Source organism: Trichechus manatus, unplaced genomic scaffold (genome assembly GCF_000243295.1).
Source record: "Trichechus manatus latirostris isolate Lorelei unplaced genomic scaffold, TriManLat1.0 scaffold00184, whole genome shotgun sequence".
Classification (NCBI taxonomy): domain Eukaryota; kingdom Metazoa; phylum Chordata; class Mammalia; order Sirenia; family Trichechidae; genus Trichechus; species Trichechus manatus.
This window is the reverse complement of record NW_004444120.1, coordinates 1,119,709-1,178,838: the sequence shown is the minus strand read 5'-3', so window position 1 is coordinate 1,178,838 and position 59,130 is coordinate 1,119,709. Positions and strand designations below refer to the sequence as shown.

Sequence of the window (59,130 nt, the reverse complement as noted above, 5' to 3'; positions counted from 1 at the left end):
AGCCAAACTGATATACACATTTTTTGGGGGACATAATTCAAACCATGACAGTATCCTACAAAGCACTGTCTCGGATCAAGGAACTCACTTCACAGCAAATGAAGTATGGCAATGGGCCCATGCTGATGGAATTCATTGGTCTTACCACGTTCTCCATCATCCTGAAGCAGCTGCCTTGACAGGACGATGGAATGGCCTTCTAAAGACACAACTATGGCACCAACTAGGTGGCAACACTTTGCAGTACTGGGGCAATGTTCTCCAAGAGGCTGTATATGTGCTAAACCAGCATCCAGTATATGATGCTGTTTCTCCCACGGCCAAGAATCATGGTTCCAGGAATGAAGAGGTGGAGATGAGAGTGGCACCACTCACTATTACCCCTAGTGACCCACTTGCAAAATTTTTGCTTCCTGTTCCCACGACCCTATGCTCTGCAGGTCTAGAGGCCTTAATTTTAAAGAGAGGAATGCTCCCACCTGGAGACACAGCATGGATTCCACTGACCTGGAAATTAAGAATGCCACTTGGCCACTTTGGGCTCCTCATGCCTCTAGATCAACAGGCAAAGAAGGGTGTTACCATATTGGCTGGTGTGATTGATCCTGACTACCAAGGGGAAATCAGACTGAAGTTGTATCATGGAGGTAAAAAAAGAGTATTCAAAAAATACAGAATATTCTTTAGGGTCTCTTAGTACTACAATGTCCTGTTATTAAAGTCAATGGAAAACTACAGCAACACAATTCCGATATGACTACTAACAGCTCAGACCATCAGGAATGAAGGTTTGGATCATTCCATCAGGCAAAGAACTATGACCAGCTAAGGTGCTTGCCGAGGGTAAAGGGAATACAGAATGGGTGGTGGAAGAAGGTAGTTATAAATACCAGTTATGACCATGTGGCCAGTTGCAAAAACAAGGACTGTAATTGTTTTGAGTATTTCTTCCTTGTATGTGTGCATCAAATATTTTTGTTTTCTTCACTTATAAAATATAAGATGTAAACGGGACTAGTGCACTTTTGGTTGTACGTACATTAGCTGTATAGTGTCAGCTGCAAGAATGATTTTATAATTGGTTTATTTAGAGATTGTGTATGGTTTAAGGAGATGTATACAGGTGCCAAGTTGACAAGGGGTGGACTGTGATTGTTAAGGTTGTGTGTCAACTCAGCTGGACCATGATTTTCAGGGGGTTGGCAGTTATGTAATGAGATAGTTTGGCAGTTATATAATGATGTAGTCATCCTCCATGATGTCATCTGATGTGATCAGCCAATCATTTGTAAGGGGAGTTTCCTCAGGGGTGTAGCCTGAATCCAATATATATATGTATGCTCTGGCAAAGCTCACTGCTTGCTCTGGATCCTGCATCTGGTTCTTCATCATATGATCTCTGGTTCTTGGGACTTCAGCCAGCTGCGTGCCATACTGCCTGCTGATCTTGCCTGCTGATCTTGGGATCTGTCAGCTTCCACAGCCTTGAGCCAATGGCCTGTCATCTTAACTGCCTATCTTGGGATTCATCAACCTCCACAGCCTATGAGCCAGCGGCCTGCCATTGGACCTGCCAATCTTGGGTTTGTCAGCCCCTGCAGCTACGTGAGTCAGGAGAAGCCTCCAGCCTGATACCTGACCCACAGACTTGGAACTTGTCAGTCTCTACAACTGCGTAAGCCATTTCCTTAAAATAATCTCTCTCACTCTCTCTATATGTGTGTGTGTGTATATATGTGTGTGCATGTGTATGTATACACAGGCGCGCACACACACACACACACACACACACACACACACACACATATACATACACACACTTCACTGGTTTTGCTTCTCTAGAGAACCCAGCCTAAGGCAGCAGCCATTATAGTATAATTAATTCAAGCAAGAAACATCAATGGATGTTATAACTGGTGAAAGTGTGTTGAAAAATTAGATTCCACAGAAATTTTTTTCCTCAAAAATACTTAATAACCAAATAGACAAAACAACTTTATAATGGAGAAACTGGGCAAAAAAAAAAAAAAAGGCATTATCAGATAAATAAAAACAATGATTTTGTTGCAGGCTGATATGCACTGCAAGAAATGGTAAAAGATGTTTTTCAGACTAAAAAATAAGACATAAAATGGAAACCTGAATCTACAGAAAGAGATAAAGAATTCTGAAAATAGTAAATATGTGGGTAAATGTAACATTCTATATATAATTTTTTCTTAATTTATTTAAAAGATATGATTGTTTAAAGCAAAAATTATAGATATAATGGATCAACAAATTATAGTAGATACACATAATGGAATACTACTCGATGAAGAACAATGATGAATCCACAAAACATCTCACAACATGGATGAATCTGGAGGGCATTATACTGAGTAAAACAAGTCAATCAGAAAAGGACAAATAATTGTATGAGACCACTACTATAAAAACCCAAGAAAAGGTTTACACACAGAAAAAAATAATCTTTGATGGTTATGAGGGAGGGGGAAGATGGGGAGGGGAAATCACTAACTAGATAGCAGACAAGTGTTAACTCTGGTGAAAGGAAAGACAACATACCATATAGGGAAAGTTGGCATAACTTGACCAAGGCAAAGCCATAGAAGCTTCCTAGACACATCCAAACACTTTGAGGGACCGAGTTACTGAGGCCGAGGGTGGGGAACCACGGTCTCAGGGGACATCTAGGTCAGCTGGCATAATGCAGTTCACAAAGAAAATGTTCTACATCCTACTTTGGTGAGTAACGCCTGGGGTCTTAAAAGCTTGCGAATGGCCGCCTAAGATGTATCTACTGGTACCATCCCGTCCAAAGCAAAGGAGAATAAAGAAAACCAAAGACACGAGGAAAATATTCATCCAAAGGACTAATAAACCACAGCCTCCACTAGTCTGAGCCCAGAAGAACTAGATGGTACCTAGCTACCACCACTGACCACTCTGACAGGGATCACAATAGAGGGTTCCAGACAGAGCAAGAGAAAAACGTAGAAAATTCAAATTCACAAAACAAAACAAAAAAAAAAAAACAACCATGGCTTACTGGTCTGACAGAAACTGGAAGAACCCCCAAGACTATGGCCCCCTGGGCACCCTGCTGACTCAGCAGTGAAGCCACTCCTGAAGTACACCTCTCAGCCAAAGATTAGACAGGCCTATAAAACGAACAATAACACATGTGAGGAACATGCTTCTCAGTTCAATCAAGTGTATGAGACCAAATGGGCAACACTTGCCCAAAAGCAAAGACAAGAAGCAGGAAGGGACAGGAAACCTGGACAAATGGGCACAGGGAACCCAGGGCGTAAAGGGAAAGGGGGAGAGTGCTGACACATTGCGGGGACTGCAACCAATGTCACAGAACAATTTATGTATAAATTTTTGAATGAGAAACTAATCTGTGCTGTAACCTTTCACCTAAAACACAATAAAATTTTTAAAAATTACAGCTCTATCTTAAAAAATACTGTATGATTTCTAACGTATGTAGATGTACTATACATGACAACTACAGCACAAAGAAGTGGGGGGTGAATGGGAACCATACCATTGAAAGGTTCTTTTATTTTATGTGAAATGATACAATATTAACTCTAAGTGAATTATGATAAATTAAGGATGTATATCGTAATTTCTAGAGCAACCACTAAAACTAATGCAAAGGAGTACAGCTAAAAAGCCAATAGCGTAATTAAAATAGAATACTTAAAAATATTCAGTTGATCCAAAAGAACACAGGAAAGGAGCATGAAAGGAACCAAAAGCAGACAGCACACAGCCATGTGGAAAATAGCCTGGTAGTTCCTCAAAAAGTTACATATAGAATTCCATATGAGCCAGAAATTCCACTCCTAGGTATATATCCAAAAGAACTGAAAACAAGGACTCAAACAGAATCTTGCACACCAGTGTTCACTGCAACATTATTCACAATAGCCCAAACGTGGAAACAACTGACGCGTCCATTACAGATGAATGAATAAACAAAATGCGGTATATATCCATACAATGGAACATCATTCTGCCACAGAAAGGAATGAAGTTCTAATACATGTTACAACATGGATGAACCCTAAAAAATTATGTTAATAGAAATAAGACAGACAAAAAAAGACAACCCTTGTATGATCCCACTTATGTAAAATATCTAGAACAGGTAAATTCAGAGAGAGAAAGTAGATCAGCACATACCAAAGGGGGAGGCGGTTAGGGGAGTGGGGAGTTATTACTTAATGGGTACAGAGGTTCTGTTTGAGGTGATGAAAAGGTTTTGAAAATATATAGTGGTGATGGTTGTACAATATTGTGAATATAATTAATATCACTGAAGTGTACACTTAAAAGTGGTCAAAATGGTAACTTTTATGTTTATCTTACCACAATAAAAAATATATATTTAAAAAAAAAAAGTGGATGGCACAAACAGAAAATGAAGAGCAAAAAAAAAAAAAAAAAGCCATCAAGTCAGTTCCAACTCATGGCAATCCCATGTGTGTCACAGTAGAACTATGCTCCCTAGGACTTTCAATGGCTGATTTTTTCAGAAACAGATTGCCAAGCCTTTTCTGAGGCACCTCTGGGGACTCGAACCGCCCATCTTTCAGTTAGCAGCTAGCCCGTTAACCATATGCACCACCCAGGGACTACGAATAGATGGAACACTCCAATTAAAAGGCAGGCTGTAAGCTAGACAAAACAGTAAGATCTAACTAGATGCTATCTACAAGAGATGAACTTTAAATATAACGATGCAAATAGATTTAAAAAAAAAACAAAAGGATAAAAAAAGATATACTATGCAAACAGTAAGTATAAGAAAGCTGAAATAGCTGTATTAATATAAGACAAAATAATCTTTAACATGAGGGGTAATACCATAGATATAAGGACATTTCATAATGATATAAGGTCAACATAATAATCATCAATGCATACATGCCTAGTAACAGGCCTCCGAAATAGGTAAGGCAAAAACTGACAGAATTAAAGAAAGAAACAGACAAATTCACAACCACAGTTGAAGATTTTAACACCCCTCTTTCAGTGAGTGATAGAATTAACATTAAAAAATCAATAAAGATATAGAAAATTTGAACACCACCATCAACGACACCTTGACCTAACTGATATTTACAGAATTCTACACCCAATATAAGGTCGCTATGAGTCAGAATCGACTCAACAGCAATGGGTGGCGGTGGTGGTGTAATAACCTAATAACTGCAGAGCACATTCTTTTCAAGTGTACATAAAATATTCTTTCAAAATAGAGCATATGCTGGGCCACAGAAAACTGAGTAACAAGAAAGGCTCAATGGGAAGCCAGGTGGTTGCTAGGTTCTAGAAGGGCAGAAAAGGTGTCTTATTCCTCTAATAAAAATAAGCTTCTGTAAGTATTTGTTGAATAAATAAATGAAATGAAGAAAAAAAAATACATACATAGGTAGAAGAGGGGCATGCTGAATTTAACAATTTGGTGTTGCTGGTAGGTGCCGTCAAGTCAATTCTGACTCATAGCGACCCCACGTGACAGAGCAGAACTGCTTCACAGGTTTTCTTACCTGTAATCTTTATGGGAGCAGAATGTCAGATTACATCAGCAGCTTGTCTTCTGTGGAGCTGCCAGATGGGTTCGAACTGTGTTGAAAGCTGAGTGCCTAACCATTGCACCACCAGTTTCCTTTATAGTAAAAATATTTGACTATACTGACTAGTTCACAGTCAAAGAAAAAGAATAAGAAGTTGAAGCTGATGATATAGAATTAGAATCATCTAGATGTCTCTGTTTCAAAATACTTAAAGCTGTGAGAACCTCAGTTCTCCAAAATAGCACTAGCCATGAAGTTAAAAGAAAGGAGGTTTAGTAAGCGGGACAGACAGCTATGTTAAACATGGAAAAGAGGAGGAGCATGTGGACTGAGAAAAACTTGGGGCATGAAAAGAGATCACTGGTAACCCTCAAAAGAAGCAAATGTTGGTGAAATATATGTGAGCCTGACCACAAGAACCTCAAAAAATGGAAGAGCTAGAAAGGCTGCAGGGGCAGTCTGTGCTAGATACGTAGGCAGCAGAGATTAAGAAAAGAGAAAGCATGGAAGCCATGAAGCAGAGTCTAAAGAAAGCATTTTTGTGTTTTCTGTTTTAAACTGGGAGCCCTGGTGGCACAGTGGTTAAGAGCTCAGCTACTAACCAAAAAGTTGGCAGTTTGAATCCACCAGTCGCTCCTTGGAAACCCTATGGGGCAGTTCTACTCTATCCTATAGGGTTGCTATGATCGGAATCAACTTGACAGCAATGGGTTTGGTTATTTTTGGTTTTAAACTTGGGAAGATCGGAACATACTTGAACAGAAAGAGGTCTACTAATAGGAGAACGCATTCGCCTGTGTGTATCATACAAATTATGGATAACACTGCCAAGAACGGGAATTCCAGAACACTTAATTGTGCTAATGAGGAACCTGAACATAGATTAACAGGCAGTCGTTTGAACAGAACAAGGGGATACCATGTGGTTTAAAGTCAGGAAAGGTGTGTGTCAGGGTTGTATCCTTTCACCACACCTATTCAATCTGTATACTAAGCAAATAATCTGAGAAGCTGGACTATATGAAGAAGAATGGGGCATCAGGATTGGAGGAAGACTCATTAACAATCTGCATTATACAGATGACAAAACCTTGCTTGCTGAAACCGAAGAGGATTTGAAGCACTTACTGATGAAGATCAAAGACCACAGTCTTCAGTATGGATTATACCTCAACATAAAGAAAACAAAAATCCTCACAACTGGACCAATAAGCAACATCGTGATAAATGGAGAAGAGACTGAAGCTGTCAAGGATTTCATTTTACTTGGATCCACAATCAACACCCATGGAAGCAACAGTCAAGAAATCAAACGGCGTATTGCACTGGGCAAATCTGCTGCAAAAGACCTCTTTTAAAGTGTTGAAAAGCAAAGATGTCAACCTTGAAGACTAAGGTTACACCTGACCCAAGCCATTGTGCTTTCAGCTGCCTCATAGGCGCGTGAAAGCTGGACAATGAATAAGGAAGACTGAAGAAGAATTGACGCCTTTGAATTGCGGTGTTGGCAAAGAATATTGAATATACTATGGACTGCCAAAAGAACGAACAAATCTGTCTTGGAATAAGTACAACCAGAATGCTCCTTAGAAGCAGGTACGTCAACTATGCCTGACATACTTTGGACATGTTATCAGGAGGGATCAGTCTCTGGAGAAGGATATTATGTGTGGGAAAGTAGAGGGTCACTGAAAAAAAGGAAGACCCTCAACAAGATGGACTGACACAGTGGCTGCAACAATGGGCTCAAGCATAGCAATGACTATGAGGATGGTGCAGGACCTGGCCGTGTTTCGTTCTGTTGTACACAGGGTCGCTATGAGTTGGAACCAACTGGACGGCACCTAACAACAACAACAATCTAGATGCTAGAGAGAAAGAAAGTATAGAAGCAAAGTCCCAGCAAAGGGAGGAAAGAGTGGAATGAAGAGGTATTAAGTTCCAAAGAAAGGCAGACACCTTCTGAGGTTTAATGGAGAGAGACTAGAATGGATGCAGGCACACAGAGATTTACTGGAGTGAAGAAAAAAACCGAGGCCGCTCTTGAGACATAGCTTCATCTTCTCAATTTGCTGAGCATGACCACTCACCTGAGGCTTCCTGCTCTGCCAAGTAAGGCCAGCACTTCTCTGCTTAACGATCATGTTTAAAAGGTTAACTGAAGGGCTATACACACACAAATAAATCTACGAGGTAGTCAAGAAGTCACCAACATTTCAAATCTAGTGTTTGGGGGCAAATACCACACTCGGAGGATCAACCCTAGGCTTAGGGCTTACCTTTAAGACTGTGGCTGTGATCAAGATCCATTTGCTCTTCCCCTCCTCTGGCACTGCATTTTCGAACGCAGAGGTAAGGTCTGAAGGCCAGCAGAGACGGGCTTCTGATAAATGCAAAGCCTTTCTATCTGTACTTGTCTGGCTATAGACTCGTAGGTGAGAAGGATGTGCAGAAACTGGTTTGATGTCTAGCCCCCTCTTGTTCTTCTTATCAACCGTTTCCCCACTTCATTCTCACCCGGTTCCAATTCTCAAGCAGCAGTTCTCGATAGTCAGTGTGATGTGAGAATCTTCACTGCTGTCCCATAAGATTTTACTCCACCAAGGAAAGCCCCCGGCTCATTAATTATCAAAATCTACTTCACATGTATCATGTTCTCAACAACCAAATACAGAACTCCCAGAAAAGCTGCTTAGTTATCACTTAAGCATCTACATTTTATGCTTTTGCTCTTCCTCGCTGGTACAGTGACAGTCCCTTCCCGAGGCAGAACAATCTCTTATGTTGTATCCAAGCTCGGTAACAAAAATGGTAGATCAGTTGCAAAGAATGTCGCGTGTGTGTGTGTGTGCGTGCGTGCATGCGTGCGTGCGTGCATGCGTGCGTGCGTGCGTGCGTGCGTGCGTGCATGCGTGCGTGCGTGTGTGCATATATTCATCCAGCAATGGTGAATGGAAGAATTATTTATTTTTACAACTTTTACATATGAAACATTTAACAATATTGCATTTCTACTGTGAATATTTCATATCTATAGAATGACATAAAATAGAGTGGGAGTCATTAAAAACTATGAGTGGTTGAATTTTAAGTAAGAAATTGATAGGCCTTGTTTAACCCCTAGGAATCTAATTTATATCAAATCTACTACATTTTGCTTTGTGTTCTGTTGTGGCCATTTATTGCTACTTTCTTCTCTAATTTTCTAATCCTTCATTTTCCGCTAAATGTTTTATATTTCCAGATAAATTGCTAATTCAGAGACTGCTACGAAAAAGCAATGTTAAAAAAAAAGAGGAACAGATATTTGGCATTATATTAAATTGCACTCTGGTATACTTATTGAATAGGAGCCCTGGGGGTATAGTGGTTAAAGCACTTGGCTACTAACCAAAAGGTCTGTGGTTCAAACCCACCAGCTCCTCCGCGGAAGAAATATGTGACAGTCTGCTTCCATAAAGATTTACAGCTTTGGAAACCCTACGGGGCAGTTCTACTCTGTCTTATAGGGTTGCTATGAGTCGGAATCAACTTGACAACAGCGAGGTTTTTTTTTTTTTTAATACTTATCCGAAAGGGTTAAGATCAAAGAAAGAATCTGCTTGCTTATTAAAAATGCAAACATTACCTCAGTCATACGAATAGCCCCAAACTCGCCCAGCCACTGCCTCTGCAGCTCACCCACCAGCATCAGCATTACATCATATGACATCATGGGACAATAGTGAACTCTGTGTATTACTTGAATATATTGTTTTCAAAAAATAAACTGTCATTAAGTTGAATAAAAGCTTTCTGAAATCAAACCTGGGGGGTACAGCCTTCACTGTGTGGCCCTTTTTACAACTTTGAGAAATAGCCTCATCCTGAAAGCAGTGAAGGGGAAAAAGAGATGGGAGTACAAAGGCAGCAGTGATGAGCGGCCCCTGCACAGCCCAGCAGGCAGACGGCAGGGCTTTAAATTACCAGGCAGAACAATGTCAAAGCGAGAGGCTCTGCAACTAACACTGCAGCTAAAACCCAAACAACCTCACACCCACCAGCGCTTCCTACTCCAGCCTGCTGATTACTGTAGCGGCTCTGCTAGAGCTGGAAACCGAGTCTTATTCTGCGTGCAGAATAGTTCAAAGTAGATGTTCTGATGCATCTTGAGATGGGCCATCACTTATAGCCATGTGACCTTAGGCAACTGATTAAAGTTCTCTGAGCCTCAATGTATTAATCTAAAAAATGCAAATAGTGATTTCTCTACCCTCCTTGGCCAAACCCCAAATCACATTACTGTAACCTGCTTCTCGCCAGCTTTATTCCCTTGGCACCTATTCTCAATGCTCTTAACAAAGCAGTGGAAAAACACAACCAGGGCAACATAGCTCGTTGGCGGCAAAGTCACAATTAAAACCCAGGTGTCAATGCAATCGAGTCCAGTATTCTTTTAACTATATCACATTAATTATTCACTTTGGAGTTCCCAGTGATGATTTTAAATCTGAGAACATCAAGCCTTCTCCCAGATGCTTCCCCTATTAATCAGTTTATTATCATAAAATAGGAATCATCTCAAAAGCCTAAAAAACAAAAACTAAAATCAGAAAATTATTAAATACACTCAAAGGTTTTGCTTTGCTCTTTCTTTTCTTTTTAAGTATTTCTCTAAAATGGGATAAGTCTTGGTCACTAAGGCTTCACTCAGGACCAGAGGATAGTTTGGGGAGAGAGATGATAGAGTTAACAGAAAGCAGAAGCATGAAAATGGAGTCCCTGGGTGGGGCCAGCGGTTAAGCACTCAACCACTAGGAGAAAGTTGGAGAAGGAAACCCCCCAAGAGGCGCCTCAGAAGACAGGCCTGGTGATCTGCTTCTGAAAGGTCACAGCCTTGAAAACCTTATGGAGTATGAGTCGGAATCGACTCAACGACAACCACAACAAAGTAGCATGAAAGTTGTGACTGTCAGGCAGTACCACTTGCGACTCCAGAAGAGATGGAGTACAGAATAAGGATCCAGCTCTAAATTTCTAAAGGTGAAAGCTAAGTCTTCTAACCTGATTGTACCATGTTTAAAACAAGGATATGTGGAAATGGAAATTTCATTAAGTTGTCTTCGTCGGAACTAATAAGAAGATGGGTAATAGGATATAACGTATTGTTTTATGTACGAGCCAGAGAGGTTACCAAAGTCTAACCCTGAAGCCTAGGGGGAACAGACTGAAAGCTTGCGTTTCCTCATCCATAAAACAGATGAAGTACTGGGAAAAGTGAGATGGTGTATGGATCATACGTAAAGGACCGTTTGTTTATAGTGTATAACAGTCTAACTAGTATAGCATTTGAAGTCAGCAAAGAAGGTTCAAGTTCAACCTTTCTATCTGCCAGCTGTCTGATATTGCACAAATCATTCAAATATATTGAAGAATGTGAGAATGAAAGGGATGATATATGTATGTGGTGGGGGTACTTTTTCATACAAATAGCTATACAAATGTAGGATGTTTTATATTATACCAGCTTAAGTAAATCAAGGCCTAATATCCATTTATATTTCCTAATCTTGAAGGGGAGCCCTGGTGGTGCAGTGGTTAAGAGCGTGGCTGCTAACCAAAAGATCAGCAGTTCAAATCCACCAGCTGCTCCTTGGAAACCCTAAGGCACAGTTCTACTGTCTATACGGTCGCTATGAGTTGGAACTGACTCGTTGGCACCTAACAACAACCAAAATCTTGAAGGAGCGCTGGTGGAGCAATGGTTAAGTGCTTGGCTGCTAACCGAAAGGTCAGCAGTTTGAATCCACCAGCTGCTCCATGGGAGAAAGATGTGGCAGTCTGTTTCCGTAAAGATTTCCAGCCTTGGAAACCCCAGGGGACAGTTCTACTGTATCCTATAGGCTTCCTATGAGTCAGAACCGACTCAACAGCAATGGGTTTTTTTAATATGGGGGGGGAGGTGAAAGAGAGAGGGACTTCTGCTATAGCAGAAACCCCATTCAGTTAATAGAAAATCATCTCCACTACTTAATGGAGATATGAAAATAATAAAGTTATGGCCTCCATATTAAAAGGTAACTACCTCAATATATGCTAATCAGGTAGGCTGATGGTTTGTACCAAACCATACACATTCCCCTCATTCAAGACAGCTACCAGGATTAATTACAATTTTATCAGTGGTCACAGAGATTTTCTCAATGAATCTGAGCTAGTCAACCCATAGCCCAGATCACAGACAAGAATGACATTCCTTTCATGGATAAGGGTAAGGGCCAACTTTGACATTCATTCATTCATTCATTCACTCAGTCCCTACTTTGCACCAGGCTCTATTCCAAGTGCTTGGGATCCAACAGGGAACAAAACACATGAAGTTCCTGCCATTATGGAGCTCAAAGCCTAGCAGAGAAATACAGACAGTAAAGATATAAACTATGCAGTAGGCCAATGGTGATTAAGTGTTAGACAGAAAAATATGCAGGGAAAAGGGTTGCAATTCTAAATAGGGCAGTCAAAGAAGGTTTCACTGCAAGGATGCTGAAGATGTAAAGGAGGTGAGGGAGAAAGGCACATGGCTATCTGGGGTGTGAGTAGTGGGGCTATGCAAAATCTCCAGGTAACATAAGGCAAAATGCAACCTCTTACCTTTCAAAAGCGGCTGAAAGGTTGGAATCTCTTGCAGCTTGATGACATCAGGATCATTGCTGACATTCCGTGAGGCCTGGGAGCCCTGAGCTACAACCACGATATCATCCATCTTGGCTCTATGCTTAGCTGGAGAAGGGGTCACTGAAAACAAAGTTACACTGCTCAGGAGCTGCGTTAGTTAGCCACCTCTGCCTCACAAAGATGTTTTCAGTGTAGTCATTAAAAAGAAGCTTTTTACACAACAAAACGCAAGCCGCAGTTATCTTGCAGTGGGGGCCAGGGAGGGATGAATTATAGGGGACTTCTACTTTCTACAGTGTTAAAAAAAAATTCAAACATTACAGGAACGTAAAACACATGTATTGCTTTTGCAATTAAAAGTATTTTATTATTCAGCCCATAAAAGTCTAACCATACCGCGTTTTTAGTTTTTACTTCATTGATTCTCCTGACATTTGTCTCATTTTACCAATAAGGAAATGAAGGTACAAAACTTGGCTGTGACTTGTCCAAGGTCAACAGTGCTAAAAACAGACTTAGGAAAGGAATTGAAGGTCCATGAGTCATACGTGCACATGGCCCATCCCTGTGACACTACAGTTCCAAAGCTGCCTATCCACACGATCACAGGCCAGGTATGCCGAACAGATCCTAACCAAAACCCAAAAACCAAACTCACTGCCATAGAATTGATTCTGACTGATAACGACCCTATAGGACAGAGTAGAACTGCCCCATAGGATCACCAGGGAGCAGCTGGTGGATTGGAACTGCCAACCTTTTGGTTAGCAGCCAAGCTCTTAACCATGCACCACCAGGGCTCCAGTAGATTCTAGTTATGAGGAAAACCCCTGCTACTCAATCCCAGATGATGAGTTCATTCCTGAGACTCCAGCCCTCTCACCCGCAAAGTTACAGACATTAGTCCAAGAAAGGCAGAAACAACCACTAGGTCCATTCTAGGCCTAGACAAAATTCAGAAATTTAGAGGACTGCTGGAGAAGCTGGGCAATTTCAGATCCCCTGAGAGACTGTAGGAGCCCGGTTGGCACAGTGGTGAAAGCTCTCTGCTGCTAACCGAAAGGTCAGTGGATCGAACCGACCAGCCACTACGCTGGAGGAAGATGTGGCTGTCTGCTGCTGTAAAGCCTTGGAAACCCTATGGAGCAGTTCTACTCTGTCCTATAGGGTCACTGTGAGTCGAAATCGACTTGATGGCAACAGGTTTGAGACCTGTAATCCATTTGGAGGGAAGTGATTCAAATTATAAAGGACTCCCCAAGACCAAGCATCCTCCTTTTCCCAAATAACGCCCTGGTTGGGTTTAGAATGAACCTGTAAAGTATTTTATACCCTAGAAGTTAGCATTCTCAGGCTAATCACAGTCATGACGCCAAGGTCCAGCCAGAGAGACCACAGAACTGCCCTGCCTCCTGAGGCTAAGGTCTCCTGTGGCTAAGCATTCACTCTTTCCGATTCTCTGCTATTTTTATCGTTCTTCAAGGAAGACTGCTTAATCTCTTCAGGCAATTTACTTAACGTTCTACAAAATCCATGCCAGAAATCTTGCTGACACAAACCAAGTCTGATTCCCCTTCCCCAGACCAGAAGAATGCTGACTTCACTACTTTCTAGCCCCTACCTTTTCTCTATAATGGGGTTATTGTGTGGGTCAAATGTAAATGTATGCAAAGCAGTTGGCACAGGAAAATAAGCAAATTCTAACATCCGGAATGAGCCTATGCAGTTGGTTGGTGTGAGAGCAAACATATTAAAAGGATGCCACACCTCTTCCCCAAAACCTGCTTCTGGCCTGACACAGAGACAAGAAAGGAAGAGATAGCAATGATTACTGTATTTGTTGTAACAGATATAACCTTGTGGATCTTCCACAGAAATAGAAGAATGTAGCAAAGCTAGCAGATGCTGCTCACGGTTAAATGGTGTTCCAATCTAGCCCCCAGAATGCAGGTCTGAACTAATCCTGAAGGACACCCTTCAAGGTGGAGCCCCTAGATCTGCTAACTTCTACATTTCTGATTGACAAGAACTGAGCAGTTCAATGACCAGGGGCACTTTTTAGGCCCAGATTTAACCCAGGGCACTTCCAGTTGTCCAAAGGTTTGTGGGTAACAAACAAAAAAAGGCAAATGGTCCTTTGCTAAGCATCAGCTGTTTTATTTATTAAGCACACAATCTGTTCCAGGCACAATAATTCTCCCCATCTCAAATACTGAGAAACACCAGAGTCTGCCAGCTGGGCCGTAGGAAGAGGGCCAGGATACCTTCTGAAGGGAAAATTCAGTTTCTAGGGTCGACTGCACCCTCTACCCCAAGGGTTCAAACTGGTTATACACCTATCACACATCCCTTCTCAAAAGGAACCTCTACGACCTGTTTTTAAAAAGAAGCCTGTTCTTACGGATCCTGCTCCAATCCATCCACTATAAGCCAAATATCAGTATGTCAGTAAAAAAAAAAAAAAAAAAAACAAGAAAAAACCCAAACTCGTTGCCGAGAAGTCGATAACGACTCTATAGGACAGAGAAGACCTGCCCCCGTAGGGTTTCCAAGGAGCGGCTGGTGGATTCGAACTGTCGACTCTGGTTGCAGCCGAGCTCTTAACCACTGCTAAAAATTAATTAGGTCAGTCTTTCAAAGACTGGGCTGCAGCTGGGAGAAGCAAATAATGGGCATGTGCGCCCACACTGGCTTAGCTTGCACCCAAAGGCACTCACGGCCATCAGCAGCATCTAGGCTAGGACAGACAGTGACTTTTTTTAAAAGAAGAAAAAGCAAGATGAATTTCTGTGCGTTCCCGTCCACCGTTCCCAGATCCCACTAGGCTGGGTGGCAGTCCGCCCCACAAGCAGACAGGGCCGGCTGGAGGGGAGTGGGAGGTTAGGACACCGACCTGAGGAGTTCAGATCGTTGGGTCTGCTCTCGGCCTCGGAGCTCTGCTCACTGCCCATGGTGCTGGCAGTGATGGCAACGGAAGAACGGCGGGGCGGGCGATCACCGCTCCGGCGGCCGGGCGACAGGGCAGGGGCCGGGGACCGAGACGGGGAGGCTAGGTACCCCGGGCGCCGCGGCGGGGACAGTGTGTGAGCACCACGCGCCGAGCCCACGCAGGGGCGCGGGCGGCGGGGGATGGGGAGGCCCTATACGGCAACCGACGTGCCAGCAGGTAGGGTAGTTACACGCTACTCCGTCTCGGTCTCGGGGAACCGGAGTGGAGAAGTAAGGGGACGCCCCGCTACAGCCACGCCTGCGGCCAACGGGCGGCGCAGCTTTCACTCACTCGCTTTGCTCCGCAGGCTCGCTCCTTCCGGGGCGCGGATTGGCAGCGCCTGCTACGTGTGGCCGTCAGTTCCGGGTTAGAAGGCTCCGCCCTTGGCCCGAGGGAGGGGTGGGAACTCTCGCTCAAGCGACTAAGGAGACACCGCCTTAAAGGGCCCGACGGTCTGAAAGCCAAAGCCGCCACCTTTTCCTATAGTAATGATGGGTCGCCTTTAAGCACCATCCATGTATTAGGAACTTTATTCCTATCCTTGGAACGTCACAGAAGTTTTACCAATGGGAAACCAAGGCCCTAAGAGATGCTAGACAGACGGACGATTCGAATCCATAACTGTCCAGATGCAGAGCCCTTGTTTAAATTCCGGAAGCCAGAAGTCTGGCAGGGAATGACCACACAAAAAAAGCTAGGAGACCAAGGAGGAAGGAACTGGAAATGAGAGAAGAATAAAAAAATAGAAAATACTGATTCACGTGTTAGGATGCCCCTATAGTAGTTTCTAGGCACTTTCTGGGGACCTTTACAATTACTGACAAGCTGCTCTGAAACTAAAAGACGAAGAGGGAGTACAAGTCATGCAAGAAGCAAACTGCCAGTTCTGGTAGGTCAAGGACGGAGATCTAGCAATGGAATGCCATCAAGGTGTTGGGTGGCTCTGGAGTTCTGAGAACTTTGTAACTCGTTTATATTATTTGCTTCATGAAATTTCAAGCAAATGCTCTGAGAAATATATATACATATAATTCAAAAACAGTTGTAGCAGTATATTGAAAGGGAACTGCCAGAAATTCAAGCCAGATTCAGGAGAAAATGTGGAATGAGGGATATCATTGCTGATGTCAGATGGATCTTGGCTGAAAGCAGAAAGTACCAGAAAGGTGTTTACCTGTGTTTTATTGACTATGCAAAGGAATTAGACTGTGTGGAAAATAACAAATTATGGACAACATTGCAAAGCATGGGAATTCCAGAACACTTAATTGTGCTTATGAGGAGCCTGTACATAGATCAAGAGGCAGTCATTCAAACAGAACAAGGGGATACTTCATGGTTTAAAATCAAGAAAGGTGTGCATCAGGGTTGTGTCCTTTCACCATACCTATTCAATCTGTATGCTGAGCAAACAATCCAAGAAGCTGGACTATATGAAGAACACGGCATCACAATTGGAGGAAGACTCATTAACAACCTGCGATACGCAGATGACACAACCTTGCTTGTTGAAAGAGGAAGACTGGAAGCACTTACTGATGAAGATCAAAGACTACAGCCTTCAATATAGATTATATTTCAACATAAAGAAAACAAAAATCCTCACAACTGGACCAATAAGCAACATCATAATAAACAGAGAAAAGATTGAAGTTGTCAAGGATTTCATTTTACTTGGATCCACAGTCAACAGCCATGGAAGCAGCAGTCAAAAAATCAAACATCATATTGCATTGGCAAATCTGCTGCAAAAGACCTCTTTAAAGTGCTAAAAAACAAAGATGTCACTTTAAGGACTAAGGTGAACCTGACCCAAGCCATGGTATTTTCAGCTGTCTCATATGCATGGGAAAGCTGGACAGTGAATAAGGAAAACTGAAGAAGAATCGATGCCTTTGAATTGTGGTGTTGGCAAAGAATATTGAATATACCATAGACTGCCAGAAGAATGAACAAATCTGTCTTGGAAGAAGTACAGCCAGAATGCTCCTTAGAAATGAGGATGGCAAGACTTCGTCTCACATACTTTGGATATGTTATCAGGAAGGACCAGTCCCTGGAGAAGGACATCATGCTTGGTAAGGTAGTTGTTCAGTGAAAAAGAGGAAGACCCTCAACGAGATGGATTGACACAGTGACTGCAACAATGGGATCAAAGCAACGATTGTGGAGATTGTGCAAGGCCAAGCAGTGTGTTGTTCTGTTGTGCGTAGGGTCACTATGAGTCAGAACTGACTCAATGGCGCCCCATCACAACAGCAACATATATGTATATGTCAAAAAGAAAATCTTGTACTCTGTTAGAAGTGAAAGAAAAGGAGTTTTATTGAGAAATAATACAGCTTAAGCTGGGCAGCACCAAGTAAAAATACAAAGCACTTGCTGCTTCTATCTAGGAAGAAGTTTTTATGCATAGAGAACAAAGGAAAGGTAAGGGGTTAATGGTTACCATTCAGCTTCAGTTTTGAAGTTCTTTGAAATGTAAAGGTCAGCCATTTGGCTAGGAGAGAGTGAGTTTTACTCCCTAAGTGAGTGGTACTATCTGATTTGGTTTTACACATTCTAGGAACAAATTGTTGACATCCTGACCTTTTGCTTCCTGGGAATGCATGTTGATCCCGCCATTCCTGTCCTCAGATGAGTGCCTTCATATTTGAAAATTTCCATCTGTGTGTATATATATACATATATATATATATATCTATATGTATATATATACAGGCACATATCAGAATATGACATATATCTAATATATATATCATATCTTGATAAACATATCCAAAGGAGTGTAAGGAGTAATTTTTTAAGTAACTTTCACAACTATATGACAGACATTTTCTCTATTTTACCTTATTTAATTTTCACAACTACCCTGAGGCCCATAAACAGGTAACTTCCTCATAGTCACCAGTAGAAAATGGTGAAACTAGTATTTAGGACTGTCTGTTTTCAAACCTGGTGTGCTGTCCTCTACTCAACATTACAATACAGTGAGAAAAATGTAAATGAAAGTAAATGCAAGGTTCTGTAGGATTATGAAGATAGAACAAAACACTGCCTGAGGGATCAGAATAGGCTGCAAAGGTGATGTATGACTCTAGTCTTGAGGTTTACATAAACCCCCAGGCTGATGGGACCGAGAAGAGCCTTCTAAGCAGTGAGCCCTTGGCTCCCCCCTAGATCTATCATCTCTGGGGAGTGAGAGAGAGAGGATGTAAAAAGAGAGGAGAATAACTCATATTCTAGCTCTTGTACTCCCTCTTCCACATAAAGCATCTTGAGTTCCATACTCTGATCCATACTGATGTGATGGTGTTTTCTGTTTCCCTTTGGATGAACATTTCATCTAAAAGGGATATTCTGTTCATCAACTGATGAATAGATAAATAAATGTGATATAGTCATATAATGGAATATTATTTAACAACAACAACAAAAGGAATGAAATAGTAATACGTGCTACAGCATGGATGAAATTTAAAAACATGACCCCTCAGAAGACAGGCCTGGTGATCTGCTTCCGAAAGGTCACAGCCTAGAACACGCTGTGGGGCAGCTCTCTGCATACCTGGCATCATCATGAGTTGGAATCAACTCCACAGCAACTAACAGCAAGACCTGGGAGAAGGGGGGAGTTGGAGGAGAAATGGGGAGTTACTGCTAGTGAGTACAGGGTTTCTTTTTTGGGGTGATGAAAATATTCTAAAATTGATTGTCGTTATGGTTGCAAAACTGTGAATATAGTAAAAACCATTGCATTGTACACTTTACTTGGGTGAATTGTATGATGTGTGAACTATCTCTCAATAAAGCTGTTATTCAAAACAAGAATATTCTGAAGATAAAATGCCTTCATTTATTAACGCAGCGTCTATTGGGAGTCTAATATACTAGGCACTTGAATGAGGCTAAGGTTAAACCATCCCATAAGACCTACTGCCTATGTTTAGGAAGCTTCAAGTCTGGTGGCAAGAAAATTAAATAGGCATTTATAATACAAGGATTCTTTCTGCTGGGGATGGAGGGTTAGATATAGGAGACATCTGAGGACTGCTGCCTTTTAGCACCCTTAAAATCTCTTCCACATGAACCACAGCTACCAAGGCCTCCACCAGACTGAGTCCAGTACAGCTAGATGGTGCCCGGCTACCACCACCGACTGCTCTGACCAGGATCACAACAGACGGTTCTGGACAGAGCTGGAGAAGGATGCAGAACAAAATCATAACACACAAAAAAAGACCAGATTTACTGGCCTGACAGAGACTGGAGAAACCCCAAGAGTATGGCCCCCAGACACCCTCTTAGCCCAGTGGTGAAGTCACTCCTGAGGTTCAGTGTTCAGCTGGGGATTGGACAGCCCCATAAAACAAAACTAATGAGACACAGCAGTCCGGGGACAAGGACTAGAAGGCGAGAGGGGACAGGAAAGCTGGTGATAGGGAACCCAAGGTTGAGTAAGGACAGTGTTGACATGTTGTGGGGTTGTTAACCATTGTCATAGAGCAACGTGTACTAACTGTTTAATGAGAAACTATTTTGTTCTGTAAACCTTCATATAAAGTACAACAACAACAACAAAAAGAATTATCTATGTGAGATCAAATTGACAACAGCAACTTAAACGGTTTGATGGGAAACCTAGGGGACAGTGAGTTGAAGACAATGGTGATGGAATAATTTAGGAAAGGATAGTGAGAATAGCAGCACAACTGGAAGAATGTAATTGATGTCACTGAATTATGCATGTAGAAATTTTTGAAATGGTGTATCTTTGGCTTTGTTTTTTTTCCCCAAAAAAAAAAAAAAAAAAGTTCCTCCCAAGGTCGAGAAGGGAGAGTGTTGACATGTCATGGGGTTATTAACCAATGTCATAAAACAATATGTGTACTGACTATTTAATGAGAAACTATTTGTTCTGTAAACCTTCACCTAAAGTACAATAAAAAAAAATTTTTTTAATTAAAAAAAAAAATCTCTTCCACATGAGCAACAATCCACATGGCCTATATTTGCAATAAATGACAATTGACAGCCTTTTCAAACTTAGAAACACTTTCACATATACTGAACCTGTACAACCTACCTATAAAGTAGATACCACTTCCCTAATTTTACAGGGAGGTTAAGTGGTTTATTCATGGCCACAGAGCTAATGAGTGGTAAAACCAGGGCTCCATTTATTAGGCCCCATCCATTCCAGACTGGCTCCTCCTCCCACGTTCTGCATCATATTGCCTGGCATTCCAATCCATCCAGTCTCCGAAGCCAGACATCTGATCACCCTCACCCCCAGATACAATCAGTCACCAGGTGCTGGAGAACCTGTCTCCTTAATCTCTTCTACCTCCACGTCCAAATCAGGACCTCATTACTTCTTTCACTCCTTGGACCACAGAGGCCTCCAACTTCACCTCCTTCAACCCATCCTCCACCTTGCTGGCAGAGGATTTTCTAGAATACTAATCAGATCTCTAGACCTATCACTGCCCTGCTAAAAACCTTTAATAATGCCTATGACTTCAAGGTAAATTTTAAAGTGTAGCATACAAGAAGCTCCTTGCTCTGACCCCAGCCTCTTCTCTCTATCCCTCTGTGTACACAGGCATCCTTCATGCTAGTCAGATGAAATTGTTTCTAGGGCCATGCTGTTTCTTCTGTCTGAAATATTCAGCCTTTTCCTCCTCCATCTGGCTAACCAAACTTCATCCTTCAAGATTTAGCTTATATACTTACTTCTGGAGCCTTTTTCAAACTCCACAGTTCAACTTAGATGCCCCTACTCTGAGCTTCCTTAGCATGTTCTATCATAATATTTATTCTTTACATAACCATTTATTTGTCTGTCTCCCCCACTGAACTATAAGCATCTTGAAGGTAGATCATATGTCTTATTGGTCTTTAATTTCCCCCAACAAGTGCTTAACACATGTTTTCTGAATTTAAAAAAAAAAAAAATTTTTTTTTTCACCTGCCTCTACATAGCTGGGACCTCTAACTCTGAGAAGATCAAGAATGTCTTCAGGCAATGAAGTGATGATGGACAAGATTTCTAATTTTAACAATTGGTTCATGTCAATAGCAAAACATTTCTGTAATCATTATTTTCACCAATGTCCTTTGTTCACTGTCATAAGACTGAAAAAAAAAAAAAATCACTTCAATGATACCAGGTGCATTGTATTACAACACTAAATCTGAATGAAGTTCCTAAGTGGAGAAAGTCTACTTTGTGCTCAGCTCTGGACTACCTGGTGTAGGGGGATTCAAAGTATGTGGTCTTTCTATACCATGAACCCTCAAGTGTGTCTATGCAGAAATAAAAGGCCCATGTACATAAGTCTCTTGCATCAGTGAAATCCCTGCAATGGGAAATCGCTCTGGAGCTTCCTTTCCGTGGTAAACCTTTGAAACCAAGCTCTTGCAACATTACTGTAATGCAAGAATAGGTAATTCTCTGGACACAGCTAACAGAGTTACTGTCAAACAAAGGCAGTTGTTTGCGGGCCTTCTGTGTCAACATTTGCCTCCTGTAGCTATTGGTTTAAAGTACCTAGGGTGTAGCTTGGCTCTAACAGGCCTAGAATAATCCACAATTGCACAGTGCTTTAGGTTTGAAAGCTTTTGCACACCAACTAAACCAGGAACCAGTTGCCCATTGAGTCATACTACCGACAAGTTATGTCAGTGGTTTGGTAAGATTGCATTTGTTTGTTTGTATACGGGGAGGAAGGAGCCCTAGTGGCACAATGGTTAAGATTTCCGCTCCTAACCGAAAGGTCAGCGGTTGGAATCCATCTGCCGCTCTGCGCGGGAGAAAGACATGGCAGTCGGCTTCCTAAAGATTACAGCCTTGGAAACCCTATGGGGCAGTTCTACTCTGCCTACTTGCCAGCAATGGGTGTATGGGGAAGAGGAGGGGATCAGTGATTTAGAAACCCACTTCTACCACCTAGGTGCCCAGTGTCGTTCTTGCTCATTCACTCAATCAAGAAATACCTTTTAGTTAAATATTTACTGAGCAGCTACTGTGTACCAAGCACTGTGCTAAGCGTCAGGGACATGAGGTTAATAACTATAACAGAACTCGGTGTTTTTATATACTGATGAACAATGAATCTTGTAGAATTCCACATGCCTTCCTTGAGACTTGATTTGCACGTAAGAATTGCCAACCCTAACTGAAGATGCCTCCGATTTTCCAAACAGAAATTCTAAGTCTCATAAACATGCCCAAACAGAATGAATGATAAACTCACGAACATCAAGAAAATGCTCTCAGTGGTTGCCTCTCAGGAAGGGAACTAGGAGACTAGGACCCAGGAGTGGGAGGCCGATGTATTTTTCACTGTATCCATTTTTGTTCTGTTTGACTTTTTTACCACGTGCATATGCGCGGGCCCCCGCCTCCGGAAGGTGAGATGGCGTAGCTGCAGAACCTCCCGCAACCACCAGGCTCGCGCCCCCTCCCAGCGTCCACACCCGCGGGTCCGAGGTTTAGGTGAGTGGGGTGGAGGCAGCGGGGAACGTGCGGCTCTCTCGAGGGCTCAGCGCTGCCTCTGAGCGCTTGGAGCCACCGCGAGGAGGGGCGCACGACACCCTCCCAGGTGCCAAGGGAACCACGCTCGATTTTTCAGGGAAGCAGCTCCGGGTTGCAGGGCTGGGCGGCAGGAATGTCCCCTCCCGTCTGCAAACTTTCCGAGGCTGCAGCGGAAGCAGGAACTTGCTAACCACAAATCAGCTGGGCGGGTGAAGAAGCTGCGGAGCGTCCTCTGCAGCCCTCGCCAAGCTCTTCCCGTGGGTCCTCTGGTCCTTCGCCGTAACGCCCTACGGAGCTGTCCTCGCATTCGGAGGGCAACAGAGGTCCTCTTGCCGTCAGGTAAGGGCGACTCCGCCCTCCCCCCAGACCGGCAGCTGACAGCGTTGTCACCTGCTGGAAGATCTGCACTCCGCCTTTCTTGGGGCCGAGACTCCTCGACGCGTAGGTGAGCATCTGGAGGACCAGGCTGGGGGCGAATCAGGGGCTGGCCAGGACCTTTGCGTCGCTGCAGTATCCCAAAGGGGATCTCCAGGCAAGCCCAGAAGCATCTGTCATAAACAGCACTGGCTCCACGTTGTCATCAGAAGGAGAGGCCGAAGAATAGTTCAGTGAGCAACTTATATTTCCTGAAAGGAAAGGAAAATTTTCCATCTTAATATGGTTTGATCTCATCTATTCATTATTGAACCTGCTAATTGTCTAATGCTCCGTAGGGTGTATGTGTGTGTGCAGTTATAACCATCTTGATAGATTAGATTATGCTGGGAATAAAATCGTTTCCAGTATTTGACAATTATGTATAAATACGTTTTAGTGACTCCAGTAAGCAGGCGTTAAGCTCAGGTACTTCCTCTCCTCTCACCTGTATCTTTTTCCCCTTTCTATTGATAGAATTCAATTCGACTTTGGACCTTTAAGACCTAAAGACATATCAAATAATAATGATTAGAAGAATTTATGTACCTAATATTTGTTGAGTATCTTCAGTGAAATAACCTTTTCAGTACTTATAGCAGCCCTTACTGAAACACAGCTCCTGATACGCTCCCCACCCTCTTGCATAATTCAGGTTTCTTTGCAAAAGTTTGAGGAGAGACTATGTCAGAATCCATTCAAAGCAAAGTATTGGCCTGGTTTTCTCTTTTGTTTCCCTAGGACTAGAAAAGAGACTTACAAAGCATGCTAGCGTAGTAAGTAATTCGTGTGCTGGGATTCTTAACTTCGGATACTCAAGGTGTCCATGGACAGAATTCAGGAAGCCTGTGAACTTGGGTGGAAATTTTTATTTTGTCACTAATCTTAAATGTAGAATTTCCTTGAAGAGGAGTGTAGGCACCAAGCCACAATAGTATGAGCAGTACCTGTGATTTGACATCAGTAGAAATCACAGGTGGCCCTGGCTGGCACAAACTGTTAAGTGCTTGACCTCTAGACGAAAAGTTGGTGGTTTGAACCCACCCAGAGATGCCTCGGAAGTCAGGCCTGGTGATCAGCTTTTGAAAGGGCACAGCAATGACAACTAACAACAAGAACAACAACAGAAATCACCAAACCCAAAACCATTGCCATAGTAACTCATAGTAACTGTATAGGACAGTAGAACGTAACCACTGCGCCACCAGAGCTCCTACAGAAATCACAGATAGTTTCATATCGCGTTACTTGTTGCAAATATCAAGAGCTACAGCTGCTAACCAAAAAAGGTTGGCCGTTTGAATCCACCAGGCACTCCTTGGAAACTCTATGGGGCAGTTCTGCTCTGCCCTATAGGGTTGCTATGAGTTGGAATTGACTCGGTGGCAATGGGTTTGGTTTGGGTTTGGGTTGCAGATATCTCTAGATATGATCTACACTCAACCAAAAAAAACAAAAAACAAAAAACCGTTGCCATCAAGTCAATTGTGACCACATGTGTTACAGAATAGAGCCGCTCCATAGGATTTTCTTGGCTGTAATCTCTGCACTGCTGTGTGGGTTCCAACCAACAACCTCTAGGTTAGCAACCCATCAAAAACCGCTTGTGCCGCCCAGAGACCTTTATACTCATTCAGCACTACAAAACTATGGCTGATATTAGACATGCCTTTATTATTTAATAGATTGATAAGAGGCACATGTTATATTACACAGTAGTTTTTTAAGTGAAAATGGGGATTATAATGGGATCGATACATTAGGTTCTTGTATTAAATGACATGATACACGTAAAGTGCTTACATAGAGATGGCATGTGAGAACACACGATAAGTGTTATGGTTTTATTATTTACATAAGTTGGACATAACAGCAAAGAAGATATTAGACTTGTGTTCTATCACCACATACTTTGATCATATTTGTTTTTTGTTGTTATTGGTGATGGTTTCTTTTTTTATTATTATTCACTAAAGTCTGCGGTTTACATCAGGGTTCACTGTTCGTTTTGTACACTTGTATGAGTTCTACCCTGTCCCATAGGGTCGCTATGAGTCGGAATCGACTCGATGGTAACGAGTTTGGTTTTTGGTTTATAGGAGCCCTGGTAGCACAGTGGTAAAGAACTTGGCTGCCAACCAAAAGGTTGGCAGTTCGAATCTACCAGCTGCTCCTTGGAAACCCTGTGGGGCAGTTCTACTGTCCTATAGGGTAGCGCTGTGAGTCGGAACTGACTCAATGGCAATGGGTTTGGTTTGATTTAGTTTAATGATACACGATGTTGCGCATCTTTTCATATGCTAATTTACAATCTATATGTCTTCTTTGGTGAGGTGCCTGTTAATATCTTTTGCCCATTTTTCAATTGGGCTGTTTGTTTTCTTACTGTTGAGTTTTAAGTGTTCTTTGTATATTTTGGATACAAGTCCTTTAGCAGATATGTGCGTTGCAAATACTTTTTCCCAGTCTGTGGCCTGTCTTTTCATTCTCTTAACAGCCCCTTTCACAGAGCAGAAGTTTTTAATTTTAATGAAGTCTAAAGTATCAATTTTTTTCTTTCATAGATCATGATTTGGTATTGTATTTAGAAACTCACTGCCAAACTCAAGGTCACCTAGTTTTTGTCCTTTGTTATCTTCTGGAAGTTTTATAGTTTTGCATTTTACATATTGGTCTGTGAGCCATTTTGAGTTAATGTTTGTGAAAGATGTAAGGTTGTGTCTAGATTTATTTTTGTGCATGTGGATGTCTAGGTGTTCGGCACTGTTTGTTGAAAAGACCATCCTTTCTCCACTGAATTGCCTTTGCTTCTTTGTCAAAGATCAGTTGACTGTATTTGTGTGAGTCTATTTCTGGGCTTTCTATTCTGTTCCATTGATCTATTTGTCTATTATTTCAGCAATACACCACTGTCTCAATTACTGTAGCTTTCCAGTAATCTTGAAGTCAGGTAGTATCAGTCCTCCTACTTTGTTCTTTTTCAGTATAATGAATTGATATTGACTATGGTCTCTGAGCCATCAATAAGTTATTATATTTAATGTATGCTTACTGTGCCCTAGCTTCTTGCTTTGATATGCCCAAATAGGCTGCTCATGTGAGCTAGGTTGATTATTGGCACCTGTGAAGCTCTAACATCCTGTCACCAGGTGGTTAGATCTGTTACTAGGTATGTGAGCCCAGGAGTCCATTTACTTTTCTTGTATGGATTCAGCTCAGGTGCCCAGAAAGTCAGTCATCAAGTGTGTGGTGCAGGCTGTCACCTACAGTCCTAGATGGGCAGGGGTGATTGGAGTAGGCACAGGTATCTGGCTGCAGTAGGGGGTCACGCACTGAGCAAGGCAGGGGGCTGACAGCTGCCCCTGAGTGTCTGGGAGGAAAGTGTGTCCCTGTTCCCTAGAGTGCGTAGGTGAGTGGGTTTTGTAGCTGGACTATGGGCACCCAGTGCTGTTGGGTGTAAGGACTGGGAGACACCACTTATTCTTGGATCCCTGTTGTAGGTGGCTAAGTGGCATGGGTGGAGCCACCAGTCCTCAGGCCCCTGATGTGAGTAGGTGAGGACCCTGCTTAAAGGGCAGAGCAGTGTCAAATGTCACAAACCTGCCACTCCACCATACAGCTGATACAGTGAAGTTAGGCTTCAGGTATATACCCTGTTGTACTGTGGTAATTAGGGCCTATGCTGATGAAATGGGCCCACACAGGTCTGTGCAGGGGTGAAAGGAATTCAAAGTTTGTGGACCCTTTATGCCTCTGCCTAGACAAGGGAGCTGTGCCTATCCTGAGTTTCCAGTTTAGGGGAGCTGGCAGATTATTTTTTTCCTGTTTGTTAATTTCTTCCCCCTCCAAGGCCAAGAGAATGGCTCAGGGCATGTGAAGGGTCCTACTTCCGGCCCACGGGAGGGGGCAGTCCCTGAAGCCAGCCCAGGACCGGTGCAAAGCTGGGAGGGAGTAGGTAAATGGGAAAGGTTCTTCCCAAATGGGGTGTTTTTTGATGCATGCAGTAAGTTAAATGCATGTACTTATCTTTTGCCGATTGAGTGCTGCTTTTCACTGGCTCTGGAGGCCTGAGCAGACTCTTCACTGCTTGGTCTCTCCCGACGTGGAAAATGCGTCCTGAACACCACTGCTTGCTCACCACGCACACCAGCCAGTCTGGCCCGCAGGGCGCCGGCTCCCGCAGGGTCAGGTCTGGCAACTCCTCGCTGCTTCTGAACCGTCTCTCCCTCCCTCTGCCACTCAGTCCAATTCCTCAACTTTGCCTTTGATGTTCAGGGTTCCTAGATTGTCACAGATAATCAATTCACTTGTTTTTTTGGGTCTTTGTTGTAAGAGAAACCACTGGAGGCATCTGACTGCTCTGCCATCTTGGCCCCACCTCTCTTTTTCCGTATTGTGTTGGCTATTCGGAGTCTTTTGCTTTTCCATATGAACTTTGGGATCATTCATTGCTGGAATCCTGATTGGGATTGTATTGAATCGATAGATCAAGTTGGAAAGAACTGACATCTTAATGATATTGAGTCTTCTTAGCCATGAACATTTATTTAGATCTTAGATTTCTTTTATCTGAGTTTAGTAGACACATTTGTATTTTAAACTGTTTTGATAATTACATATCAATATAACTGGAATCCTTTGTAGTCCTATATATAGGTAGTCCCCAACTTACGACATATTTGAGTTATGACGAACTACACTCCCAATCATCTTTTTTTTACATCTTATCATTAGTAATATGTACTACATACAATGTTGCAGTGTATAATTTACTGATGTTATCATTCTCATGCCAACCCCTAAAGACAAATAAAGATTGGATTTATAAAGATACTGATAATAAAAGGCAATAATAATGAAAACTTAAAAAACAAAACTAGGTATTCGACTTAACGTCAGAACTGACTTACGATGGAGTCGTCTGGAGGAAACCCTGTCGTAAGTCGGGGACTACCTGTATTTCATTTTATGCATTTTAAAACATTTCTATCAGAAAAGATCCTAAGCTTCACCAGATGACCAAAGGGGTTCGTGTCCAAAAAAAGTAGAGACGTGATGATTCTGCTCTAGGTATTACTCAGTGAACAATTTGTATTCTGGAAGTGTGGAGGTGGATGGGTGGGGATAGTTTCTGGCTTTGCTTTGTCAGTTTCACACTTGTTCTTCCTAGAAGAATCAGCTTACCAGTCAAGTTGATATTATACGCAGTGTGACTTTTGTGTTTTAGAGATGTCAAAAAGAACACCTGCCCCTAAACTTTCCCTCAGCTGAGCCAGAATATTCCCCCTGCTGACTAATTCCTAAAGTTAGGTTATTATAGTTTCCTATCTCTGGTTTGATACTTAAGGAGAGGTATCAATAAGAAAGATAGCCTCAGTTTTCTGATCTATAAAATGAGGAAAATAGTGGCTTTTATACATAGTTAATGTAAGGATTAAGTAAGGTAATTCCATGTACATCACTTAGCGCAATGCTGTCTGTTGTATCTGAGAAAAGAAATATGCCCAAACCTATTATCCCTGCTTCATCAAGGAGTAGAGATTGTGTGTCCTTTCTCCTTTATCTGGTTAGGAGACGCAAGAAGAGAAAGGATTCTAGAACTCAGAGGTAGGCCTCTTCCTTCATAGACATTTGTCAGATTTTAAGCATTAATGGGATATTATACATGTTTGTGTTTATTAATTCTTTGCCAATTTTTAAATGAAAAGTTGTCTCAAATTTTTTGAAAGTGAAACAAATAAAACATACTTGTTCGTTTCTGTCCTTTTACAAATTGTAAGTGGGTAGTTCTTGTTGACTCCAAGGAAATGAAATGTTTCTTCCCTGGGTTTGTTGTAAGAAGCACAACTCACTGATGATTTTCTGTTTTGATTTTGATTCTAGAAAGCAATCCCATCACCTGTGCAATCTTCTTGAAGCAAACTAAGACCAGAGGGATGATCACACGTGACCTTTGAAGATCAAGAGTAAATCGAAATTTAAAATGCTTTTCAGGGAAGAACGAAGGTTGACTTACACTTTTCTAATAATTTGTTTCCTGACACTGAGGCTGTGCACCAGTCAGAACTGCCCCACCAAGAGTCTAGAAGATGTTGTCATTGACATCCAGTCATCTCTTTCGAAGGGAATCAGAGGCAATGAGCCCATATACACATTAACTCAAAAAGACTGCATTAATTCTTGCTGTTCAACAAAAAACATATCAGGTAAATAATAATCTTTTGGCATCTGCTCATTCCACTTGCTGTGTGACAAATAGCTTCTTGATGTCGCTGAATAGTTTCTACCAGTTATTCTCAATCAGGTGGGTGGCAAAATCACTGGAGATACTTATCCACAGTGGGGCCATTGGTGGATCAATGGCAGAATTCTTGCCTTCCATGTAGGAGACCTGGGTTCGATTTCTGGCCAGTGCACCTCATGAGCAGCCACCACCTGTCTATCAGTGAAGGTTTGCTTGTTGCTATGATGCTGAACAGGTTTCAGTGGAGCTTCCAGACTAAGACTGACTGGGAAGAAAGGCCTGGCGATCCACTTCTGAAATCAGCTAATGAAAACCCTATGGATCACAACGGTCCGATCCATAACTGTCATGGAGATGGTGCAAAATCGGGTAACATTTCATTCCATTGCACTTGGGGTTGCCATGAGTTGGAGACCTGCTCAATGGCAGCTAATAACAACAACAGTAACACCTTGTCCACCAGTGTGTCCTCCCTCCCCTAAGCTGGAAGTTACTGATGAGTGTGTGTGTGTGTATGTCCTTCAGGTGACTGGGTAGAATGAAGATTGAGAACCACTGGTGTTATGTTCTAGGAGGCATCTGCGATACTGAAAATAAAAATCCTTTTTTAAATGCCTGGATGCCATCATCATGGAGTATTGAAATATTGTGTGATATTACAAAGAACGGTTATTAACAGGGAAATGCAGTTGAGATGCAAAATAAAATTCTAAACTCAGAGGGAAAATCAGTATTTGACTTTTAAGTAGAAGCCCAAAACCTCCTCTTGATGTCCCTTCCTAGAGCTGATGGCACAGGCCGGATCTTGAAGCCACTGGCCACTAGGCAGTTGCAGCTGTGAGGACTTAAGGGGCACGGGAAGTCACTGAGTCTGGCCCATTCACATGACACAGCAGGAAATCAAGGCTCCGAAGTTTGAACAATGCCTTTGCATATTTTGGAGGCCCTGGGTGGCACAAAAGGTTAAGTGCTAGGCCACTAAATGTAAGTGGTTCGAGTCCACCCAGCGACGTCTTGGAAGAAAGTTCTGTCAATCTACTTCCAAAAGATCACAGCCATTAAAAACCCTATGGAGTGCAGTTCTACCCTGAGACATACGGGGTCGCCATGAATCAGAGTTGACCTGAAGGCAACTGGTTTTGTTTTGCAAAGGAAGTGTATGTGTAAGTGAAACAATGATCGGCCTTTAATTTTGTTTGTGACCCTGTTGTCCTAATTCCCAAAACGCAAAAGCTGAATGTATTGAGTACCTAACACTTTGCTAGGGGCTGGAGAGACAGCAGTGTGGATAAGACCTTGCTGTCGAGGAATGTAGAAGAATTAAACACTGGACTAGTGACTCTTACTTAACCTATTAGTCAACTAAGTCAGATATTTATTACTCTTAGATCTTTCTTTCTTTTTCTTTATATAATGGTCTTCTCAAATTGGGCGTGTGTTTTTGGACACTGTTTATAGAAGTAATTTATGGAAATTACACAGATTTTGTTTAAAATTTTAGCTGTCCTTTAAATGTTGATATCAGCATATGAATAAACATCACCCGCAAACAGAACTGCATGCTATCAGCTTGAGTATTTCCTGGCCGCTTAGGAAATCCTGCATTTTCCTAGTTCCATCATAGGCTTTTGGGAAAAAAAAAAAATGAGGTTTTGTTGCTTTATTCTATAAGCAAAGGTACCATTGCTGCTTTATTGTAAGCAAAGGTGCCTGTGGGCCTCTGTGAATGGATCTTAGGCTGTTTACTGAGCAATAGTTTGAACTGATTAGGGTTCACTTTTGATCATTTACTCATAGCCCTGGACTCCAGAGAAATGCACGTAAACGCAGGGCACACAAAATTTTGCATAAAGCTTGGGGAGTTTACGAACTCTCCTCTTTACCAAAGTGCCAAAAAAGAATAGTATTGCGGAATTATCACACTGTTGAAAAAAAAGCTAGAGTACCTCTCTTGTTACCTGGGTAGTAGAGAAATGACAAAATAAAACCCCTTCGTAGATGCTGTGAAGTCTTGCTCCCCATGAGAAGGCAGAGTGGGGGAGCCAGGGTTGACCCTTGAAGGTTGCCTTACTAGAAGTGGTTATGATGGCTGGCAGAGCACACATTTTTAATAATTAGCCTATGTGTCCCCATAGCCTTCAACCTTACCACAGATACACTGATCCCTATTTTAGTTCAAGGATCACAAAAGATGTGAGATTTTTGTGCCAGATTGAGGCCAAAGCCAATTCTAAGCCACAATGAGTAGAGAGAATAATTTCTACTGGATGGAAGAGACAAAGAAGCCAGAAATGAAAGTTAAGAGTGAAAAGCAAGGAAGGAAAATAGAAAAGCAGAAATAGTAAGGAAGAGGGGGAAAACGGGAAGGAAAGATCGAAAGAATAGTTGTGATAAAAACTGACAGATAAACTTTGTATTCCGTACACTAAGATCCTTTATGGAATGACGCATATGTATGATGATTAATTTACGGACCCCACCCAAGAAAGCCAGGCTTATGACTTTATCAGTGTCTGAGATGCCTCCTGGATACAAGAGATAAACGGGTTAAATTCACTTCTTAAGTCTTAACTTATAAGTCATATCATCTATATATATTTTAATGGCTATTTTAGCAAATCGAAGGCTTATTTCTAAAGAATTAAATGTACTATTTAAAAACTGGTTTTGCCAAAGATCACCTTCATTCAGATTTTAAAACCTAGTGTCTTTAAAAATTGCTTTAAGTGATTAAAGGAAAAGGAAATGATTCAGCTGTCAGCAAGCAAGGGAACAGAGGTGTTTGTGTTGGACACCAGAATAAATGAAGTTCTTCCTGCTTGCCCTACTCTTTAGAAAATACTGTATCAAGCACGATAATGCACATGAAACCTTTCTTTGCAGGGGACAAAGCATGTAACTTGATGATCTTTGACACTCGAAAAACGACTAGACAACCCAACTGCTACCTATTTTTCTGTCCCAGTGAGGAAGCCTGTCCATTGAAGCCTGCGAAGGGACTCATGAGTTACAGGATAATTAGAGGTAATAAAAAGGTTACTCCTTTTCTTCTGTGATTGAAATTATTTAAGGACATGGTTTATGTGAAAGACTTCCTACCAGTCCAAATAATGCTACCGAAAGGGGTCACAGATATAGAGGCATGCCAGAAGAGATCACGGTTTAAAATTCAGTGTATTAAAGCACATTTTTTTTCTAAATGATAGCATTTTTTTGTGTGTTTTGGTGAGATAAAGAGGCACACAGACGTTTTATGAAAACGTTTAAAACAGCTCTCTAGAACCATGTTGGCAACAATGGAATACGTTGTAGGTCTCCAGGATGACTGTTTTGAAAGGGGTAAGACCCATGTGAATTTTACAACTCTAGTGTATTTCCTATGAAGTTATTGTTAGTTTATAATCATATTTGCAACCAAACTCACTGGATTTTATTATCTAGACCTGGAGGGACATTCATTCAACAAATACTTATTGATCATCTATCATGCACTGGATTCAGTGCCAGGCCCTGAAAATACAGTCTCCATGCTCATGGAGCTTACATATTACAGATAAAAAAATTAATATAATTATTTGAATATGTCTTGCTGAGATTTTGGCTTGTTAATTTTTTATGGAACCGGATGAAATGCTTTCCTTTTATGTTTTAGAAAGTCTTTGTCATTATACTCTTAATTGTTAATATTAGTCTTAGTTCATTTATTCAATAGATAACAAACATTATTTAGCGTCTACTATGTGCCTGTGGAAGGAGCCCTGGTGGCGCAGTGGTTAAGTGCTCGACTGTTAACCAAAAGGTTGGCAGTTTGAGCCCACCAGCTGCTCTGCAGGGGAACAAAGACCTGGCAGTCTGCTCCCATAAAGATTACAGCGTTGGAAACTCTATGGGGCAGTTCTACTCTATCCTATAGGGTCTCTATGAGTCGGAATTGACTCGACCGCAACGGGTTTGCTTTGGTTATATGCCTGTGGGGTTTACAATTAATTTTACCCAAAGAATTTGGACTTTTTCCTTAATTCCTGAGAAACAACCTCCAAAACCATGGAATTTCCCTAGTGATTGCAGTCTTTGTTAGCCCCTTAGGCCTCCTGACCATACGTACTGTTACGGATTGAATTATGTCCCCCTAAAATATATGTTGTAAATCTGAAACCTTATGCTTGTGGTTACAATCCCATTTGAGAAAGGGTTATATTTTATGTTAATGAGACAGGATTAGTGTAGGGTGAATCTTTAGTCAATCTCTTTTGAGATATGGAAGGGACTAAACAAGCAAGCAGAGGAGACATGGGGGAAGACTGATGCCAAGCCACACAGAGATCTCTAAGGAACCAGGAAACAAGCTGAAGAGACAAGGTCCTTTCCCAGAGCTGACAGAGAAAGCCTTCCGCTAGAGCTGGTACCCTGAATTCGGACTTCTAGCCGCCTAAACTGTGAGAAAATAAATTTCTGTTTGTTAAAGCCATCCACTTGTGGTATTTCTGTTATAGCAGCGCTGGGTAACTAAGAATTTGGTACCGGAAGAGTGGGGTGCTGTTCTAACAGATACCTAAAATGTTGAAGCAGTTTTGGAATTGGATAATGGGTGGAGACTGGAAGACTTTTAAGGTGCCTAATAGTAAAAACCTAGATTGCCTTGAAGAGACAGTTGGTAGAATTATGGACATCAAAGGTAGTGCTGGTGAGGGGTCAGAAGGAAGTGAGGAGAGCTATAGAGAAAGTCTCTATCGTCTTAGAGAATACATATGGTGCCAGCAACAGGATATTGCTAGAAATATGGATGTTAAATGTGCTTCTGGTGAGGCTTTAAAAGAAAATAATGAACATGTGATTGGACTGGAGGAACGGTGATGCTTTCTATGCAGTGGCAAAGAAGAACTTGTCTGAATTATGTTCAAATGTTTGGTGGGAGGTAGAACTTGTAAGTGATAAACTTGGATATCTGGCTGGTGTGATTTCTAAGCAAGATCTTAAAGGGGCTGTGTGGTTTCTCCTTGTGGCTTTTAGTAAAATGTGAGAGGAAAGACACGGATTTAAAAATGAACTGTGCAAATTGAAAACAGAACTTAAAGATTTGGAAAATTCTGTTGTATAAGCTAACTACACATGTCCTAGAACTTTCACCAAGGACGTGGCTATGTAATCTTTGTTAAAGAGATTAAGTCTGTGACTGATGGATCTAACCAACTACCACAGTAGAAAACCCGTCAGCTTAGACTAAAGGGGACAGAGAAAGAGCGAAAAGAAAGAAAGTTGTCTGTGTCTTGGAATTCTACAGGCGGGAAACAGGCCAAAGGAGCTACGTCTGTTGTCCTCCAAGAGAAGAAAAGGACCATCCCTGGAGCTGCTGGAAGATCAGCAGAACTGTTGGAAGGAGCACGGGAAACAGGGCCTTCTTGGTTTCAAATGTTGGGGCCAGGGTCTCCTGGATCTCAAAGGGTGGGGCCACAGCCTCCTAGGTTTCAAAGAGTCTGATCTTCGCCAACTCAGCTCAAGAGTGTGGGGCTGCTGTTAAGGTGTGCCACAGGGATGGGGCCACTGCCCAAAGCTGAGGAGGCAGGGCTGCCGTGCCCAAGGGACAAAAGAACGGGTCCTACCAGGGTGGAGGGGGTGGGGTCGCCACTCAGTTGGACTAGGAGAATGGGGCTGCCCAAAGCCAAGAGAGTAGAGTTTCTGTCCCAGTGGGCTTGGGGGGTGAAGCTGAAGCCCAGGGTCTAGGGACCTCTACCTAGATTCCGGAGGATGTGGCCAACACCCAATGTCTGGAGAGCGGGGCTTTTGCCCAGATGGTCTCAGAAAACAGTGGATTATTTTCAAGCCTTGAGAGCTAATGCAATTTGTTCTGCTGGGTTTTGGACTTGTTTGATGCCTGTTATCCCTTCTTTCCCTTCAGTCTTTCCCATTTGTAATGGAAATATCTGCCTTGTGCCTGTTCTACCATTGTACTTTGGAAGCCGATAACTTATAGTCTAGATTTCACGGGTTCTCAGATAAAGAGGAATTTTGCCTCAGGTTGGAATATGCCTAAAGTCTCAGCCATGTTTGATTCAGATGATTCAGAAGATAAGATTTTGGACTTGGAGTGGATTTAAGACTTTGGGGTGAGGTGATGGGGGGAATGTGTTTTGCATGTGGCAAGGCATGAATTTTGGGGGGCCAAAGGGTGATATTTCAGTTATAACAGCACTAGATAACTGTCATAGTTATCTAGTGCTGCTATAATAGAAATACCACAAGTGGATGGCTTCAACAAACAGAAGTTTATTCTCTCACAGCCTAGTAGGGTAGAATTCCAAATTCAGGGTGTCAGCTCCAGGGGAATGTTTTCTCCCTCCGTTGGCTCTGGAGGAAGGTCCTTGTCATCCATCATCCCCTGGACTAGGAGCTTCTCAGGCGCAGGGACCCCAGGTTCAAAGCACGTGCTCTGCTCCTGGTGCTGCTTTCTTGGTGGTATGAGGTCTCCCTGTCTCTCTGCTTGCTTCTCTCTTTTATATCTCAAAAGAGATTGGCTCAAGACGAAATCCAATCTTGCAGATTGAGTCCTGCCTTGTTAACATAACTGTCACTAATCCCATCTCATCAACATCATAGAGACAGGATTTGCAACACATAGGAAAATCATATCAGATGACAAAATGGTGGACAATCACAAAGTACTGGGAATCATGGCCTAGCCAAATTAGTATACATATTTTTTGGGGGACATAATTCAATCCATGACAATAACTAAGACACCTACCTAACAGATTATGCTAATGAGGTGACTCTTAGGTGGGGGCTGGCCAGACCAGAAAGACCCACCATGTGATATCAGCCCTACCTTGCGTTGGGGGATAGGGGACTGGAGGTTGAGTTCAATCACTTGAGCAATGACTTGATCAAGCATGCCAACATAATGAAGCCCAGTTAAAGCTCTGGACACTGAATCCCCATGAGCTTCCTGGTTGGTAAAAGACATTGGTGCTTGGGAGAGTGACATGCCCCTTTTTTGGGACATGGAAGCTCCACATCAGTACCCTTCCAGACCTCACCCTATGCATTTCTTCACTTGAATCCTTTTTGCTTTTTGCTATAATAAAACTGTAATAAGTATAGTGCGTTCCTGAGTTCTGTGAGATGTTCTAGCAAATTATTGAACTGAGGGGGTGATGGGAGCTAGCAATCAGATGTAAGGGGAGCCTGGGGATCCACAAGCTTACTAGTATACTGAGAGGGTAGAGGGAAATTTGTAGCCAACAGGTCAGAAGTGAGGGTGGCATGGAGACTCACAAACTTGTGGCTGGTGTCTGAAATCTTGGGTAGACATGGCAGTCTGGAGAACTTGTGAGTTCTGACCTACTTCTGGTAGTTAGGGTCAGAGGAAGAAGTACTGCATTTGTAGTTGGTGTGAAAACAGAATTGATTGGGGTTGGATTGGCCCAATTTAATGCCAAACACTTTTAAAGCTCAGAGAATACAACACTAAACATGAAAAACAAGGCTATCACTTCTGTAACTTATGTTTTAGGGGAGTGACAGATGATAGTAAGTAATCATAATAAATAAATAACCAATGAAAATATGATACAGTCATAAATGCTATGCAGAGAATTGAGATAGGACAATGTAATAGATAATCACTGAGTGGGCTCACTCGATTAGGTGATCAGGAGAAACATCTGTAAGGAGATGACCCCTAAGCTTTGATTTGAACAGCAAGAAGGAGAAGATATGAGAGGATTGTCAGAAGATCTTCCAGGCTGAGGAAGTAGCCTGTGTCTTGGCTGGGTTCTCTAGAGAAGCAAAACCAGGGAAGCATATATATATATGTATATATACCAAACCTGTTGTCATTGAGTCGATTCCGACTTATAGTGACCCTATAGGACAGAGTAGAACTGCCCCATAGAGTTTCCAAGGAATGCATGGTGGATTCGAACTGCCGACTTTTTGGTTAGCAACCGTAGCTCTTAACCACAATGCCACCAGGCATATATACATATATATAGACACAGAGAGAGATTTCTATGAAGGAAATGGGTCATGTGGTTGTAGAGGCTGGAAAGTCCCAAGTCCCTGGGTCAGGCTTCAGGCCAGAGGCTTCTTCTGACTCACATAGCTGCAGGGACTGACAAATCCAAGATCAGCAGGTAAGATGGCAGGCTGCTAGCTCAAGTCCCAAGAACTGGAGGTCAGATGATGATGAGCCAAATGCAGAACGCAGAGCAGAGCTAAAGCCAGCAAGCCTCGCCAGAAAGTCCATATGTATTGGATGTAGTCCACACCCTCGAGGAAACTCCCTTTCAACTATTGGCTGCTCACAGCAGATCTCATCGTGGAGGTGATTACATTATATCAGATCTCATCATGGAGGTGATCACATCATCATATGACTGCCAAACTACATCATCACTGCCAAACCACTGAGAATCATGGCCCAGCCAAGTTGACACACAACCTTAACTATCCCAGCCTGTTCAAGCTCCTAAGGTAGAATGATATTGAAGTGTTTGAAGAGCACTCTATCCCAGTGTGGCTGACACATAGTGAGCCTTGCGTAGAGTGATACCAGAGAAGGGCCAGATCACATAAAGCTTTGTAAGCCAGGGTGTTGTGTTTAGGTGCCATTGAGTCGATTTTTGACTCATAGAAACCCCATGTGTACAACTGCCTCATAGGGTTTTCTAGGCTGTAATCTTTACAGGGGAGTCCTGGTGGTGCAGTGGTTAAGAGCTTGGCTGCTAACCAAAAGGTTGGCATTTGCAATCCACCAGCCACTCCTTTGGAAACCCTATGGGGCAGTTCTTCTCTGTCCTAGAGGGTCACTATGAGTCAGAATGGACTCGACAGCAATGGATTAATCTTTACCAGAGCAGATCGCCAGGTCTCTCTTCCTGGGTAGGTTTGAACTGCCAACCTTTCAGTTAGCAGCCAAGCACTTAACCGTTGTGCCACCAGGGCTCCTAAGCCAGGGTAGGGAGTTTTCATTTTAAGCGTGTGTTAGGATGGAAGTTTTTAGGCGGGCGTGTGACATAGTTTAGTAAAGGTGGCTTTTCAAAGCTCACTGTGGCTGTTCTTTTGGGAGTGGACAAAGATGCAGCAGCAAGAGGGAAAGCGGAAAGACTAGTTAGGAGGTGGGGTGAGATCCAGGTGAAAGATGATGTTGTAGACCAGGCAGATGGTAAAAGAGAGGGAGAGAAATGGACATGTGGACTGTTTCAGAGGTGTGGTTGACAGGACGTGCTGGTGGAGTGGATGTGGAGTACAAGGCAAAGAGAGGTGTCAAGGCTGAGTCCTAGTTTTGGGCGAGTGACTGGATGGATGGTGGTATCATATACTGAGTTGGGGAAGGTTTGAGGAGAAGCAATTTGAGGATTGGGTGGTGGAATAGAGTCAAGGTTCTCTTTAGGCTGCATTAAACGCGAGTGACTCTGGGGACTGATAACTGCCCAGAGTCCCTGAGCACTGACGGCGTCGTCCTCTGGGTAAGGCTATGTCTGAGTCTTGCCCATGAATGGAGAAAGCCTGATGTATCAAACACTCCCTTAAACAGGAACACGAAGCACGATTATTTGTGTAACTTCTCCTGGATAGTGATGTAAGCCCAAATATACAGGCAGTCCTGTATTGCAAACGAACTCTACTCCTAAGTCTGTCTTTAAGTCAAATTTGTACATAAGTCGGACAAGTTAGGTACGGTTTGTATCTAATGTCAGTTGGTCAAATGTTTGTCTTACTGTATAGCATATAGTATACCTTTCTATACATAAAAAAATTACAGAAACACTTCCAGATACACTCAAATGTCTTTAACATAATAATACAGTAATGATAATAATAAGGAGCCCTGGTGGCACAGTGGTTAAGAGCTCGGCTGCTAACCAGAAGGTTGGCAGTTCAGATCCACCAGCTGCTCCTTGGAAACCCTATGGGACAGTTCAGCTCCGTCCTATAGGGTCTCTATGAGTCAGAACTGACTTTAGGGCACCTAACAACAATGAAAACAATAATAATGTTTTGATGCGCATTGCAAGCCCCGCCCATTTGTTATTAACGAACCATACCTCAGATTTTTAGGTTGGTTCCTGACTATGAGTTGTACGTAAGTCAGACCTTTGTAACCTGGGGACTACCTGTAAAAAGATACGGCACAGCACAAATTAGGCTTCTCGGAGTACTCAAGCCCTTATCTTGCACGGACAGTGCCATGTCCTCCTTCTGCTCTTTAGAGGTTTCGGTGGCCAGGGAAGCTGCCGCTAGTCTGTAGGAGGCCTTCACTCTTGCTGCCTGTTTGTATATACACGTATACTCTCGGCCGAAAACACTGAGAACCTATGGTGTAGGTATGGGCGTGGCTCTCCCTGTTCCCCTTTGATCACTCGGCACTTGCAGAGCCTGTTGAACACCCCGGGTGGTGTCCCGCAGGAGCTGAATATCCCAGTCTGAGTTTCCAAGGAGAGGCAAAGGCTCAAGACACTGACTTGAACGTTTGTTCTCCTCTAGGTGCTCCCATGGTTTGAAAGTTGGACATCACGTTCCACCTCCGTTATCCCATCTCACTGCCTCTCCCTCTGGCCTTCCTTCCCCTTGCAGTGCCTATTCCTCATGTCTGTTTTCTATTTCACAATTAAAGCAGACTGTTACAAAGATTATAGATAATTCAGTCATTGCCCTTTTGAAAAAATTATACTAACGGAATGACAAAACAATTAAAAAACAAGGAATAAGTATTAGTATGAAGCTATTTATCATATCATTAGCTTAAAAAGTGAAAAAGTAGAAGTGGCATAAATTACCAATTGTCAGGGAATGGTTGGGTAAATTAGGGTGGATCTGCTTGAAGGAATACCGTGCAGATATTAAAAATAAGTTTTGGGCACATAAACAAAATTCAACCTAAATTTCAAGTGAAAAAGACCCAGTTGTTTTGCAATTACATGAAAATACATTTTTTTACCTTAAGGGATACAGAAATAATAACAGTTGCTAGGATATGATGGTAGAAATGATTGTTGAATTTGTTTTCTGTTTTTTACAATTCTTTTGTAATATTATTGCTTTTATAACGTCTATATAAAAGGGGAAGTAAGTGACAAAGTTTCTCTCCAGTGGAAACGGGAGAAAAGGGAAGTTGGGACGTGCATAAACCTTTTAATGCAAGTGTGACGAGAATGAAGTGGAAAAAGAATACGACCGTTCTTGTAGTAGCCACCAGGGGGCGTCATTAGCCCAGAACAGGTTGGTTGCCATCTATGGGCAAAGGGGGACCAACCCTAGACATAGTGTGCAGTGGGCTGTTTATATCTACAGGCTGTTTACAGTTGTATTTGTAATTCAGAGTATTTATTTATTAATCTGTCCGTGTTAATAGATTGAGATTACCCCATTAAAACGAATATCTACCTCCTGTTTGGAGTGAAATTAAATATAGATATCTGTTTGATGGTTTGTTCCTGGATGAACCTATTTCCTATAACTGATTGACTAATATTTACAGACTAAAAGTTTGAAAGATGACAGTGGATTCTGTTCATTCTTCAAAACCATTGCACTTGGTATCCTTTTTTTTTTTTTTTTGGCAGCTTTGTGGTATGTCCTTTCTGCTAAGGGCTGGAAGAACAGGGGAATTCAGAAATAGAATAAATTGGGAGTCTGTTTGCTCAGCTGGTTTCCAGTAATAGTCTGTCCCTAATTTTTTTACTCAGTAAAGTCGCTTGAAAATGCAACTTAAAGAGCCGAGGGCTGTTTCCCCTGAAAGCACCACGCCTGGATGGCAAACATCAATGAGTGAAGTAAATGGAGCAGGTGTGGCGGATCCCCGTGTGGTTCTGGGATCTTTGCCAGTAGATGGATCTTATCAAGAAACGGGACTAGCCCTAGCTTTGCTTTGTGAGTTTGCATTCTTGAGAAGGAAAACAGCTGTTTTGGCCATTTTTGCCAATGGCCTTATTTAAGTTCTGATTTCACACATATCACAGAACATTTGTGTATTAGTCTCTACTTTTTTTAAACTTTACAGTGAATTATGTTGACACCTGCTCTTTTCTCACGTATCAGCTTCTACCTAAAAACAGGTTGTTGTTCTTGCTGTGTGCCATGGAGTCGATTTTCGACTCATGGCAACCTCATGTGACAAAACAGAACTGCCCCAGAGGGTTTTCTAGGCTGTACTTCATTGTGTGAGTTAAAACTACCAACCTTCTGGTTAGCAGCTGAGCACTTAATCATTGCACCACCAGGGCTCCTTTACCTAAAAATATAGTGTTTCTCACATGGTTATGCAATGTCTATGAATGTGATATCACCCTGTAGCAAAAATTTTTTCTTGAGCATTATTGGAGGAAAGAGGAACTTAAGGGATCCAAGCTCTATTTTAGAGCAGAGTGCTGTATCTAGAGCAGGGGTCGGCAGCCTTTTTCTGTAAAAGGCCAACTAGTAAGAATTTTAGGCTTTTCAGGCCAGTATTTTAGGCTTTGTGGGCCAAGTAGTGTCCTTGTAGCACAAGAGCAGCCATAGACAATATGTAAGTGAAAGAGCATGACTGTGTGCCAATAAAACTTTATTCATGGACACTGAAATTTGAATTTCTTAAAGTTTTCACATTTCACAAAATATTTGTCTTTTGGGTTTTTTTGTTTTTGTTTTTTTTTTCAACTATTTAAAAATCTAGAAACCATTCTTAGGTGATAAGCCAAGCAAAAGCAGGAGGGAGGCCACTAGATTTGGCCTGAGGGCCGTAGTCTGCCGACCCCTGTCCTGGATGGATTAATAAGTGATAGTTCTAAAGGATCTCTTAGAGGTGTGGCGCTTAGAGAGTAGGCAAAAGATGTTACAGATCTGAAGTTGCTTCTGGGTCTCCTTGTTTAGGAGAGAGGAGAGTAAGGTCTAGTTTAGAAAGCAACAATGAGAGAAGTCAAGGAAGATGAGGCGGAAAAGGCCAGGGGGAGTGAGCCAGTAATGCTAGGAAATTCCTCCGCTTCTTTCCTGGTGTTTTCTGCAGTTCTCATCTAAGTGAAGTTGTTAGCTAAGTAGCCAAGTAATGTGGAGCAATTCAGATGATCGTTCCTGGCACCCGATTAACAAGTCTTTTCTAGATGAGCTGTGAGAAACAGTGTGTGTGTGTCTTAAGAGCAAAATTCTAAATAGTCCAGCATGAGAAGGGTCTGGAGTCGGTTCCTCCTCAGCTATCTGATTTTCTGCTCTTTATCTTAGCAATTTTGGCCAAAATTTCTAGCACATCATGAGTTTAAAGATTATTCCTATTGTTCTCAGAACCTAAGACATTGGCTCTAAGATTTCAGTTGTCATGTCCTGCAGGACTGGGCCTCACACAAGCCTCTTCCTGCCAGTCCAGCTCTTGCTGCTGCAAGCTCAGGCCGGTCCTCTTCCTGCCCACATCCCCCTGCCCAGCTTTCCTCCCTGGCCTTGACCAGGTAACCGTCCTCATCTCCCTAAACCTCTTGCTGTCCACACTGAGCTCCTCTTTGCTTCCCTCCTTGGGTATTCGAACTCTTCCTTAATTTGCCTGATCCACCTTCATACATTTCTATTCTCTTCTGTCCCATCATCCTAGAAATAAATCACATTATCATCTGGTGGAGAGGTAGTGTTATCAGGTTCTGATTTAGCAATTTGTATTTTTCCATTTTGCAAAAGTTTCAGTGAAATATCAAGCATCACAAGTTGGAGATTTATTGAACAAGCTGATGTGTTTGTAGTTTTTAAGCTACCTTAGCATGGAGATGGAGTCCATTTGTGGTGCAAACAGTTAACATGCTCAACTGATGACTGAAAGGTTGGTGTTTTGAGTCTACCCAGAGGTGCCTTGGAAGATAGGCCTGGCGATCTACTTCTGAAAAATCAGCTATTGAGAACCCTGTGGAACACAGTTCTGCTCTGACACTCGGGGGGTCACCGTGAGTCAGAATTGACTCTATGGCAACTAGTTTAGCATGGAAATATTTAAGTCTTCTTTTTATTTTCTTTATGTTTTCAGATTTTCCACCTTTGACCAGAACTGACTTGCCACGTCAAGAGCTAGCCCAAGAAGATTCTCTCTTACTTGACCGGTCTTCACAAGCAGCCGCTTCCACACCCTCTCATCTGACAGCTCATTCAAAGCCCCCTGATACTTTCTGGAAAGATAGAGTTTCTCAGAAGTTTGGGTCCTCAGATCACTTGGAGAAAGTATTCAAGATTGATCAAACGAGTACACAGCTTCCTGTTTATGAAGAAAAAGGCCAATCTCAGAGTTCACAGTTTTCCCCAAAACAAAAAATAGTTCATCTGCTTCTTGAAAATGTGACTGTCTTCCCAACTACAGAGGCTGCTGTTTCTCCACCTACCGTCTTCGTTACTCCAAACCCTACAGTTCTCCAACCCACCATCCCTTCCATGAGACCTGCTCTAACTTCTCAACCACAGCTGGTCACTGCACCGCCACCTGTTACGACCATTACTTCTCAGCCTCCAATCCTTGTTTCTACAAATCTTACACAAGCTATGATTCCACGCCAAGCCAGCATGACTACAACAGCAGTTCCAACTACCCCCTTTCAGGCACCTAAAGACTTGAAAGTCACCTCGGAAGTGGTGCCTTCTAGAGAAATGTCTAACCTGCCTTTGAACGTTGGGGATGCACGGAACTTCACTACACTTCCTCGATCAAATGTGGATTCCTCTTTTGCAAATAAAACTGCTGCCCAGGAAAATGGGAAGGGCAGCCCAGGCAGTTCCTCACAGAACAACGTTCCACAAAGTCAGTCTGGCTTTCCCTTTGAAAAGTGGCTCCTCATGGGGACGCTGCTGTTTGGTGTCCTGTTCCTGGTGATAGGCCTTGGCCTCTTGGGTAGAATGCTCTCAGAATCCCTCCGCAGGAAACGTTACTCTCGACTAGATTATTTGATCAACGGGATCTACGTTGACATCTAAGGACGAACCTAGATGTCTCTTAACTTGTTTAGTAACTAGTAGAGCAAATGCATGCTTTCTGCTAACTCACTAATCTTAGCAGGATGTTGTATTTTGAAGGCAGGAAAATTCCCCCTACCACTTTCTTTGTTTTTCGAGGATGAGGGGGAGAAAGAACCAAATCAGGTAATATGGATGATCTGTGTCTAAAATTTTAGCTAAAAACAAAGCTCTACCTAAAGTAATAAAGTAAATTGCCTTATAAAATGAAGACTCAACTGGCTGTATGCGAGGGAAAATGGTTATGATTTCTAGGTTCGTTAATATTTCTGGTTCCAGATAAAGTCAATTGTTTATGATGTTAGTTCTAGTGGATTCACTTTCCTTTTATATGAATTCCAATAAAACTTATTCCAGATGTATTTCCTTCCAATTAAATATTTGAATAATTCTTTTGTTATTCAGCAATGTTCTTGAGGGTGACATGTCCAGCTGGATAACTTTCAATTAATTCCCACCAGCAAAATGATTAAAATGATGAAAATACGTGCTTCAAGCTTAAATGACAAATAACCCCCCTTTTTCCCATCAGTGAGCAAAGAGGTTCCTTTGGGAGAATTCTAAAAGAATTCTAGCCCACATAGAGACGGTAAGTCAATTCTGATAAATAGGCAAATCCCTTTCGGGTCTGTTCTAGTTAACTTTTTTTTTTTTTTTAAATAATATAATATTGTATGAGCCTGCTTATTTGAAATATCTAGACTAGGCAAATGCATTGAGACAAAAGCTTATTGGGGTTACCAGGGGCTTGGGAGGAGGGAGGAATGGGGAGTTACTGCTGAAGGGGCACTGAGTTTCTGTCTGGGGTTAGGAAGAACTTTTAGAAATAGATACTGGTGATAGTTGCACAACATGGTGACTGTCATTAATGTCATTGAATTGTACACTTAAAAATAGTTAAAATTAGTGAAGATGAGAAGGTCGGGGGACGGGGAAACTAGATTAATGGAAATGGAACAACCAGAACAGGAATAACAAGAATGTGTATGAATTGTGAAGAATGTAACCAAAGTCACTGAACAATTCGTATAGAAATTGTTGAATGGGAACCTAAACTGCGGTGTACACCTTCACTGGAAACACAATAAAATATTATTTAAAAATAAAAAGACAACCTAGAAAGTAAATCCAGAGCTTCCACCTGATAATTTAGTGAAGTCAAATGCAGACAAGACAACTAATCTTATGAATAAAAACGGTTTAGTAAAAAAAGTTAAAATGGAAAACTTTTTGGTGCATATTTTGCAACAATAATTTTTTTAATTAGGGATTAAAAAAAGTAATATAGACATTTTCTAAATATTCACTGAGTTTAAAATGTAAAAACAGTGTCTATAAATCCTAAGCTAAACTTGACAAGCAGTCAAATTGAGCTTTATTTGGAACGACGTTCGCAGTAATACAGCTGAAACGAAAAACCTATTGCTGTCTAGTTGAATTCCGGTTCACAGCAACCCTATAGGACAGAGTAGAACTGCCCCATAGGGTTTCCAAGTCTATAAATCTTTATGGAAGCAGACTGCCACATCTTTCGCCCATGGAATGGTGATTTTGAACCGTCGACCTTTCAGTTAGTTAGCAGCTGATCGCTAAACCACTGCGCCACCAAAATCCAAACCAAACCCCCTGCCATTGAGTCAATTCTGACTCATAGCGACCCTGTAGGACATAGAGTTTCCAAGGCTGTAAATCTCTACAGAAGCAGACTGCCACCCCTTTCTCCCAAGGAGCGGCTGGTGAGTTCGAACCTCTGACCTTTTGGTTAGCAGCTGAGTGCTTTAACCACTGCACCACCAAGGATCCTTAATAATATATAAGACAACATTTTTATTAGATGATTAATATGCTGTAATTTTTATTAGTTAATGTAAGTTTCCAAGAAATGCTTTTAGTAGAGCTTGCTCGACAAGGCTGCCTGGAATCAGTGTGATAGCTTACCTCTCTGGACTTGAGTTTGCTCATCTGCAAAGCAACAAGTTTGGTCCCAGGGTTTTAAATAGAAAAATGGAATTCAGATGAGAAGTTCATACAGTGAGCACTAGAGGGCAGTAGCTGGTTAATAAGATAGAATGAAAACAAATGTAGGAAATAACAGAAATAGTCTTCTCTTCTCACCTCTCACCCCCTCCCGCCTTGCCACTCCCCCTTCCCACTGGTTCACACTAAGCTCATAAAACACGTTAAGAGGAAAGCGGGTCTATTAGAAACACTACTTTTCATATATTTCCAACTTAACAGCTTGACACAAATCTCCAAGGGTTTTATATAAGCTTTAGGTAGGTTTGGATAAATAAAACCTCGGAATCAATTTAATTTAGCACGTATTTATTGAATATTCACGTGTAGGCCAGAATCAGGTTAGTAACCAAGTGTCTTGGCGTTTATAAATTTCTCCTCTCTTTAATAGATTTGGAGAGTGGAAATAAGGCTTTTGGGGGGATGTTTATAAAAGCTGTCGTGGTTCTCTTGTGGCTGGCTCTCGGCCCACCTTGCTATGGGCTTTCTTTCAATGGAGAAGCAATGGGGAGACCAGATCAGAGGCTGTAGCAAGCAGTAGCTCAGATGGGAGATGCTGTGGGCTGTGGGGATGCAGATGGTGGGAGAGCAGCTGAATGGTGGTGTAGTGATTAAGTGCTACAGCTGCTAACCAAAAGGTCGGCAGTTCAAGTCCACCAGGTGCTCCTTGGAAACTCTATGGGGCAGTTCTCTGTCCTATAGGGTCCCTATGAGTTGGAATTGACTCAACAGCAATGGGTTTGGTTTTTTTTCTAAGAGCAGCTCTTCTCACACAGCTCTCTGTGCTTGTCACCCCCGTCACAGTGGGTAAGACTGCTTCAAGGGCAATCAAGGGGGAAGACACCTGCCGTGGCTGTCTTTTAGATTAACGGTGACTGGCTTTGCCAACGTCTTAGACAAGGTGCACTGAATTACGAGGCCCTCCTTTGGTTTGTGAGAAGGGAAGGTGGCAGCCTAGAACAGGTAGGAAGACTAGGAATGTCTCCTTGCTCAAAAATACCCTCTTTCCGTGTTTTACTGACAAGGTACTCACCTGGCTTTTTAAATACCAAACCCGTTGCCGGTCGAGTTGATTCCAACTCATAGCAAACCTGTAAGGCAGAGTAGAACTGCCCCATAGGGTTCCCAGTGAGGGGCTGGTGGATTTGAACTGCCAATTTTTTGGTTTGCGGCCGTAGCTCTTAACCCCTGCACCACCAGGGCTTATTAAAAAGCTACTCTTAAAGCAGCTGATGACTCCTGAAGAATTAAGCCTATGGGTTATTCATTCTAAAGTAGGAAATGCCGCCATGTTCTTGTTTGTCTATTATTCTTGGCCTGAGTGAGGCCAAATTTGAAACTCTTTGGCTCCCAGATTGTGGTGGGCACCGTCAGATGTCCACCGGAAAGCTGTCCCCCACCTCTCACTTTTGCTTCATTTGTTATAGGTTGGAAGTGCCAGATTCTCTCTTTCCCAGCCCGTCTTACAGTTGGAGATGGGCCTGTGAGCCAGTTCTGGCTGAAAGGAAACCTACTGGGGGCTTCCAGGAAGCTCCTCCTTGATAAGAGAGGGTTGCATGAGGAGGAGAGCCCTTTTTGCCCCCGTCCCCTTGTTTCCTGCTTGGAATGCTGGTCGTGTAAGGACTTGATACTGGGAGCCACCGCAGCCTTCCTGCCATGATGAGGGAGGAATCACTAGCACATCACTAACACTGTACCTGCCACAGCTTCTGTTATCATGAAGAGAAGATCGAGCAAGATGCCATTTGTTTGCATATTTTAGGAGAATGGGATACAATCCAGGTACACAGTGATGAAGCGTACACTGGATTTTAGCTAGGACCACATGCTGAGGAATCAGTGGATGCAACTTCGCTTACTTCTCTCCTTCCAGTTGAGGTAGACAGTTTACTTGGCCTATAGGCTGGGTGAACTAACAGAATGTGGTTTTGTTTGTGCTCTTGGATTTTTGGTTAATTTTTCATTAAGGTGACTTTTAGCGTACTTTTATAGTCATCCTGAGGCTCAGAATCTAAGTTATCTGTCCCCAAATTATCATATCGGTTAGCAAAAGAGCAAAACTAGAAAGAACTGAGGCCTCCAGCCTTCCTGCTGAGTATCCTTCCCGCCCCACTGTACTACCAGGAGCAGGGGTGTGTCTCTGAAAACAATGTTCTAGGAACATTGCTGTGAGTCAGAATCGACTCGACAGCAATGGGTTTTAGTAACACAAACAACCAGACATTGGGGGAGGGAGCAGGGTCCAATTGTGAGTTTCAATCTCATTATATACTATGCAATTTATAATGTTTTTAGTAAACATTTGCTTTCCATCTGATCTCTATGAGAAACATTCATTTACATTTAAATAATAGAAAGCAAGGGCACGGGACTTGTTAAAGACAAAATTGCGTTCCTGTGATTGATTATATGCAAATATCATCTTTATCAAAGGCTAGCAGAATGACCTCTGCAACTTTGTATTTGTAACCACCTTTTTATATGAATATGTCTTTGCAGTAACATTGGAAGTGCGTGGTGATTAGCACTTCATCTTACATTTCTTTTTATGCGTTAGAGTCAGGCATTGTTTGCCTATTTTTTTCAAGGAGCCCTGGTAGTGCAGTGGTTAAGCGCTCGGCTGTTAACCGAAATGTCAGTGGTTCGAAACCACTAGCTGCTCTGAGGGAGAAAGATGTGGCAGTCTGCTTCCATAAAGATTACAGCCTTGGAAACCCCATGGGGCAGTTCTCTTCTCTGTCCTTTAGGGTCGCTATGAGTTGGAATAGACTCAATGGCAACAGGTGTATAGTATTTTTTTCTCATTGAGTCCTAATTATGTGTTGTAAAGGAGGAGACAAATACAGGTCAAAGAGCTGAAGGACTTGCCCCACCTTGTCCTCTGCCTCTCTGACCTTGCTTTTTCTGCTGTAACAGCTCCTGCTAGCCTCCTTTTCATGGGATGGCAGAAAGCCCACAATGTAGCCAGGTAAGAATTATGGAAGTTAGAAGTGGTGGGATCTTTTATAGGTCGGGCCTGTGCTGCCTCTCATCTGACTTGCTCTTCTCCGCTCGGCACCATCCTCAACCCCTTAGCTCCTGAGACACGTAGTCCCCTCCCGGATCACCCTCTGCCTGCAGAGCTTGGCTGCCATGTGAAGTGGGAGAAAGGTGGAAGGGGAAGGCTCTGTTTGAGCTGCCCACCTCCTCAGAACTTCACAGGTTCTCACAGTCCCTAAAAAGCCGGCTTCAGTCGCACCAGCAAAGGAAAAAAGGAAACACTCATTTCCAGCTCTCACAACCCATACCTGCTCACACGCGTTTGGAGGTCTTTTAGGCAGGCTTATACATAATAAAAGGAGCCCTGCAGTAGAGGGACTTTGCCCAGCGCTGTTACACCTGCCTTCCCCTTGCTGTTTGCATAGCGTTGGAAACCGTCCCCAGCTGCACTAACAGAACACACCTACCCCTTACAGGATGGATGGCCCCCTACCCTCCTCCCTGCAATGGAGAGGAAAAAGGTACAACTTTGAGAAAAACAAGTACCAAAGATCGATGGTGTGTACTGAACTTTAAAATGTTAAATTACGGTGAACATTTTTTTGGAAAAGAAACTATCTTCAAAATTGTGCTACATAATAAAGCTAATGGAATCCATATGTCGCCTACTAAAACTTACAAAAACAAACTAAAAACAATACTTTCGCGCCTGCCAGGCTGAAATGTGATCTTCTTCTTAATATTCACTCAACCCAGAGTAAAATGCTTTAAAATGGTAGTGATTCCAAAGTGCAGCCAGAGCTCAGTGGATAAACAACAGACCTCCAACCCAGGGGGTTTATGTTCTAGTCCTAGCTCTGTGCAACTCACTTAATCTCATGGTTTCTTCTCAATTTTCTCAGCTGTAAAATGGGAATCTCAGTACTTTACAAGGTGTTTACACAACGTACTAAAATGATTGTAAAGCATTTTACAAATGTTTAGTAACTGATGCTCTTTTCATAATTGGGCTTTATAATATCTTGGTGTTTTATTATCCATTCAGTGGAATGGAAAAAAAAAAGGACAGTATTGATTCAGAGCTTGCTATATAGCAAAGGAGTCAGCCACCATCACTTGCATTCGGTAGAGACTCAAAGCAGACAGGAGAATGGGAAAGCTTTATAAGGGGAAAAGGGAAGGCTTCAGGTATGCTCTGATTGGAAGTTGTTGGCATGGGGAAGGGAGACCAGGGCTAAGTAGAAGTGGGGCATCCTCTGTGATCGGTTTGGAAAACATACTTGGCTGTTTCTGGTCCTGAGTTGCAAGCAGGGAAAGGGGAACAAAGTAGGGAAGTTGGCAGTTCTCGACCAAGTCCTAACATTTTAGGCCGATTGCTACAGAGGTTGTGGCTTGGCTTCCCAGTCTGTTTGCTGCAATGGCTGTGGGTCAGAGTTCTATTGTCATACATGGTCTTGTGTGTTTATATATTCAGTGTCTCGGTGGAAAATAAAAGGTGGGAGGGGGCAGGCTACTCCAGGAGACAACCAGGCAGCTGCCTTGTAGCCTGGGGAGTAACTCATACTTTTTACACCCTTTAACCACTTTTAGAAGCACGAAATGTAGAAGACAGACCAATAGACTCTCCTGAATCAATAGGCACACTGCTGGACTAGCAATCAGGACAGCTGGGATCTGGACATGACTCTGTTATGTGCCCCCAGGGGCAGGGGGTCTGAGACAGTCACATAACCTCCCAGAGCCTCAGAGTCCTCAGGGATAGGCTGAGAATACTGTCTAGCCTACCTCATTGTTTGGTTTTGAGGATAAGTGACTTAATGTTTATAAAGAGGACTTTAAACACTACAAAGCAGATATTTTAGGAGGCATTTCTGAGTGATACGGAAGAATGGGCATAAGCCTGTGAAGTTCCACCTAATGGACTGGAGTCTTGAAAGGTTTCCTCATGTCCTACAGGGAGACCACCTGACTGTCTCTCAGACCCACCACGTTTTCCACCTCCACCCCCATGAAGGCAGACCCCTTCCCACGCCTCTGCTCTTCCATTTTCCATTTCAGGGAATGAGACCATCAGAAAACTGCGAATGTCTTTTGGCCCCTACAGGAAACTTCCATCCTTGACGTCTACCTCTCATTAATTCATTCATTTATTCGACAAGTATTACATAAGCAATTCCTAGGTGCTAGGCACAGTTCTGGGCCTTGAGGATTCAGCAGTAAACAAAACAAGAAAGACTTTAGTCTCAAGTAGCTTATATTCAGGGGCAGCGGTAGTTTACTGGTAGAATTCTCACCTTCCCTGTGGGAAACCTGGGTTTGATTCCTGGCCAGTGTGCCTCATCTGCAGCCACAGCCCATCTGTCAGTGGAGGCTTGTGTGTTGCTTTGATGCTGAACAAGTTTCAGCGGAGCTTCCAGACTAAGACAGACTAGGAAGAAAGGCCTGGTGATCTACTTCTGAAAAACCAGCCAGTGAAAACCCTATGGATCACGGTGGTCCAATCCCATTGTGTATGAGGTTGTCATGAGTCAGGGGCTGACACAACGACAGCTAACAACAACAACAAGGGAGGAAATAGAACAGTTAGGAGACGCCCGCAGAAGAGATGGTTTGGACAAGGGTGGATGCAATGGAAATGGAGAGAAGTGGGCAGACTAGAGTTATTTTAAAGGTAGAGCCACAGGCTTTGCCGATAGATTTGATGTAGGAGGGTGGCTGGTGAGAGAAAGAGAAGAATTGGAGATGGTGTTAGGTTTTTAGCTTGAACAACTGGGTCAATGGTGGTACTATTTACTGAAATGAGGAAGCTGGGGGTGGGGAACAGATTTGGGAAGAGGAAATGTTAAGAGTAGATGACCATTTGACATCTAAGTGGAGAGGTCAAGCAGGACACTGGGTAGGAATCTGGAGCTCAAAGGAGAGGTTACTCCCCATGTCCATCACTTCATCCTGCTGAACTACATCCTTTTATTTTGTAAGAAATATGACAACTTTGGTATTCCTTAAATCCTTTCCCAACTAGCCTTCCTACTCTTACTGCCTTAGTTCACATATTCACCATTTTTCACCTGGACTTTTGGAAGAGTCTCTTCAATGGTTCTTCCTCCTCCCATTTTGCAGCCCTCAAGTCTACCTTACAACCATCAGAGGTATCTGTCTATGTCACCCCCTGCTCAAACACTTCAGTAACACTCCACGAATGAGAAGGGAACCATGCCTATTCAAATCTTGAACTCAAATCCTTCCAAGTGGTGAACAATGAAGCCTTAGTTTACAGACTGCTTACCAGTGGGGAGTAGTTATGTCCTGTTTCACAGTATCGAACTTGCTTCAGATTCTTAAAAAATATAACACAACCTTAAGATAGAGTTGAATTCTCCATCCCATCTCCCGTGTTCCTGTCTAACTCCCCAGAAGTAACTGTTATCTTTCCCATCCATATTTTTAAAAATATGGAACATATCCCAAATTTGGGTCATCCCTGCACAGAGGCCATGCATGAATCCTTTAAATTTTAGTTTACGTTCTGCCAGAGAAAACACAACCTTTGTTTCCTAAAAATACACCTTCCCTTTAGTCCTTTGCAAGGCTCACCCCTGGTTAGCATCTGTCAATCTGAACCAGGCTCAAGATTTCAACCAAAAGTCTCTGAACCATATTATAATTTATTGAACACCTACTACACTTCAGGAACCATGCTAGGGGCTTTACATGGATATTTTCAAATGTTGTAGCAGCCCTGAAAGGCAGGTATTATAGTACTTCTATTTTATAAAAGAAAAATCAGACTTAGAGAGATTGAATAATTTGTCTAAGGCCACACAGCTAATAACTGGAAATCTGGGGAAAAAAACAAGATCTCACACAGGAGACCATATTGTTTCAACTGCATTGTTATATTGTCCCCATTCAAAGATCCACGACGCACATTTGCTTATTAAGGGCGCCCTCCAACTAAACTAGAAAGATCACAAAAATCCTGAATTACAATATTTCAAAACACGTAGTATAGAAAGAGCACATATGAATCAAGTAGAAAAACATTAAAACACCAACAGAAAGATGGGCAAATGATGTGAGAGACACTTCTAATTCACACAAGATGAATTAGCTAATAAACAAATAATTAAGTTCAATATTCTTTGATTCATACCAAAAAAAACAAAAACCAAACTCACTGCCATCAGGTCGATCCTGACTCATAGTGATCCTATATCGACCCTATAGGACAGACTAGAACTGCTCCATAGGGTTTCCAAGGAATGGCTGGTGGATTTGAACTGCTGGCCTTTTGGTTAGCAGCCAAATTCTTAACTACACAACAAATGTTTATCGAGCACCTATTATTCATGTTCTGGAGCCCTGGTGGTGTAGTGGTTAAGAGCTCAGCTGCTAACCAAGAGGTTAGCAGTTCGAATCCACCAGCCGCTCCTTGGAAACCCTATGGGGCAGTTCTACTCTGTCCTATAGGGTCTCTATGAGTCGGAACCGATTGGATGGCAACGGGTTGAGGCACCGTTCTCTACACTAGACAGGCATTCAGCAGTGAACAAAAATCCCTGCTCTCACGGAGCTTATATTATGGGGGGGGGGGGAACAGATAAATGGAATAAGTCAAAAATAGATATTTTAAATAAATAAATGGAATAAGTAAAAAAATAGATATTTTAGATGGTCACAAGTGCTATAGAGAAATATTAAGTATGGAAAGGGGTTAGGAAAGGTTTGGGGCTTCAATTTAAAGTAGAGAGTGAGGGAAAGCCTCATTGAGAAAATGACATTTAAGAGAAGATTTCAAAGTGGTGAAGATCATTTGTAATCAAAGAAATACATATTAAAATAACATTTACTTTTAACTTACCAAACAAATTAAGAAATAATGCTTCATACTGACAAACGTGTGTGAGATAGGTTCTCTCACACACTGCTGATTGCAGTGTAAATTTTCTGGAAAGCAATCTGGCAGTCAAAAACCTTTACATCAGCAGTCCTAAAAGCGTGGTCTGTGGACCCTGGGATTCCTCGAGATCCTTTCTGGTCGTCTATGAGGTCAAAACTATTTTCATAATAATATTAAGATGCTATTTGCTTTTTTCTCCGTGTTGACATTTCAACTGACGATGTAAAAGCAATGGCAGTTAAACTACCAGCGCCTTACCACAAATGAAGAAGGTAGTCATTGTATTCCTCACTGCTCCGTGCTTACAAAAAGACAATTTCATTTAAGCATGTCCTTGGTGAAGCAGTAAAAATTATGAAGTTTACTAAATCTCAGCTCTTGAGTGAGAATGTCTTTTTAATATTCCAAGGGATGAAATGAAAAATACGCAAAAAAGCAGTTCTGTTGTTTACCGAAATAAGATAATGTTGTCACTTGTGAGATTATTTGTGTTGTGAACTGACCTCGCCACTTTTTTTATGGAATATAATTATTACTTATTAAACTATGATTTTGCTGACCAAACTGTGATTATTCAGACTTAGAATTTTGGAAAGTAGTATCTGCCATTGTGAGCTTGACTGCTTCTCAGTAAAGAGTTTTCTGCTGAAATTAGTGGTGATACACAGAAATGTGTATCCCTTGGGAAGATCTGCATAACTCAGTGAACCAATAGTTTCTAAATGATTAATGCATGATGTTATGAAATCACGCATAGTTAAATGATACATTCTAAATGTAAAAAAAGTTATAGTGGTTCTTGAAAAAGTTACACATAGAATGATGAGTTGGCTCAGCTATTCCACTCCTATATGTCCCAAAGAATTGAAAGCAGGGACTCAAATCGATACTTATACACCGATGTTTATTGCAGTGTTATTCACAGTAGCCAACAGATGGGAATAAGCTAAGTGTCCATCAACAGATGAATGGATAAATAAAACGTGGTATATACATGCAATGAAATATTATTCAGCGATAAAGAGACATGAAGTTCTGATACATAGATAAACTTTTAAACATCATGCTAAATGAAGTAAGTCAGACACAAAAAGACAAATATTGCATGATCCCTCTTATATGCAATATCTGGAATAGGCATATTGCATAGAGACCAAAGTTTATCAGTGATCACCAGGGGCAGATGGGAGGGGTGTAGGGGAGGTATTGCTTAAGGGGTACTGAGTTTTTATTAAGGGTCGTGAAAAAAATTGAAAATGGATAGTGGTGATGGTTGTACAAGATGGCGAACGTAGTTTATGTCACTGAATTGTACATGTAAAAATTGTCGAAATGGCAAATGTATTGTTATATACATTTCACCACAATAAAGTTTTTAAAAATAATATTGTATTGTGTTTTTGGTGAAAGTTTACACAATACGTTAGGTTCCCATTTGACAATTTCCGTACAAATGGTTCAGTGACATTAGTTACATTTTTCACAAAGTGTCAACATTCTCTTTGTGTTCTGGTTGTTCCCTTTCCAGCACTCTAGTTTCCCTGCTCCCTTATCTTCTCATCTTTAGAGTAAATGTTAACCTTTTGGTCTCATATAGATTTTTTGTTAGTAGAGCACTGTACTTATGGGTAATATCCTTTATTTTTTGTGCCACTCGGGATAGTTTTAGTTCAAGGTTTAAAGAATATCTCAGGACAATAGTCTCAGGGAGTCTTCTGGCTTCAACTGGTCCAGTTAGTCTGGACTTTTTTTTAAAGAATTTGAGGATTTTTTCTACATTTTTCTCCCATTCTGTCTGGGACCATCTATTGTAATCCCAGTTAGAGCAGTTGGTAGCGGTAGCTGGGCACCATCTAGTTCTTCTGTCTCAAGGTAGATGAGACTGCGATTTGTATAGGCTAGGAAACCCTGGTGACATAGTAGTTAAGAGCTATGGCTGCTAACCAAAAGGTCGGCAGTTCGAATCCACCAGGCACCCCTTAGAAAGCCTATGGGGCAGTTCTACTCTGTCTTCCTATAGGGTCACTGTGAGTCGGAATTGACTTGATGGCAACAGGTTTTTTTGTTTTTGTTTTTTTTAATTAGTCTTGTAGACTTGTTTCTTCTCTGAGACTTTGGTTTCCTCCTTACTCTTTTGCTCTTGATGAATAGAGACCAATAGTTGTATCTTAGATGGCCGCTTGCAAGCTTTTAAGACCACAGAGTCTACCCACTTCACTAGGATGCAGAACATGAATTTTGTAAACTACATTATGCCAGTTGACTGAGTTGTTCCATGAATCTAAGGTGCTAAGCCTTCAAACCTAGAAAACCAATCTCATAAGGTGTTTGGTTGTGTCTGAGAAGTATCTGTAGTTGTGTCTTCTATGAATATATACATCTGTACACACATATCCGTACTTAACACGTACATATAGATACTTCTACCTGTGTACACATATGTACACACGTGTACCTATCGTATAATCTATGCCAGTACACATGCATATGTGACCACACACTCTTCTTTTGGTTTTTGTTGGAGTTGTTGCGAAATTATATGCGTCAAATTCTTTAGTACAAACATCCTTTTCTCTTGAGTGCTTCTCAGCAACATCATTTACTTTGGTCAGGCTTTGCTCACTACACCCACATTCGGTGCCACTTTTTCCATCACCAAAAATAACAAGTATCTATGATTTAGAGTGTGATTTCCCTTCTCCCCACCGCTTCCTGTAACCACCAATAAACACTGGTCTCTTTATATATACCTATTCTTATCTTCTTATAAAAGAGATATCATACAATATTTGTCCTTATGTGATGGACTAATTTCATTTAGTATTATGTCCTCTAGGTTCATCTGTGTTATAATATGTTTTGTAGATTCATCATTGTTCTTCGTGGTTGCATAGTATTTCATCGCATAAACGGTGTTTTATGCAAATAATGTTAGCCCTCTATGTCTGCCAGCCGCACCCTCCCCCGTATGGTATTTCTGTAAGCACCGCAATACCAGTTTTTTTTTTACATGTTGCTGTAAAAAAATTACCATAGTGCACTTATGAAAATACCTTGCAGAAGAAGGGAGCAGTTGGCAAACACACATAGAAGGTGTGCGTTATTTGCATAAAAATACGGTATGTACCATATTTTGCTTATCCATTCATCCGTTGATTGGCACTTAGTTGTTTACAACAAATTTTTTTTTTTAATGTGAAAAAGACCAATGGATTTTAATGGAAGACAGTATAAACAGTTCATTGATAATGGTTTCAGATTTCACATTGCAACTAACCTTTAAGAAACTTCAACTTGTCAAGTTTTGATGTGGCATATTAAAAAAATCCTCTCTTTTCTGACTATATACCTATGTGAGGCAGAAATGTCATGTAATTGAGCCAAAGCCATACATTGCCACAATGGAATAGAGAAACAAATATGAGAAACTAGCTTTCTCTCTCTCTATGTATATATATATTTAAATTGTGATTTAGGTGAAAGTTTATAAAGCAAATTAGTTTCTCATTAAACAGTTCATACACAAATTGTTTTGTGACATTGGTTGCCAGCCCCGAGATGTATCAACATCTCCCTTTCTCCTCTCCAGGCTCCCTGTTTCCATTGATCCGGTTTTCCTGTCCTTTCCTGCCTTCTTGTCTTTGCTTTTGGGCTGGTGTGCCCATTCGTCTCATATACGTAACTGAACTATGAAGCATGTTCCTCACGTGTGTTGTTGTTGGCCCAGTTGACCTGTCTGATCTTTGGCTGAAGGGTGAACCTCAGCGGTGACTTCAGTACTGAGTTAAAAGGGTGTCCGGGGGCTATACTCTTGGGGTGAGAATCTAACTTTCATCTAATAAGCCAGCTATTAAAGAGATTTATAAACATGTAAAACACTGCCACCCTTCTTACTAAGTATTCTATTTTTAAACAGTCATTTTTCATAAACAATATGTTACGTTTACATGTAATGAGTTTCTTATTGTTATTTTTAAATGAAGTGAAAAACATTTTTTAAATTTCTCTTTTTTTAATATTTTATTTTATTTTGTTGTTGTTATTGAGAATATACACAGCAGAACATAACATCAATTCAACAATTTCTACATGTGCGATTCAGTAACATTGATTACATTCTTCAAGTTATGCAACCTTTCCCACCCTCCTTTTCGGAGTTGTTCTGCCCGCATTAACATAAACTCACTGCCTCCTAAGGTTCCTATCTAATCTTTCGAGTCACTATTGCCAGTTTTATCCCATATAGATAGATCTTAAAACAGCTCAATATTCAAGGCAGACATTCCTTACTAGTTAAGCTAAACTACTGTTTGGTTTTGAGAAGACTTCAGGGGATATTTTTGGTGTAAGGTTTAAGATCTAAAGATTATCTCAGGGCAAGAGCATCAGGGGTTCATCTAGCTTCCATGGCTCCAGCAATTCTGGATTCCATGAGAATTTGAAATTTCATTATGCATTTTCCCCCTTTTGATCAGGATCCTTCTATAAAATCTTAGATCAAAACATTCAGTAATGGTAGCTGAGCACCATCCAGTTCTTCTGGTTTCATGGCAAAGAGAGCAGCTGTTCATGGAGGCAATTAGCTCACATTCTATTTCCTTCTTCTATTCTTGACTCTCCTTCTTCCTCTGTTGCTCCAGGTGAATAGAAACCAATTGTTGTATCTTGGACGGCGGCTTGAAAGCTTTTTTAAAACCCCAGGCACTATGCAATGAAATAGGAGGTAGAACAGAAGCACTTAATACGTTATTAGGCCAATTAACTGGGATATATCATGAAATTATGACCCAAAACCTCCAGACCGAGGAACTGAATCCCATGAGGTATTTGGTTGTACATAAGCAG

At 41.9% G+C, this 59,130-nt stretch overlaps 2 protein-coding genes across 4 annotated transcripts in view; one reads left to right on the top strand and one right to left on the bottom strand.

The window, feature by feature from the left end:
• Positions 1–15,463, bottom strand: part of BORCS5 (BLOC-1 related complex subunit 5) — a 99,606-nt gene extending 84,143 nt beyond the window's left edge. The window contains exons 1-2 of the mRNA XM_004387321.2: positions 15,145–15,463; positions 12,228–12,371 (exon numbers count right to left, since the gene is read on the bottom strand). Coding sequence (XP_004387378.1) covers positions 12,228–12,371; positions 15,145–15,202 — 202 coding nt within the window. The 5' untranslated portion in view covers positions 15,203–15,463. The remainder of the gene's footprint in view (positions 1–12,227; positions 12,372–15,144) is intronic.
• Positions 15,464–22,687: 7,224 nt separating this feature from the next.
• Positions 22,688–45,557, top strand: MANSC1 (MANSC domain containing 1). Of its 3 annotated transcripts, none has more exons than XM_023741580.1 (4): positions 22,688–22,741; positions 29,078–29,400; positions 32,322–32,462; positions 43,417–45,557. In XM_023741580.1, the coding sequence occupies exons 2-4, from the start codon at positions 29,178–29,180 to the stop codon at positions 44,349–44,351; spliced, it is 1,299 nt and encodes a 432-aa protein (XP_023597348.1). In that variant the 5' UTR covers positions 22,688–22,741; positions 29,078–29,177; the 3' UTR covers positions 44,352–45,557. The 3 variants fall into 3 exon arrangements, with proteins under 3 accessions (XP_023597348.1, XP_023597347.1, XP_004387377.2); XM_023741579.1 differs by lacking the exon at positions 22,688–22,741 and adding an exon at positions 22,802–23,119; XM_004387320.3 differs by lacking the exon at positions 22,688–22,741 and adding an exon at positions 22,802–23,225.
• Positions 45,558–59,130: the final 13,573 nt, after the last annotated feature.

What these genes read in the sequence shown, in the direction of transcription:
- MANSC1 (XM_023741580.1), top strand. Translation starts at nt 29,178, where the DNA reads ATGCTTTTCAGGGAAGAACGAAGGTTGACTTACACTTTTCTAATAATT. An exon ending in TTCAACAAAAAACATATCAG is followed by an intron (nt 29,401 to 32,321) that starts GTAAATAATAAT and finishes CTTTCTTTGCAG; the next exon opens with GGGACAAAGCATGTAACTTG. An exon ending in GAGTTACAGGATAATTAGAG is followed by an intron (nt 32,463 to 43,416) that starts GTAATAAAAAGG and finishes TTATGTTTTCAG; the next exon opens with ATTTTCCACCTTTGACCAGA.